The following is a 72,089-nucleotide window of genomic DNA, read 5'->3' as shown; positions in this document are numbered from 1 at the left end:
TTCTTTGTACGGAATATTAAATTATACGCATTTTTTCTTTCATTTCATTTAAACTTATTGGATTGAATTAAATCTACTTCGTCGATAGCGCATAAATCACAATATAATAAATGCGGTCTTTAAAATTCACTATATTTGTTTACCATAGCGACACTTTGGCGCTAGGTTCACTTAACAGCTTTACATCTCATTCATTTTATAACTCAGAGTGCACAAACTTTATACCATCTGAAGAATAATCTAATCGTTGCCACATGTTCTATATAAGTACTATAATGAATCTAAAACGATTTATAAAAGAAATTTTAAAAAAAGGAAAGAAAGAGAAAGAAAGAAACAGCGTTTTCACAGACGATTCAGTATTTCTCATTCAACTAATTCAGTTCTCACTTTGCGGCAAGGCAAAATACGTAAAAACTCAAAATATCTTTTATTAAAAATTACGAAGTAAATCTTAAACACTTATTTCCCCGAAAAAATTCCAGAATAGATTAAGCATGATTTAATTCGCAGTAATAAATAGAGGCTTTATCTTTGTTGTTGCGAAGCTTAGTTTCTCTAGATTGGCAACAAATCCACTATTCTGCTGTTTCAAATGTAAACAAACATGGCCGCGATGGTAATAAAAAATTAGGCTTAGCCGCACTTAAACAATGCATGCAGATTTACTAAAGGCATAAAATCCTTAACCCGAAGGTAAGAACAACATATTCTTTTGGTGAGGCGGGCCGATAGCAACCAAAATCCGAGGTGCACATGTGCAAGTTATAACAGTTCTACATACAAAATTTCAACGTTCTGAGGTACGTACGCATAGACGCTACGAATAATTCCCTTCAGAATTCATTTTAAATCAGTTTTATAATTTTTTTTGGGGGAAAGGGTTCTTTATTCTGTTCTTACATGCAGATGTCGCGCAAAAACATCGTTAAATTGCATTCGATAGCTGTCAAAATGGATATTTTCTTTGAAACACGATACCGAAGTTTTTTTGCGATTACAATACTTCCTTTTCACTTTGTACAGGAAAGTAAAAATGTATAACTTCTTTCGCTTCATATTCGAATTTGCTTTCAACTGATATTTTGATATGATAACTCAATGGTACAGGTTTGATTTTGTGTACGAGTAGTTCCGTGGCTGTCTTCGTGTAATTCCTTCTCTAAACATACCTGACAAAAAATATAAGGCAAGTAGGAAGACCAGAATAAGCAGATTTTGTAATGGAATTCGTGTGCCAAAATGGCGCGTTATAGGAGTACAGGGCTCTGTTGAGCGGAAGTAAAAGTATTCTACTGGTATAAATTGTCGTTCGTCGTGAGGATTTCAAGTAGCATGCATCATTACACGAAAGCGGAACTCATCGACATGCATTTTATCTATGGGCATGCGGACGGAAACGGAACAACTGCTCAAAGCGGGTATTCGGGAGTCATTCTGTGTACCTTCTTTGAACAGCTGCTTTTTTTTAGCCGCACTTCCATTCCTAAAATGCATATCGACGAACTCCATTTCTGAGTATCGATGCGTACCGCTCGAAGTGACACGGAGAAGACCAGCAGAACGCTTTTACCTACCACTTAACGTAGTATTTCTATATCATCACAACGTCCCCTTTCGGCACATGCATTCCATTATAAAATATTCCTTCTACCTGCTCCTAGGTTTTTGTCAGATATTTTTGATTTTTACGCTACTTTCAAGAGTGGTCATTTTTAAATTAGGATAACCTCAGTCAAGGATTGGAAACGATTTTAAGCAGATTCAAGAGAATGGTTTCGTGAAATGTGCAAAATATTATCATTATTTAAGCCCAGCAACTAATAACAATTCTTAAATAAGGGATTCTCATTTCCGATTTTGAAAGAGAGAAAATTATTCAACCTCAGACTAGTAGATTTCCTTCAGTAATAAAGAAAAAAATCACAGTAAAGAACAGCTAAGACCTGGTTGAAATCACGTCATGAAAAAAAGTTGAAAAATTTTAAACTTGGTATTTTATTAGCGCAGGGAAATCAATGGAAATGTTTTCTTACTTATATTTGTTAAATATAACAATAATATATATGTAGATCAACATAAAAATAGCACAGATTTATTATTTATGTGTTTATTGATATATTAATTTAATTTAAAAAGGCAATTATAGCGTATTATAAATAATATAAAAGTGCATTTTTAGCGTACCCTTACACTGTACTATATTTCGTTCTGTTTTCAGTTGCACCTATTATGTTAAAACCATTGCCGAGCCTGAATTTGAGAAACGTGATTTCGCATACAACACGTTGTTTTATTTATTTCCGTTTATTTTGTCAGAATTTTTAGAGTTTCATTCATAAACAACTCAATATTCGTTCATCAACACTGAATGCTTGCTGACTTCGATTGATTAAAGTTGTTTTTCACTAGTGGCCAATAAACTGAAGACGACTCTCGTGGCATAGAATAGGCGTCCTGGTCAGAAGTTATCATCAATTTTAAAGAATGAAAATGAAGTGAAATCATTTGAAAATGACGTGAAAGAAATCTCTCAACTTCAATTTGCAATAGTTGCGGAAGAATTTTCGGTTATAGAAGAAGAAGAAATCAAAGAGTTAATCGAGAAATGACGTATGAAGAACTGGATGATCTTATAATAGTGAAAACTGTAATAATGAAAAAGATATACATGAAAGAAGTTAAACGAACTGATCGAAAAAGAGGACGAAATGCTTGATTTTGCAAAGAAAATTGACCCAAATGAAGAAAGAAGTGGATACTGAATGTAAAGACCTGAAAAACTGTATACTCCTTACCACAAAAACTTGCGTCAACATTGTCCCATGCAAAAATCATCAGCTTTTTTGAAAAGTAATTGCATCACGCACTTATTAATAAAAATCCTTTCTGTTAACATTTGTTTCATTTTATCACAACAATATATAAGTTTGTTTAAATGACATATAGTTTCTTAATCTGGACACAATTGTCGATAGAAAATTATTTCGCTGAACGCGGTTTTGCCATAAGCGTATGTATTAACGACGAACCCTTGCAATCCGCCGAATTTAAGAATTGAAAAAAAAAAAAAAAAAAACTTTAGGTGGATGACATTTTGACACGTAGTGAGAAGGGAAGGATTTCGGAATTAAATTGGAAACTCACGGCTATAAACTAAATTTTATTTTATTTGGAACGCTGTAAATGGTTTCCTAGTTTGTTTTTCCAGTTAGAAAATAGATAGGTTGTGCTGCCATCTAGTTGAAATAAAAAGTAAGAATTCATTGGGATATGAGAATTATTACTGTATGACAGCAGATTTTTACATTATGAGAGTTTCTGTGACAAAGTTTTGACTATTTTATAAAAGTGGGTAACCGCACAAAAGTCTTTTTTTAATCATAAGAAAGTCATAATTTTCTCTCTTCTGCCACCCCCCGAATTATTACTTTCGCGGGACTTGCGCTGATTTCTAATTAAAAAATGCACCGTTTTCAATTCTGAATTTTGCTTAGTATTAATTTTCAAAAAGTTAACTTTCCATGAATTTCTTTCTTTTTTTATATTTATTTTTAATTCTATGAATATTTACTACTGCATGAGACACATAGAACTGCATGCAGAATTTCAATTTTTATTTTTGAGGAACTTTAATCTATGATTAGTTTACTATGACTCAGTGTATATGGTCCACAAACTAATTCATAAGGATAATTAAAATATTGCAAAAGATGATTTAATGTCATTTTTAAAATTAAGACAAATATATGTTAGTTGTAAGGAAAACTTTCATTTCGTGGGTAGCACCAAAGCTTAGAACTGCTCTCAATTTATTTTTTAATCTATGTATGGAAAATTATAAAGAATTTTATCTGTTGTTAATACCGAAAAGATCTTACATTTCTTTAAGTAAAGGTAGAATACACTAAATTAAATTTTGACAGAGGTACTTATATCAGCTGCTATTAGATATAATTATTTTATTTTTCTTGGTAATGCATGATGTTCTTTACATTAATCTGTAAAATATTAAAATATTAGCCAAAACTTCCTATATTTATACTAAACATATTAAATTTGGAATTATATATTTACTGCTGAATGAGACACATAGAACTGCGTGTAGAATTTCAATTTAGAAAAGAATATAATTCGTTGTAAACACTTTTCTAGATAAATCAATATATTTTGAAAACATATTTTTCTGCACAGAATAGAATTTTTATTCATGTATTCGAATGAATGCTTAATAAAAATATTTCAATAAAAATTCAGCGGAAATGTTACCGAAAATTACTAATTTTAATTATAATTTTCCGGTATTTTTAAGTGCATGATATAAATCATATTTATTGCTATCATTTCATTGAATTTGTTCCTCTTTTCCTCACTAGATGGTGCTATAACATTTCCCTAAACGGGTTAGATTTATCTTTTTATTTCCCGCGTCACCGGATATGAGTCATTCTGTTCTTGATAATGAAAAACGCAGGTGTTTATATTGCCTGTGAATCAAAGCATTTTAAGCAGACAGAATATTTACATTCCTTTTATTTTGAATGCACGTACTTCATCTATTGGTTTTCTTTCAAATTCGTTAATTCTGCCGTAGTTTTTCTTATATAGTAATGAAAAACATATTCATATTGTTTCATAATGAAATAGAAAAAACTAGACAAATAAAAATAAATTAGACATTGAAATCTTTGATGATGACCATCTCTAGGGTTAGCAGTATTTCTGACAGCATAAATAAATACCGACAATTAATGTCATTTATAGTCATGTTTTCCAAGAAAACCACTTGCACCTGTACCGAAGGCAAAAATCGTCTGGAACCGTGGGTGGTTATTTAAATAGGTATCAACTGCAGTATCATTAATTAAAATTTCCATTTGGCTAATATCTTCAGCGGCATTTGCTCGCTTCGTTGTCTTAATCACAGGCCTTTAATTCCCACAACTAAAATCAGGTAACAGCTCATATTTAAATTGGCTGTGGTTTATTAGAAAGCTGATCGATTTCAAGGTCATCAGGCAATAAAGGTTTCTCTTCTCTGCATTATTATTCGGCTTTTGTTTTCATACTGAAGCCAAGGTCAATAGCCTTTCCATTTTGCAGTTAATTGCCTAAACTGTCTGCAGTTGCCATAAGCTTCAGTATGATTGCGTTAACCTTGTAGCTAGCACATGAAAGAAAGAATAATGTTCTCGTTCCAAATTTAAAGCTAGAAATATTAATCTCAGTAATGAAGACTTTTCGAATTCTGAGATTGGAAGAATTGAGTAAAACAGCTAATTTCTACAAATAAAGCAAGAATTCTTTAGAAGAAATTAATAATACTAAAACAAAAAGGCTTTATAGACTGCAAGTATACGTACAGTATATGAGTAACTTTTATATGTATTAAGAATATAAAAATTCATGCAATTTTTTATTGCGGTGGATTGAAATCGAGCATGCAATATTTAAAAGACTAGATGTATTACTCGATAGTATCACTTAATAAAAGAAGATATTTAATGCAGCTGTAAATTTTAAGGAATGCATTACCGTCCATTTCTGAAAGTACATCAGTATAAATATTTGATTAATTATTATCGATGAAATAATTCACAGAGTACCAAAGCAAAATTTAGTAGTAATAATCGAGAGCCATTCGCATGTTGACGAAATTATGAATAGGACAGTTACAACTTACATCAGTGTTTTCTTTAGTATAAATGGAAAATCAAAATTATCTGTTGAACTGAAAGGGAAACTGTACAAGTACTTACTACTATATTACCTATAATGACTTATGCAATTCACCTGGTGGGCAGTTGCTCCATCTCCACTACCGTTCAGAATAAGATTTTCAGAAAAAATGAGAGAAATTCTCTAGTTTCTGAAAAATTCTCAGATCCATATTAATTTAAAAGTGGATTCTGTCTATTATCATATTCTAACCGCAACTATATTCCTATGAAAAAGTAAAGAAACTCTCATACTATGCCCTTTTTACAGGCCAAAAGTACAAAATCCTCACAATATTCTTCAGCCATCCACAGTCACAATTTGAAATAATCATGATTATTGTCTAAGATTTCCGGAATGTAAAGCAGAGACAAGAGCGGGGTAAGTGAACCACTTGTGTCAAGGATGGGCGCCAAATTAGTCGTGAAATTTTAGAGTTGCATTTTTTTTTTTAAATAAATTATGATTGTTAACTTTCAGTTCTGAAAAGCATCAAGTTTTAAATATTATAATTAAGCCATTAAAAGGGAGCTTTTTTCTGCAGCATTTCCGCATTCACGTGCCTTTCTTTAACCAAACAAAGTTAAGAACTTAATTAGTTATTTATGATTTAACATTCAAAGTTAAACAGAAAAATCATAATCAAGTATGTTATGTAATTTTCAACTCGTAACCATCTATTTATATATAAGAGGCTTAAGTGTTTGTCGCCGATAGTTTATTGGTTGCTTGCGTAACTGTAAATTGTTTTATTCCCGAGCAGTGTAGCGCGTGACGAATATTATGAGAAAGCTAAGACGGAAAAATTAAAAATAGAAGAGCACGTGCATTTAACAAATAAATTTAACATCTATATATAATTATATAATAGACATCGAAAATATACGAGTACAACCGGCAAAAACCGGAAACGATGAAAAAACAAATAAAATGAAATAAATAAATATATGTAATATATGCGGCTTAAGTGCCTGTTTGTCGCCGGGAATAAATGTTCCATTAAGATTAGTAGCTTAAAAATAAATTGTTGATAATTCTACAATTATTGTATGCAGATTAACTAAAGGTTTAACATATAGTTCTGAAAACTTAACCGGAACATAAAATCCGCATAATTCAATCCCTTTTAAAGCAAAAAAAATGCCCAATTTACCAACATATAGGAATAAAATAAAAATTAAAAAAAAAAAAAAAAAAAAAAAAAAAAAAACTAAGCTCAACGAGCCAGGAAACAAAGTGAGAATATACATAAACACGATCGGTGCAGACGATTGCAACAAAAAAAGGGAGTTGCCCAACTATGTGTTACAGCAGTCCGATATGCAAATTTTTTGCAAGCTCTGCGGCTACTCGTTCTTGAGTTATGCGAGATACATCACGCGAAAACATGCTTCAAATCGTTGCGAGAGCTGTTGAAATATATATTTTCGATGAAACATAATACACGAAATTTTTCACACAGTTCAGTGTTGCTACTACTTTTTCATACGACAACGAAAACTTTTAGCAAAACGGTCGTGAAAGATTCCGAGTTTGTTAACGCCAAGCTTGTTATAGAAAAGTAAGATTTACATGAGTATGCCCGCACCGGACAAGCATACCGGAGCATGGGCCGCAAGAATTATAAATGAGTAATTTATTATATATAGACAGAAGGCTGTTGCTGGCAATTAGAGGGTAGAATCTAGCTTTACGCACCCGAAACTTCTGGTTAATAGAATGCATGTATGGGTACCATATGAGAGAATCTGTGAGGATCACCCCAAGATATAAGGAGAATATTGTGGGTGATTGAGGGGACAGGAAGAATTTTGAAAAACGCAAGAAACAGGAATCTCGGAGACAAGACCGATTCCACACATCAAGTATGCTGCAGTTGCTCATACCTTTAAAACGTTTTGTCCAAAGATTTGCTTTTGTTTTTGTATATGGCTCAAATGCTTATCATTCAGCTTCAGCACCCAGGTGTCTGAATGTTCCCATTCATTTCTGTGCTTTATGCTCTTAAGTCTGAAAAGAAACAGAGTTTTCTGAAATTAAGAAGAATAACCAGTTTATTGGAAGCTTTTTACCAAAAAATTTTAAAACTTATCTAAGCATGTAAGAAAAATATGTTTTCTTAATGAAATTTTTAAGTAATAAAAATAAATATCATGCCAAAAAATACACCCCTCTCCCCACACCACTGGAGATTTTGTAGTATATCACGCAATCACTTACAGATCGAGGAACAGAATATTGTATGTATAATACTCAAAAAAAAAAGAAGTCTGTAACAGGTTTTTTTTTTTTTCAAACATTTTGTATACGTTCATTTGTTTCAATTTTTTTAACTGGTACTTCTTAAACTGAAAAGTCTTGGACAAGATTTTATTTCTAAAATTAAATGTGCCGAAGCCCTTTCTAAAGCTATCTAGTAAGTGGAATAATAAGAATAAAAAAATAAAAAAAGGAATAATAATTAAGATTAAATAAAATTAAAAGATATATATAAAATGTATACGTTAAATTAATAACATGAATTGATAAAATAAACTAAAATGCTGGACCTAATCTTATTTATGGCTCCAATTGGAAGATTTTAAACTTATTAGGCAAAGTTTTACCGAGCCAAGACTAGAGCACTGAAACAAGCGGGTCACCCTCTGACTCATGTCATCTCTCCGACCAGTAGGCAGTTCCATCCCGCCCATTGTCGACGATCTTTTGTACCCTGGGGCATTTATTATGAAGGACAAGAAAAGATCGTGGTGGAATGACCCGTCTCGACCCAACAGAACAGTCGCTCTTGTTCGATGAGGGAGGGGGGCGCCGTATTATGCACGTTCTGTACCTCCGATTTCTTTCCATCAAAAGGTCGGTGATGAAAACAGCTACTCCGAGTTAAAATGGCGGCAGAGTCTGCAAGTGGTAACTGATATAGGAAATTTGTAAATTGTCATGATTCTAAGCAATGCACAGTATCGAGACAAGAAATACCGCTTTCGAGACGGATTCTTCCAGTTCATTTATTAGTACATCGAACAATAAAAAATATTTCTTTTAAGGATTTTAATTAATTTTTGTATAAAACTTGTTTTCTAATATTAGTATAGAATAGTTAGCAATTGCTAAAACCATAAATTTCAAACCTATAACAGCAGACATTTGGAAACCTAGATTGAAAAATTAAATGGTTAAAGAAAATATTTAAAGAAATAACTATTTATGTGTACAGTTAATCCTCGAATTAGCTTGAGTCTGAAACGTCAGCATACCGTGCAATTGTAAATTAGCGTATAATTTTACTGTCCTCCAAAACAATATATAAACGCCATATTATAAGCTCCAAAACTGCTTAATCGCTTGACCACTGGTGGGTCTTTTCATTCTGGAGATTCCACCGCATTGTCATATCGCATCTCAGATATATTTCTCTAAATTTCCTCAAACTACCGTGTTTTTTATGTTTTTTACCTGCATGTTTTTATTTTAATATTTGTTTCGCAATTTGTCCGTTTTTAGCTTTTAAATCCTCAAGAGAAATTTACATAATAATGAATTTTGTTAAAGAAATAAAAATCTGCTATACGTTCCACTGTACTTTTAACCGATTAAAGTACACACATGTGCACCAGAAAGTGTTCATTTGAGCCATATGATAAGCTTAAATATTCTTTTTAAATAATTTCTATGAGTGCTACCTGAAATAAACCCTAAAGTTTCTTTCTTACCTTTCCAAATTTTCCAACTCATTTCATTCATTAAATCAAACAATCATTTTTGTGTGCCATTTTATAAGTGTTGTTATGACAAACGCGATCATTTAACATTGCAACAGTTGAAGTAACTTTGTATCTAAGGGGGCACAAAGGAATATTTGTTTCCATTTAAACAATCAACTGTTTGTTTCAAGATTAATTCTTTAGGCTTTTCGCTTAGCATTGTGATCGACGACTCTTATTTCTGCCCATGCGCAAAAGCAATATTCACTGAAGGCCCTTTTTCAACATAAAAGTCTTAAAATGCTTCTTATTGTCCTTCACATAATATATATTAATTTTATATCTCGTTGACACATTACGATTGTAGTTGTAGATTCCTATAGTATTGTTAGTTTAGGTTAAAACAAAGCACGCTAGGGCTGTCTATCTAAAGAAGAGTTACCTTCGTGAAGCACTTTCAAAGAGAAGCTAGTTTGTATTTTTGTTACATATGTCTTAACTCTCCGAACGCGGGATTCGTAAATAATGCGTTCACCTTTTATCATTAATATACGTTCACAATAGAACGTCCTTATCGCGTCGGCAGGAACTAGGACTTCAAATGAAATCAATTTTGCAGTATGAAAAGTGTGATTTTTAATGCTTTTATGAATTTTATACCCGTGGTTAGAGAGTTAAACTATAAAACACTCTTTCAATGGGAAGCAAGCCTAGAATGAATTACTAGTATTCAGCTGTTTGTCCGCTAAGCCACAAGTAAACTAAGTGGGAATAAGCGTAGATCGTTCACTTCGTATGAATAGCAAAGCAGTTTTGTTTAACATCAAAGTGTTCCTTAGATATAAGCGTTTTCTTTAGCTAGCATCAAAAAGCTTAACGATGTTTTGGCAAAGATCTGGAATTTTGTTATTGTAAAACTATAAATAAAATTATCACAGTCATTTTAGTGAAAATCACCAGAACGTTCGGAAGCGACGAAGCTAACTATCGATACAAGTGACAAGCATAAGAAAGTGGCAATAGTCAGCACTCGCATCCTTCTAATGAGACGAATGAGAGAAAAGATGTTAAAAAATGTTCCAGAGATATGCGAGTATACATCAAAGCATAATGCAAATAATGCAGCTTTTGGATCTTTTCTATGATAGGACAACATTCACCAAACAATTTTCTATTAAGACAAATGTGGCAAACTGTCAGTGTCATGGCAAATTAAACGTGTTGTGCTTTTCTCTTGTAATAGTGTTCCTCTTTTCAAAGTATTATTAACAAACAAAATTAAAATGTGTCATTCTGTTTTCCTGTTTGTTACAAAATATAATATAGAAATGTATTTAAATACAAATATGTATTTTTTTACATGTAAAGAATTTTGCCACCATCGAAATGAGCTGATGACAACAGTAACTATTTTGCCCACATTGTTCTATAATGAAAAAGAATCTAGCTTTTTCTTTACTCTGAATTTCCCATAATCAAAAACATCCTGAGTGCTGAATTTATTACGGAGAGTACTGCTGTAGGCAACAGTAACAAAATTCGTGCGAAAAAATTTTAATTGTATGAAAAAGCTGTCAAGAAGTGAGCATTTATTACAGTTTTGATAAAGTTACGCTAAGATATTCGCTTGCCAACAGCCGAGGTTATAAGATCATCTTCATAAAGATCAAGATGAGCAGGCCAACTAATTCAAATCATGGTGAGCTGTGAGCTTTATGGCCGCTTTGATAGTTTATTCCGAGTGTAATTGGATTGCGAGCTAGTTTCCGTAATGTCCTCACGAAGACATTCCTCCTGTTAGGCAGATAACTCTAGTCTGTGCTTTGCCACAATCCAGTCTAATCCTCTAAGACATTCGTGATAACCGGAACTGAAGAAAAAGCTTTTTTTATTCTTACGAGTATTTTTCCTTATAGCAGTTCTTTTACACCTCTAGCTCTCAAGAATACTTTAATCAATTTTGCCTTGAATAATAAATTTTTGGTCTCCTTTGTACTCTTCACCTAAGACCTGAGTGGTTGAGCAGATAGAAACCGGAGTTGCTGGACCCGGATTCCAATCTCCAAGAACAGCTAATTTCGTTGCCGTCATAAAAGCCGATGCAATCAATCAACCTGATGCAGCCGGTAAAATTTTGGACACTGGAGCGCACAGACTGGCTGCATTAGTGGTTTCGTCGTTTTCTTCACGTATTACATGAATATGGCTAGTTTTCTTTAAAATATCCTCTGCGAGTGCTACCATTTGTTTGGGACCTTGCGGGCTTTGCCACAGTCGATTAAGCAACAATAAGTCGTCCAGATGGAAAATGGCCTGGGACTAAATCCTAGAGAATGCATGAATGTAAAATTGCCCATCCCTTCATAGGAGGCAATGGTGGTCCACCTATTAGGTGCCTCTATAATAAAGAGACCAAAACTTACGGCCTTAGCAGTGGCCTCTAGCCAATAAAGGGCTAGAGCTCGCCTTTGGAATAATAATAATAATAATATAATAATAATATAATAATAACAAACCTTTACTTGGGAAAAATTAATTATGTAAATATTCCTAGAAATTAGATAGCTGCGTTTATCGTTTTCTCCATATAAAGAAACAAACTCACGCAAGTTAGGCTTAATTAATCTAAGTCAATTAATTCATATACCTATATTAAGTCAGTTTCTTCATGTCCCTTTTCTTACTATTTATTTTAGAAATGAAAGTGAGTATTTTGTGATGCATCGGTAAGTTTAGGAAAGTTTATTTGCATGCCTATGAAATGTGTGTTTCTTAGCCTAGAAGAAAATGATCAATATTTTGTCCTAAGAATATTCTTTCACATAAAGTTTTCAATTCGGATAATTTAATTTTACCGCATTTCTGTTTATAAGCAGAAACCTTTCTTAAGTATCTTACATAAATACTTTTAGAAACTTTAAGTACAGCTTTCGTAGACAGAACTTGAATGGGTCGACGTCCTTCATTTTCACCCAACAGACTAAATTCATATTTTTAGGATTTTCATTTTTATTTTTTAAAAAGACGTAACCCAAGAAGTTTATTTAGAATGTAAAACAGCAACTAGGACTTGATAATGTTTAAAAAACTGGCAGAACACGTTTCGAAGGTCTTGACTGATAATTTAAATTTCTTCTTCAAAGAGTTTTCCGCCTTTATCTCCATAGTATACGTTATCTCCTTTCTATTGGCTGAGAGGAAAGACCGTTGAATAGTAATAGTTCCACCCGAGTTCAAGCTGGTTAAAGGAGAGTTTCAATGGTTTTTCCCCATGTGTAAGGTGAATATGAGCCAGTTTCTCTTATAAAGGCATCCACAAAGGCATCTGTTTGTTCCTTTAGACAAGTTATCCTAGTATTCTTTGCCTTAATCCAATTCAATAAAGAAGATGTAGTCAAGGAACTTAGGACAGCAATGCTTTCGTGTAACGTTCTGCCAATTTTACTAACATTACGCATATTTTCGTCCTTTTAGTAATTTCAAGTTTAAAGCAAAGTTTGGTTCAAAGTTTAGAGCACTATACTCAAAATTTAGATTTCAGATTTTTATGTTAATTTGTTATGAAAATTCCTACATGATAATATTCACAGAAACGTTCTTTATCTAATTCAGATAACATGAAAATTCTTGAGCTGCAAGAAAAGCGAATCGCCCTACTGGTAGGAAAGAGTAACTATAGTTATTTAGTTATGAACATAAAGTACATTTCTTTGGAGCTGCAAGAAATGCTAATTTGCGTGCTGGTGAGGGAAGAGTAACTAAAGTTACGAACATAAGTACATTTCTGCCGAAGTCCCAAACTGGGAATTCGTGTTATTAATTAAAGGCGGCAAAAGTGGCATTAAAATTACGTTTCATATTTTTCTGTTCGAAATTAATCAGATATAAAATATTTCTAAGAAAAATTCATACTATCGAATAGATTTGATTGGATTTATTATACATTACGTAAAGAACGCTAAGGCTATCTGCCTAAGGTTAGGAATGGCTTCGTGAAAAAAAATATTGTTACAAATTTTGTATATATGTAAATAATTTGAATTTTTTTTTGGTGTGTGTGTATAATGAAATATGATCCCCCCCCCCAATGGCAGATTGTGAACAGTTACAGTGTAACTCAGTTCATTTCTCTATACAAGGCAATATGGGGTGGTCTTTTTATTATGGAGGCACCTAATAGGTGGGCCACCATCGCCTCCTATGAAGGGACGGACCATGCCTTCTTCGGGATTGGAACCCAGGCCCTTCGGTCAGGGCTGCGGCCTGGTAGCTAGTGGTTGACTCCCGCCGAGTTGGTAACCAATTCTGCATGGATATATCTATACCTGGGTCGGAAGCCAACTCAGCGGTTTACCTTCCCTAACCACTATACCGCCTGGGCGGCAATATGAAATGTTTGAAAGAGACGATGCTTTGCCGGAAAAATAAATATGCAGGGGCAAGTCCATTTAATACAGAGTAAATGACTATCTCGCTAAACTGGTGAGCTAGTTTTGGTGAGTTTCGGTGACGAATTTTTGTCGCCAAATTTGGCTGCCAAACGTGGCGAACCATTTGGCAGCATTTTGGTCCGGGTCCTGAATAACTGTTTCTTAGTTCTTAGTTCCCGCTCACTGCTCCCTCCATGGGATTTATTCTGGCATTTTTCATCACCATGCCCATTGTGGAATTACATCAGGTTTACAGGGAAGTACTGCGAATGCAGTAGACCCCCTGTATAATTACTTCTGTATCAAAGTATCAGTTCTTAGTTGTTTAGTACAGCGTGAGTGTGGAATTTTTAAATGTCTCATTGTTAACTTCGCTGCTTAGATTGCATTGCCTTATGCTTAAATTTCTTAGTAGTTTGAAGTGTAACTACTGATATTGTACTTTATGATACTGTAAAGAGCTGTACGAGTATTTTTATGGAAAGTTTCAGAACTGGTGAAGCGTTTCTTTCGGAAAAAGAAATTCTATCAAACTATCATCGGTTTTGTGTGCATTCAATCTACTACGAACCCGTACGCACGCAGCAGTATAATAGATGAGAATTTTTTGAGAGCTGATTTAGTTTCTTAAGTGCTAATATAAATTCTTAAGTGTTAATATAATTAGTTTGCCCAGTCCAAGAAACTGAAACTGAAATATGTTACATCTCATTTTAATTTTTAAAAATATTTGTGCTGGTCAACGAGGAAATTTTGGTAAAATCTTCCGAGTTAATTATTCACAATCATCATTTCTTCAAGTTAATTTTAGCAGAATTGCCTAATTGAATCTTTCTGAAGAGATTTGAGCAAGAAAAGATAGATTTTGTAGAATGCAACACGATAACACTTTTGTTTCAGTAAAGCATAATGGAAGCTGGTCTCGTACGTGAATTCTGACTGGTGTGACTACAAGCTGTCTACAGTTAAAGAAAGTAATATTAATAAGGAAAAGTACTTCAAACATTTTCTTTCTGAATACAGAGTCAAAAACTAATACGTTTTCCATTCAATAGAAGAGCAAGAGGTCAAAACCCTTTCAATGAATGCAATCATAACTAGATAAATTGATTGCTTTCTCTTTTACTAGGCTCTGTATGGCTCGTTAAAGAATGCATAATAAAGGCGTCATCGCGGTTAACGAAGGTAATTCATTCCTTCAATAATAGAAGAATAATTCATCTTCGGGGGCACAAATGACGCATGCCCGGATGCAAAGTAGCCTTGAAATGTGTGTGTTTAGGTGGATTCGGGTGTCAAGATTTCTTAACGGACAAAGCTCTTTTCACCGTGTGAGATATTTATAGGTTCTGCAAATGGGTAACCAAAAAAAAAAAAAAAAAAAAAAACTGTGTTATTAAGAGGCATTTTAAGAGCTTATTCAGACGAAAGCATGTAGAGGTATGAATGAACTCGCCAATAGAAGTTAGCGTGCGGAAGTGTTGCTCATATCTGCAGCTTTTGCAATTGGTACTAAAAGATGCGCAATATTTGTTGTCTGCGTATAGTTAGTTGCTTTTCCGAAACTACTGTCAAACGCAGTGTGCGTAGTGTCTATAGTTTTACCCCCTAAATCCGCTGTTGAATTTAAAGAGCACTACACAAGCACAAATAATTTTTTTGAGGTTTCAAGGAACTGAATCTATGTACTTTCGTTATCGAGCATGCACTTTGCATGTACAGTGCTGTTAATATTAGATTAACGGTGTTATTCTAATAACGGGTACGCACGATTAATCTATTCCGTTATCTTATTCTAAATCTCCAACGTTTTTATCTTATAAAAAAAGTTTTTATCTTATAAAAAAAAAAAAAGAAAACTTTTGTAAGTCCATCAAAAATTTCTAATGCTTATACCATTTTGTTCCAATAAATCTTTTGCATTCAGAAGGAACAATTTCTCAAGACGACATTAATAGAATAAACTGTTGATAGCTCTTACCTCAACTTTTGTTTACTTGTTAGTACATTACTCGCGGGAAAACGCTTCATTAACTTTACTCACAAACCATTTACGACAACCAACTTTTTTAGAATAATTTTTCTGTTAGCTTCATTACCAAGGGAGGACATAATCCTAAAAGTTGCATACTCCACATTTCGTACTAACTAATTATCAATACTTTCGTCTTCATCATTATCCAGACCAATAGTTAAAAACCAGTTTTTCTTTATTTCACAATACTGTAAAAAATTTAACCGAATGTTTCTTGTCCCTCAAATATTATATTCTATGCTTTTATTCTAACCTCTACAGTAGTAAAGCTTCATATTTTGACAGGAAGCGATTTTCTTCCAATAATGTAGAGACATTAGGTTATTTCGAAGCAGAAGAGATGAAACATGAGCAATGCCCTGCCCAGGACTCGAACCACCGACCTCTCGAATACGCGCCGAATGTGCTGACCACTACACTACAAAGGTATGCTAAGAAGGCGAGAGAAATGCCTTATATACATCCCTTTTTAAAGAGCGACTGGAGATTAAGGTGACTGGTGGTGGCGAATCATCATCCAGTTAGTTCGGGCGCCACTGTAGAGACATTAGGTTATTTCGAAGCAGGAGAGATGAAAAATGAGCAATGACCTCGCCAGGACTCGAACCACGGACCTTTCGAATACGCGCCGAGTGTGCTGACCACTTCACCACGAAGACATGCTAAGAAGGCGGGATAAATACCTCATAAGTGAAATAACCTTTTTCACATCAACATCTGCTTTCAAGAGAAAAAAAAATTAATTAAAATTTTTTTAAAAATTTAAATAACAAAACATTAAAAAAAATTAAACAACAAAATGCTTGCATTTTTTTTAAAAATCCAGATTCCAAACCAGTAACGTATGGCACATTTCAACAGACTAAATGAAGTAATTTTGATACCATATTTACAACCCTTGGAAATAAATATATAATAATTCACATACATATATTAATATAAATATTACTTCCTTAAAGTAACTTAACAAAGCAGCTTTCATCTTATAAAAGAGATTGATATTATGTTCTTTGGTACACTTTCTCGAAAAACTATTTAACGTACTTTTTCAAAATTGATTAGGGCCGTGGAAAAACGTCATTTAATAATAAGGATAATTTTAGTTTTTGGTCTAAAAGAAATAAAAAAAATATTCTTTTCAACTTCCAAAAATCATAAATAAAATTTTTAAAAAGTAAAACCATTATTTTTAGTTTTACTAGTGCTACTTGCTCCTCCCCTTGAGACAGAAGACGTTTCCGCTGAGTAGCAAAAAATCTTCACGTACTCTTGTCGAGTAATTATATATATTTATTTATTTATTTATCTTAAATACGGATTAATTTATCTTTATCAGTTACGTCTTATAGTTGTCAGGGCGGTGCCACAGCCGGTGTAACCGGTGTATCCGCACCAGGAATAAAAAGGATGAAGAATTTTGCAAAAGAAAAGAGGAAAGAAAAAAAAATCTTGCAGTGTAAAAATTTCCAGTTTCACACCTCGAAGAGAGTTTATTACTTAAGTTTTAAAAAATTCAGAAATGTGAAAATCATAAAAATATTTCGCTTCTTAAATAAAAATAATATTGGCGGTTATTAAGTGGCAGAATTTTATTTATTTATTAGCCCAAGCGGCCTTAGCCCAGAAGGGCTATTATTTCCTTTTGGGATTTTGCGTCGATTCACTTTAAGCATTCAATCGCTTTTCAAATTGTTGCTACCAAATATTACAGCCCTGTATTATATTTAAAGAAATTAAATAATGAAGAATCTGCATAAATGTATGTATGTTTCTCGCATTGTGAGAAAACAACGGTACCTAGGGCCATCCAATTTTGAATAACGTAATCCTCCACCGAATATGGGCATCTGGAAGCCCTAATTTGGAATTTGTTTTAGTATCTATTTCATATTTCGTCAGACATTAAAGAATTTTTGATTGACTAACTCAACGATTTCAAAGCGAGGAATCGGGGGAAAAAATATATCTCTAACAGGCGAGACTGTGTATCGGAAATTCTAAAGATATGCTCATTCTAAAATTATTTTGAGATATTGCTGTTGAATTGAATTTTATGGTTTAAATGCAAAGAACATGATATTTAATAAATGAAACGTTAAAAAAACGCCACTTTGGGAGTAACGTAAAATCCGAAAGCTTTCAGGTTTTACATTACTGATTCAGATTTTACTTAAACTCTGAAATCTGGAAGCTTTCAAAATTTTATATATTTAATTTTTTTTTTTTTTTTTTTTTTTTTTTTTTTTTAGCTCGCTGTCCTATTCCAAAGAAAATCGGTTAATAATAAAAGTGCTGTTTGTCATCCACGAGTTCTTGTTGCTATGGTAAGTTAGAAATAAATTCTTTCAAACCACGAGGTTTTCTGTTTTGTCAATAACCAGTGCTGTCTTCTTAATTGTTGGCTCTACTATATTGCCCGTTAATAACACAGTTACTTATTCTTTCAGTTTCTTAAATCAATTGTAGTTTTATTTTTATATCTCAATGAGTGTTCTGGCGATGTTTTGTAACTCAGTCCAGTTTCATCCGTATTATACATTTCGTGTGCCTTGTATTCATTTACAGCCCAAGCAAGATGTCTTGTATACAGTTTTCAGCTACATGACGAACAGCTCCTTACTTCTCACCATCAATTTCAATACGCAAGGCTCCCACCACCGCAACATCTTGTGATATTTCTTTATTTTGGAATTCTCTGCCAACCTCACTAATGTTATGGTAGGAAAGTTATGCCATTTCGCTATGCGTTACATACAGGATGAGGCTTTTAGCCTAGGCACCTGTGTACATGTGCTTCGCACCTCAGCCTTCAGACACTTAATGTACGGTAATGCTTAGAAGCTTTAATTTCTAATTTTAAGACATAGAACAATGTGAAAATTTTAAATAAGTAACAGACGAAATGATAGCGCCACGTACAAAGCAAGGAAAATGAACGTTTATATTATAAAAAGAATGCGCCGAAACTTTTTCGTTTTTTTCTTTGTTTGTATTGTCTTATCTTTATACACTGTGTAAAAATATTTGGTAATTGTAAAATTATTATACACAGTTTAAGAAACCCTGATGTTAATAAAAGGCCGTTCGCCGCACTTTCCCTCTGAAACTATCATGGAGATAGGACCTTCCTTACCTCCATGGAAACTATGACCCCCCCCCCGATTGAGAAACCCTGTTCTCAACTCAAGGGAACGTGGGATTATGTAGCTTGATTAGAAAATTGTTTTTGTTAAACTTTTGTTAAGAAAAGGTTTACTCCTCTGAAGTCCAGTTCGGTCAAAGAAATCTGAAAACAATTTCTCACATCTACAGGGACCGACGAGTAGGAATTTCGGTCAAACTCGTTTTATTTACCTACCCGAACGCTAAAGCCATGATCCACAATACATAAAATGAACAAACTACGAAAAGCTTTGATAAGTATAATTAGGATATTCTGGCACTGGAGAATCAGTCTTTTGCCATCTGAGTTTAATAAGCGGCGGAGAAGAGTTTAATGAGCTGCGGGTTTTTGTTGATTAGAATGTATTTGTTTTGGTTCATGAAAATTTGAACTTAATTAACCAGTGAGTTTAGTAAGTGGCGGGTATTGTATTCGAAAAATTGGAACAATTTAAAAGTATTCTTACCTGTCCAATTGTTTTCGAAGTGCGAAAGCAGCGTCATCTTTCTAGAGGAAGAAAAAAAAAAAATTATTAATTAAGTAACAAAAAATGTATGTAATATGTTTAATTGCATATTTACATGAAAGCAACACATGAATAACTATACCCCCCCCCCGAAAAAAAAAATCTCGAATCTAAAGCAGCTCAAACCTGCCAACTTTGACTGATCTAAAAAAAAAAAAAAAACTTGCCTGTAAAACAGAACAAAATGAAAAATGAGCTCAGTATTGCAATGCAAATTGAATAAAACAGTCAGAATGTGAAGAATTATTATATTCTCTCCCCAGCGTGTTTTCTTGGAGTAAGTCATTAACACCACCAACTAGCAGCTAGAAAATCTGTGGTTCGAATCATGGCTAAGGTACAGTTATTTTCTCACGTTTCTTGCTCCTAATATTCTGAAGTTCTGTATAATTCTGAAGGGCCAAACGCAAACTTATTCTAGTTTCTTTGCTGTTTCAGCCAGAACTCAGTCTCAATATATTTGTTTTTAAGCTATGGGTATATTTTCTGTTTTTTTCATTTTATTAATAACAACTTTCTTTATTGAATTTTGCTCTTTATTTTAACCCCTGTACACTTTTCAATGCGTGAGGCTTATTCATGTTTGACATATTTTATGTCACTTTCCTAATCTTCGAAACTCCTCCCTGGGAATGGGTAAGAGAACTAGAAATTTCTTTTTAATTTTTTTCTTCTACTTTTTTTTTTTTTTTTTTTTTTTTTTTTTTTTAAGACTAAAATTGGGTAAAATAAGGGGTTTGATGAGCGCCAGCGTGTTTCAGTATCGTTTTATTTTAGAAACTTAATAAAATTCATTTCACTGGTGTTACTGATCTCCAACGACTACCAACTGTATATCATCAGTCACTAGTGAATAAATTTATAATATTTAGAAAGTTAAAATTAAGATGAAGTATAGCATTCAACAAACTTGATGGACAGTTCTGTTTTTTTATTTTGAGTGCAATTTTAACATTTAAATTTAGCGCACAGTCCCGCTCTACAGGTAACCAACCGTGGGGTGATTTAATGCTTTCGTTGTCATCGGAGTTCTTTCTCTTTAAATTTTTATTTCATTGCCCTATACCAGTGATCTATAGGTTAACGTTCGTAATCATCAGCCCATAGATCATTAGTGACAACAACATTGACATTCAACGGGGTTGTTATGTCGTGAGCAAAACAGTTTTACTTCAGCTGACTGCCACTGGCTCCGACATAGCAATGTAAATTCTCTACATCTAAAATTTTAAAAAACCATTCCAGAATTTGAAAATGTATTTATTAGAATTCTAGTCATATATTTGCAAGTTATATACTATAAACACAATAACAAAATTTGAACTTATCTGCACAACAAGAATAAGCCCGGCATCAATTTCTGAACTCGAGACAACTTTAGGAGGTAAAATACCGCAAACTCAAACCTGAGGATTTTATCCTTCTCAACACAGCTAATTTTCTGAACATATTTTACTAATATCCGCAGCAGGGCAGCGAGTTTCATTTCATTCACCCAGACTCAAAATTATAACGCCATAGTCTCGCAAAAATTTTACTCAATTAAAATGTATAGAATATCATCCGCTGTTGCCATTCAAGCACTGCAAGAATTTTTCTTCTTGCAGATGTTGCCAGACTTATCCTTGCTGTATGTGAGAGGTACAACAGGTGTACTTTGATCTGAATTAACTGTTTGGCTCCTCACCGGTGCTTGATTGGTTGTCCCACAGATATCTCAATCAATCAACACTGAAGACTAATAGTCTAGATTAGCACCGATATACTTCTGTTTTGAACTAAAAAGTCTGTCTAAATTTACTGTATCCTCCTAATGCCTATCGTAGTGACATTCGAGTAAACCTAAAATTCTTATCTGTGATTACCCGGTGACTAGCAATCTTAAAAGGTATGGCTATGCTTCATGTTATATTTAACTTCGGAAAGTTTATGAATTTAATTTTAATTTTGGAAATTTACACACTAGTGTTAGCTTCCTTTTGTAATTAAATTAATCACTCATAAAATGGTTGTAAGAGACAAACAAACATTTATTTAAAGATAAATCTTAATAACCTACACGTAACGTATTTGTAAACGTACATAACATAACAATCGTACTTACTGCATCGTACCATTAAACATTTTAAATACATCTGTACATCATCTCAATGTATATTTTTTAAAATTATAAATAGAATGACATCCAGAAATTAGCTGTTGCCATTTTCTCAATATATATTTTGTCTAATAACAATTACATAATTTTCAATCGTGCTTACATTCGACCATCCTGACTTTTCAATTGTCCTCAATTGAATCAAATCTTATCATACATTAAAACGAGAAATAAACAACAACAAAAATATAATAATCGGTAGGAAAAAAAATAAAATGAAATATAATTTTTAAAAAATTCTATATAAGTCCTATACAAAGTCTCTATAGCACAATGGTTGACGCACTGTTCGCTTGGGCCTTTTAAGTTCGTCGTCAACCTCGTCATCTTCTGTATTTCTGAAAATGATAGCCTCCGAAGATCTACTTCTAGCACGTGAATCAGCTTGGTGGATCAGCTTTCGACAATCTATTTTTGATCTGTAAAGTAGACAAGATCTAGAGCCTTGACCGCGTAGCTGCTGTACTTCGTCATTTGCTTCAGTATTTTTACTAGTTGCTTCTCCTTCCATTCTACTTTGACTGCATTCAGTGTCATTCCTATGATAGTGGGTTTTGTTATTAAAGCACCTTTGATAAAATCGTCTAGGATTCCAGTGATTGTCTCTTCCACCTCCTGAAACTCTTTCTTCGTTTTTTTCTTTCATTTTGTTCATCTTCACTTCCATCACTTCCAACGTTTCGTGGATGTCCTATGGATAGATAACCACAATATTGCCTGAAGTAAGGATAACGTAATTGCCTTCGTACGGGCCTTTGAGGTTGTAGTTGCTGCTTATCATCTACATTCTCTTGGCTCTGACTAAAGACAGAATCACTTTCATCATTCTGTCTTTGCCTTGGCATGAAGTGATGTTTAGAGAACAGTTGGCCAGAGTGTCGATTTTTATTTGCAGCATTAGGACTATTTTTCTCTAATTCATTTTCCTCAAGAGCTTTAAGGCAGACTCTATTTATTTTTTCATCAATTTGGAGGTTACTAAATATTTCATCTTCTCTATACCCGAAGTGAAATCTTTTTCCTATTCTGACATAAGCGATGTGAGGTAGATTAAACCATGTTCGTCCGATGATTTAGATCAACTGGCTGTGCATTATCAGGTACAAGGTATATATTTATGCCTTGGCCTTTTACATTGTCAACTTCAATATCGGCTTTAATCATTCCTATAGAGGTCACTGCAGGCACCCTTTGATTTCCAAAACCGTACAATTCATTCATAGCAGGTTCTGGTTTCACTTTAAGTTTCTGAGCAACTGAAGTCCTTAAGAGACAACAAGAACTCCCCGTATCAATTAAAGCCTGTACTTCTTCAGAATTATTCAGTTTTGCTTTCTTCAAATATGAATTGCTCGCTTCTAAATTTTCGCCAAAGTGCTCAACAGAATAATTTTTATCATTTGAATTATTATTTTCAGCTTTAGTAACACAATTTTTAGCTTTATGACCTGTTTTATTACATTTTCGGCATGTTACTACTAATTTGGGCAGCGGACAGTCCCTTGAGATATGTCCAAAATTATTACAGCTGAAGCATTTTGGTTCACCTTTTTCATTATGTGACACCGTAGAGTTTTTTCTTTTCGTTGATTGTAGCAACTGGACCACCTTTAAAGGAGTTTTGTTTGTCGTAAGACCCTTATTTACGCGGTTGTTTATTGTTGAAAGTTGACTTCAAGGTATCATAATCATCTAGTTTTTCAACTAAATCAATTGGTGAAATCAACTCAGACCATATGTCTATAAAATGTTTTTTTACTTCTGGAGACACTTTACGTTTTATCTGATCCGCTACAATAAGGTCGCTAAGTTTCTCAAAAGTATCTACTTTAATTTCGCTTATCCATTCATTAAAAAAATTTCTTAACTCATACGCAAAATTCTTCCATGTGTTTCCTACACTCTTATTGCGCGTAAAAAATTTTTGGCGAAATTTTTCAGGTGTCATCTTGTACCGTTTTAATAAGATCCTTTTAACTTCTTTATAATCGTTTGCAATCTCATCGGTTTCTCTGGCGATTAACTGAGCAATATCATACAGCAACTGATTAACTGAGCAATATCATACAACCCATGTATTTTCTGGTATTTCAACTTGTTTAGCCAAACGTTCAAACATGATTAAATATAAATTGATATCATTCTCGTCAGGTTTAAATTTTTGCATCAAACGATGAAGCTCCAACTTTGGATTCATGTGCGTACCACTAGCATTTTCATTGGTGCTAGAATTTGTAGATCTACTTTCTGCTTCAATACGTAGTTTTTGCAGTTCAAATTCCATTTCATACTTTCGTTTTCGTTCCTCATATTCTTCTTTTCGCCTACGTTCTTCAATTTCTTCTTGACGTTTTCGTTCTTCAGTTTCTTCTTTTTCTTTTCTTTCATTTATTATAATGTTTAACCATTCTTTGGCGCATTCTTGATCGTACTCTTTGCTAGCCAAAATTATCTTTTTTAAATCGCTCATTTTATGACTCATTTACATCTTCTCCCAATTCTTCAGCTAATATTCTTAAATCGCATTTCTTTGCCTTACCGAAAATAGACATTTTCGTACTTATTAAAATGCAAATATATATATATATATATATATATATATATATATATATATATATATATATATATGTAAGATAAAAATGTATGAATCAGAATTATAATATAACTATAAACATTAATTCTTCCTCTCTATTCTAAAATGGTAATAACTTATCTGCATTGCGTCTTTCAAATTAATCATGCGATCTTATGTAACCGTTAATACCAGATGCCTCTTGACGACCAATCACCGAATTGTAAACCAAAACTTTTCTCTTCGCGTGCTTCCATTTTTCATAACTACGCACTTCAGCTTTTGCCCTCTACTCTGCTAAGATGTAATTTCGCTGGCTTGCTTTCTATCCAACAATATCAAAAATGTAAATCTTCTGTGGAAAGGCACGACTAGAGTGCCAAGTGATTGTGGCCACAAATACCAATTGGAAATAAAAATGGAATTAAAACTGCTTCGACTGCCAAGTTCTTTAGATATTACCAAGTTAGCATTACTAGCATACTACGCAATCAAATTCTTCTTCAGTATGGGTCTAATCACGCATCTACAGTATTCCGTTATTTCCTTTGCTTTTATTATGACAATTAAGCCGGTAAGGATAGTGTCCTGCAGCCTGAAACCTCAATGGAAAATTTAATTCATCTCTTCAAATCATCATTTTGTGATAACTCCAAGATAATGTCAGAGAAGTAATAATAGAAGTTAAAAATAATAGTTAAAAATAATAGTTAATAAAAATAACAGATCATTCTTCTGCTGTGGTGTTTTGCAAGTGCTTCAAAAAATAATCACGCGTAGTGTTTACAGATTGAAAGTAATATCTCGATAAATTGAGAAGTTCGAATGCCTAGTAAAAAGGAATATTGAATTTGCTTCGCCGATGTCTACAATATTTAGAAAAAAAGTGCTTTAAATCATCAGTGTATTACCGTTTAGGAATTCAGCATTACAGCGTGTTCAAGGTCGATCCGAGTTAGTGTTTGCAAGTATGTGCGGCAGAAATTTATTTGCACTTCCGCTTTTTCAACAGCTCAAAAATTATTACATTCGTGTGAATCTAGCTCAGGAACTAAATTATTTAATGTGCTGCGGATTCTATAGTTTTCATTTCAACTTTGGTTAAAATTTCTGTAATTTGTTTTGAGAAAATCTGAAATTCTTATTCATTAATTTTTCTAATTTTTCATAATTATGTGTAAGCAAATTAAGTAACAAATTTTAAGCTATTTAAATTATTCATAGGGAAGGATATTAAGATAAGTTTTTATGTTTTTGAAATTTTGTTGAGAATTTTGAATACAAATTTTATAATTATTCTAAAAATGAAGTAGGTGTAAAAAATAAGTGAAATTAGTACAGATACGTAATATGAAATTATGGTAAATGCATGTAAAATTTATTGGTGATTGTATGTTAAGTATAGTGTATGTCGAGGGAGTACTGGTTCCTTCAACAGAGGCCTGTTATTACCTCTGTACAGTTGTTCCTTTTACTCTCTTCATGCAAGATAATGTTGGAGGCTCTCATTTTATGAATGCATGTAAATTTTTTATATTATTATTATTATATTTTTTTATTATGGAATGTATTAGTGCAGTTCTCAAAGGCCAGTTACCTTAATGCGAGGAACGGAGGCCTTTTCAAGTAACTGTCTAGGCACCCTGGGCCACCAGTGCAGAGAACACACTGGTTAGCTCAAGAGGACAGCCCTATTGATGGATATGTTTGTTTAGAAGTATTGCGAGGCTTCCAGTTTCGTAAAATCAGGAATTGTAAATGAAAGATGATAACGGTGAAACCATAAATTCTGAAAATCTTAATCCTATTATTTATGATGTTAAATTATAATTTATCACTATAGAAATAAGTATCATAAATATTTATGTGCATTACATTTAATTATAAGTAATGATTATGTAAACGTTTTATTTTGTAATATTCTGCGATAACAAGAACTTTCCCTGAAGAATTATGATTATGTGAACTCTCAAACAAAAAGACTTTTGGACTGAAATGCTGAAAAATTCAATAGGACTCTAAAAATTAAGAATCTATTTTTAAAAAATTGATGTTTATAAATAATACTTTACAGGATCAAAATTTTATTATTTATTTATATATTTTTTTAATTTGCTACTGCTTTAACTCTTTCTTTTTAAAAAGGCTTCTCTGTCGCTAAGCCTTTTTCTTTTTGAAGGGGGAAATATGTAAGATAAAAATGTATGAATCAGAATTATAATATAACTATAAACATTAATTCTTCCTCTCTATTCTAAAATGGTAATAACTTATCTGCATTGCGTCTTTCAAATTAATCATGCGATCTTATGTAACCGTTAATACCAGATGCCTCTTGACGACCAATCGCCGAATTGTAAACCAAAACTTTTCTCTTCGCGTGCTTCCATTTTTCATAACTACGCACTTCAGCTTTTGCCCTCTACTCTGCTAAGATGTAATTTCGCTGGCTTGCTTTCTATCCAACAATATCAAAAATGTAAATCTTCTGTGGAAAGGCACGACTAGAGTGCCAAGTGATTGTGGCCACAAATACCAATTGGAAATAAAAATGGAATTAAAACTGCTTCGACTGCCAAGTTCTTTAGATATTACCAAGTTAGCATTACTAGCATACTACGCAATCAAATTCTTCTTCAGTATGGGTCTAATCACGCATCTACAGTATTCCGTTATTTCCTTTGCTTTTATTATGACATATATATATGCTATTATTATTAACTTCCAATTAGACAACTTAGTAGAACACAGTTATTATTATTTTATAAGTTTGTTTGACGTTCTAAATATATATCAAAATTTAAAGAAATGAAAAAAAAATAAACTCTGTTTTCAAAATGATAAACAAAATAAAAAAATTAAATTCTATAATAATTATGTTACATCAATCAATGCACATACCTTGAAATTCAAATTCTTTTCAATTTATTTACGTATAGCAAATTCTTGTAGCTTTAGGCTTAGGTTTCAGATTAATCCCGCTTCTGATTTATGTTAGCTTCCTTTTGTAGTTAAATTAATCATTCATAAAATGGTTGTAAGAGACAAACAAACATTTATTTAAAGATAAATCTTAATAACCTACACGTAACGTATTCGTAAACGTATATAACATAACAATCGTACTTACTGCATCGTACCATTAAACATTTTAAGCGTGCATCATCTCAATGTATATTTTTTAAAATTATAAATAGAACGACATCCAGAAATTAGCTGTTGCCATTTTCTCAATAGATAGTTTGTCTAATAACAATTAAATAATTTTCAATCGTGCTTACACTAGTTAGTCACTAATGAACACTAGCTTATAGATATTGGTGACTAACAATCTTGACTGGCGGCGATTTCCTTCGTTTTAATTAAAAGCGTTCTTAACAAAATATTTCTTTCTGCCAATTTTTCCAAGTGCCCAAAAAATCCAATAAGCATACCAAGTTAGCATTACTAAATTTAATGATAATTAAAAAATTAATTAAAAAATTACGTGAAAAAATTATGATAAAATTATTGATTCTAGCAAAAACAGCTCTGGGCCATATGGCGAGCAGCCACGAGGAAATAAACAAGCACGAGAAATTATCGCTGAAGAAATTGCTTCACGTGGGAGATATGTCTAAATCTGGATCAGAGAAAAGCAGAAATATTACCAATAATAGATTATTCACTACTACAACGTCTGAGAGGTCAAAAGCCTCAGTGAAGAAAAATACTAAAAGTTCAAAAAGCACATCTGCTACTTTCGCGGATATAATTAAAGTTTACAATGAAATTAAGGCAATCGGTTGCGAATTTTCAGTTCTTGATGTAATCAAAATAATCACTAGCAGATTTAATGAAATTAGCGAAGCTCCTTCAGTTGACAAGATGCTTGTATTATTTAGTGTATATGAAGAAATCTTCAATGGGGGAACTTCGGGAAGTTTCATTTAAAATATTTCTACTCTTACTATGGTTACTTCACGCATGCTGAAGTTGTCAGTTAGTTGGTTGTTTTTGTATGCATTTTGTAATTATCGTTAGTATATACATATATATCTCGTAGATTTTATTCGCAAGTATCTGATAATTTAGTAAGTGGTGTGCATTTGGTATTTAGATTTTTCTTATTTTGCATTTTGAATCTGTTTATGATTTTACAAATATAGAGTGGAAGAGTCCACATGCGTGACGTGTGTGTCACAGCTTTTAATTACTCGGCTTACGTTGTAAATCAGCAGAAGTGACAAAATAATTGAGGTAGATGAAAGCCTTTTCACTCAGAGTTACGTTGGGCGTGTTCTTCCTCCACAATGGATTTTCAGCGGATTGTATAGAAAATTAACTGAATGTTTTTAGCCGCTGTTCTAAATCGATCGGCAGAAACTTTACTGAATGTTTTACAGAAGGATATTGCAGAAGGAAGCATTATCTATACTGTTTGCTAGAAAACACACAAGTCTGATGAATTGAGGTACCGGTTTCCAGCATTTAACTGTCGGCCACAAATATAATTTTGTAGATCTTAAAACTAAGTGTCATACACAAATAATGAAGCAGCTGTGGGGTAGTGCTAAATGATGTAATAAACGCCTTTGGGACATTGCTCTATTCTTATTTGTCTGAATTTATGTAGAAACGTTTATATACGCACAAAAAAGGGGGGAAAGAAAAGAAAAAGAAATTTTCTCTGCATATTGGAAGAGATAAAAGAAAATTGTGTGCCCCCAACTTAATTTCAATTACGATCAGCTGTTTTATTTATGTTTTTATGGACTGTAATAAAAATGACCTTTCCTCTAAATTAAAATAATATTTTTAGATAGTTATTCACTATCATGCTCCCTTCCTGGCGTTAGTGTTACCATCATTATTTTGGTATCATTGGCAAAAACAGGAGTTTGGCAATTTTTTACGGTTCCAAAAACGGAATTTTAGAGTGGATTCATAGGTGCAATCTCACATAAAGTAGCAGGAATGTTTCAGTAAACGACAGGCAGATATTAATAATATAAAGAACAATTCTCGAATACCACCGTTGAGTAGTTACTGCGTTTCTCTCTGAAGCCCCACAGGTATAATGCATATCGACAAGCTCCGCGTTCGTGTATCGATGCACGTCGCTTGAAATCCGAGAGAAGAACGACGATCTACCCCAGCAGAATGCTTTTTTCTTCCCCGACCAGCTTCCCGTACCACAGTAGTATGAAACAGCCGGTTCAGGAGCAGGAGGCGGAATAAGCCGACAGGAGAATTGTGGAGAGTATTTTATGATTCTTAATTTAGTTTAAATAAATAAACAGTTTCTTGTTTGAAGAGATTTAGACATATAGCAAAATGAGTTCGTGGGTAAGTACTATGATTCATTGCTTTAGAGTACTATCCCGTGAGCTCTAGTCTTTAATTGGTAATAAAATGAATATGTTAAAAATAAGCTTTATTTTTTAGGATTGCGCCCCCCCCCGTGAAATTAATTGTACCTCGACAATCCCAAAAATTTAGAACAGAAATACCTTTCCATAACTTTTCCAAGTGGCTGAAATGAAACACTATACCAAAATATCTGAAATGTTAAGAAACCTTAAAATTAAGGAAAACATTAAAGTAAAATTAAGAAAGGAAATTATATAGTTTCCCAAGACCTTAATTTTAGGTGTAAATTTTAATATCGACAATATGTTTTAAGTTTTATAGTTAGCATTAAATGAAATAAATAATAAAAATTAGTAATGTAATTAAAATTACGGAAAATAAATATGCTGTTATGAATTGAAAATTTAAGAAATACATTAAAATTAAGAGTGCATATTAAACTATAAAGCTTAAAACATATTGCAGAAATTAAAAATTTACATCGAAAATGAAGGACTTGGAGAAACATAGAGATTTTTTCTTAATTTTTACTTCAATTTTTTCCCTTAAATTTAAATTTTCTTAACACTATAGACATTTTAATATATTGTCACATCAGCTTCTTGAAAACGTTCTGGAGATATTACATAAAGTTATGCGTAAGTACTATTTCTGTTCTAAATTTTTGGGATTGTCGAGGTACAATTAACTGCACAGGTTGGTGGTGGGAACAATACTATAAAAATAAAATTTATTTTTAACATATTTCATCTTATTACCAATAAAAGACTCTCCTTATCAGTTAGCAGCACCTTCACTTGCGGGCTCATCTGCAATCCACCTGCAGGCTTGCTCCGCCTCTTGCCCTTGAACCAGCTAATTAAGTGCCGAAGTCAGGATGCAGGTTCCTGGGGAAAGCCCTACCCTGTGTGCAGCATGTAGAGGTTGTGCATATCTTTTGTTGAGCATAGCATAAATTATAGCATTTTAGCTGTCAGTTCGTAAAATTGTAGAAAATAGCAATATCGGCATACGAGAAATTGAAAAGTAAGTCTGATAGCAATTATATGTCCTGAAGTTTCAGGTGATTTGATGTATCCGCAAGTAGTTGTAGTGAGAAGAGAAATTCCATTTCGCATGCTTTCGAAGAAGAGTTAATCAAAATAAAATGCAGCAGCGGTGGAGTCAGTCAGTGAGCGATCCAGGTCATCTGTTTTGAAAAGTTGTGTGGAAATAGTACGTGCAGAAGAGAAAGTGCAGCGCATAAACGCTATAGGTAGGCATGTTGGGAGGGGCGGGGTTTCAGAGCAATACAATTTAGGATAGGTTGAGCCGAAAAAGGGGGAAGGGTTACTATAGTATGCATTAAGTAATGATAGAAAATTCAATTTATCTAAGATTGAAAAGTATAATCTAACTATTAAATAAACTATTACATTACAGCCCAGCTGTGAGACAAAATATTTCACAAGGGTAAAGTCCTTATTATCAGGTAAATCTTAATTTAAAGTTTAAGAGCACCAGATCTCCCGGGCATGAACCGGCTATTTCATACTACTTACCATCTTAACTTGTCATTTCCTTACAAGCACTTCATTACAAAATATGTTTATTTCGGTCCCCTCTATGTGCTTTTTTACGCCTTTGCTCGGTACATTTAAAATACTCTTCGTATCTGTTCATGTATGTTCATGCATAAAAATGCGCATGTATGTTCATGCATAAAAATGTGCATGCATGTTCATGCATAACAGTAAGAGGGTTTTTTGAATTTTGGAAATATGGCGTGCTGCTTAATTGATTCTAAATTTTCACAGAAATGTCACATGAAAAGTTTAAAATATTTTTTAGATTTTTGTAAACATAGGAAGTTCCGAATCTTTCTAAAATAGCTGACCTGAAATATGTTTTCATTATTTGAGGAGGGCTATGGAAACCTTCCCAAGTAGCACAGCAACTTCGTAACAACGTTGCAAACTCGTCGCGAAACGTTTTCGTTGCTAAAACGTTGCAATATGTCACCTTTAAGACGCCCAGATGTCCGCGAACATCCACTGTTTTGCAACCGTTGCAAAGACGTCTTTATTACGTCTTTGCAGATGAGGTTTATGTTGAATAGACGTCGTTATTGCGTCTTTCTCACGTTATATTTTGGTTGTGAAAGCATCGCATCACGACGTTTTAACGACGCCTAAATGTTCGCAAAATTCAACCTTTTCGCAACAGTTGTGAAACGTCGTTATGACGTCCTTTTGTGTTACATATTAATTTATACAGAATAAGCTTAATAATTAATGTATTTTTCTTCTTTTTTAAAATTTTGTATTCCTTGTATTTGTTTAAATATTTTATCATTTCCTGAAAACCAGGAGATAATACAATGTTTTCTCTTTAGAATAAATATGCATAATTAGTAACAGCCTTAATTATTTTCAGTACTTTAAACTATATTTTTTGAATAACTTAAATTCTAAGTTACGATTATTTAAGATTTCATCATTTTTTCTCCTTAAGTGAGAGTAATTATGAAAGTGGTTGTTATAAATGTACTGTAATATTAGTAGTAGGTTTTAAGTAAATAAAACTCAATTAGACATAAACAAAAGTAAACATATATATGTTGGTATTAAAAACAGCATTTCTGATAACAGCATTATCACATTTATTTCTGTTTAATCTCAGAGACATTGAAAATTGCCCCTGTTATGATCAATTAGGAAGCGGTTCTTAAGGTAACATAATCAGTATTTTACCTGAACTCAATTCGCGTTTCAAAGTAAAAAATATAACCACTAACTTCTATATCTCCAAGATATGCAACTGAAAGACGGTATAAAGTAGTTAATAAATGTGATCAAAAATATTTTATACAAAAATATACCTAAATCTAATAACTTCTCATATTCATAATATGAAATAATAACCTAACAAACAACGTACATGACAGCACTATTTAAGAAAGAACACGGACTAATAGAGTTTGAAAATATAAATAGCAGAAAGAAGATAACGGAAATAAAATTTCCAATTAATAAAAAAATATTTGTGTTTTTAAATAGTAAGCAGTTAAAAGGGCAATAATTATGGATTGCAGTATTTACCAGTAATGCTGATGTTCCTTAACACCATTTCTTCCGATCGTATGTTAATGTTATCAGGTTCAGTGTTCCTCCTTACTTGCTTTGGGAACATTAAATGACCTGACTCGGAACAGCGAGCTTACTAAAGCTATGTTCAATAAATGTGGGAAGTAGACAAGATACACAGGAAGGGTATACGAAACCCTTTATTTTTATCTCTTTACAATGATTTCCGGACTTCGGAATACAGAGACCAACCACTTGTGGTCTGAACGTAAGAATATAAAAATATTAACTAAACTCTAACTAAACTAACTTTGGATTAATAAACAAGTGCCTACGTGAAGATTGGCCGTATATTAACAGAAAGGCCGTATGTAGTACAGAGAACTGTTAACACTACGATACGTTTAAAATTATCAAGAGGATTAAACCTCTGGCCTTGAAGGCAACCAGCAACCGAGTAAAACTGCTATGGCAAGCGGCCTGCTCCTAATCACTCCTTCCTCTCTCTTGCTTGGCAAAAAGCCACAACTTAAGTACTTGGCGTTCGCAAGACAAATTTGCATAAATAAGTTAAAGCTTTTAATTCTGGCCGGAAGTAGAAAATAAGAAGTGATAGTAAAGATTTAAAATAAAATAAACGTTAGTAAAACTTAAGATCCTTACATACTTCCCGCCAGAGTTAATTAGTTTGAAACTGAGGTCTAAAACGACCTTGTTGAAAACTTTTAGCTCTAGAATCTAACGCGAGGCCAATCTTTTACAAACATTTCTCACTAGAAACTAGAAATTAAAAAAAAAAAAATCGTTTTTTACATTATCAACTTCATGGACAATTACTTTTCATCTGTACTGCATCTAAACAGGAGCTCTTAGTTGAAATCTGGTTCCTTCCAGAGATCTGGAAGGAAAACTAGTTTAATGAAATGTTACACAATTAAATGGCAAGTAACATGAATATTTATATTTCTCTTAACATTCTTATTTCATTCATGACGTTATTTAATTCTCTCCCCGTGCTCTCTGACATGTGTTGTAAAAGAAAACACCAAACACGAACGTGTTTATGTACAAGTGTTCAACACTACCGCCTGCAATCAAAACACTAACGTGTTAAAATTCAACATAACAAGACCTCGTAATACACCGTATCTTCATCTCTAAACCCTGAGGTACTATTCTGAAAGTGGCTAACTCTGAAGTGTAGCGTCAGAAAGCCTACCTACATTCTTTCAACCTTTAACACATATTCACAATAATTTGGCTCTTTTTACAGTCACACGAATAAGTTAAAATTTTCTGGCATTACTTTCACTTTTAACATATCATAGTATTTCTTAACGCTTAAAATAACCGTTCACATTGTATATAAGAACATATTAACATGCCGTTAATTTTACGTATTTTAAAACATACATTAGTAGTACATTGTTAACTTCTATTCTTTTCCAAGCAAGTGCCAATTCTTCTACATTGATATACTACATTTCAAAAGTCTTTCAGACTAAAACTTTTTTCTTGCCAGAATCTTTTAAATAAAATTTTATACAATCAATAACTTTTACAATATTCAAGTATTTACACATTCCTATTATATAATAATTCTAGTTTTACTCGCGAGTAATTGAAAAACATAATACCAAAATAGGTAACAACTCATTTCTCGCCTTTTTGGCGATAAAGGTAGACCTCACATGAGGTAAAACGTCTTGAATTCTGCCACTTGCAGTAAAAATGAAAGATTAACTTAAGGTTGCAAAGTAACATAAAGTTTTACTTATCTTTGTGATATTCGGACATTCTTTTTTCTGCCCAGTCCTGGAAGGTAGCAAAGACTAGCGTTTGGTTATCTTCCTTCTTGTGCGGGTTCGCCCTTCAGTTCCTTCCTCTATGAGCTTTCTTTTCCTTCCAGTTCGGTCACCCTTGAAGACCTTTTTTTAGCCTCTGCCTGTGGTCTTGGCCGTTTGATGGCAGCTGGTCTTGGCGGAACCGGGACACTTCTCTCTCGTTCCTGCTTGGATCTCGTTGCTGGCTGTTCAAATTTTCTTTGTATTTTTGCCTCCGCAGCTGGTGTTCCTTCAGCAATTCGTCGACATTTGCTGCGTAGACTCCTGTCCGATGGGTAGATCTTCCGTTTGGGAGCCGGATTATAGTTGCCGTTATTTCTCCTGGCTCTCTTTGCATTCGTCGTACTTCTCTCTTCTTCATTCTGGGGGTGGCCGTGCGCTCTATTTTCTGGTCGGTGGAACGGCTTCTTTTTCTTGTTACCTTCAATTTTCCAACGGGGAAACTTTCTTTTCAATTGCTCCTGCCTCCTAATGGCTTGCCCTTGTGATTGTCATTGTTCCACCTTTGGAGCTTGTGCCTGCAGTGCCTGCCGTGCCGGATCCTGCAAAGATCTTTAAATATTTGCATTTTATTACGGTCATAGAATGGTTTTATCTGGTCAATGTTTGCGGAGCATGTTCCTGGCTTTTAACACCACTACAGCCTGAGTTATTTTTTCTATGACATATGGTCCTTCAAATCGTGGAAAAAATTTGGCGGTTTTATCTTCTGGTGCTGAAGAAAGTGAATGCTTAATTTTTAATGCTTCATCTTTATAAGTTACTCCCCGTCGTTTCATATCGTAATAAAGTTTCTGTTTTCTCTGTGCTACTTCAGTGTTCTTTTTTGCTTCTTTAATTAATTTTTCTATATCACCCATTTTAAATTCTGGGGCTCTTTGTTCAACATAAAATAATTTATTTAACGGCGTTATAATCTTTCTGCCTAAAAATAACTCAGCAGGAGTTTTGCCCGTTGTATCATGTTTTGCGGTCCTAAGGGCGAAAGCTAATTCATTGACATAGTTATCCCAGCTTTTATGAAAATTTTTAACATAACTACGGATAATTTTCACTATATTTCTATTGACCCGTTCCGCTATATTTGATTGCGGCCGATACGGGACCATTTTTAAATGACGTATACCCAGTTTTTGGCGCATGTCTTCAAATATATTACTTACGAATTGAGGACCATTATCCGATATAACTTTTAGGGGCGCCCCGTATTTTAAAATATATTTATTTAAAATAGAATCAGTAACTAATTTCGCGCAGGCTCGTTTTAAGGGAACAATTTCGGTCCACTTACTAAAATGATCAACCATAACAAGGAGATACCGACTTTTATTTAACTGACTTTTTGGGAAAGGGCCCAATAAATCGATGCGAATTATTTCATTTGGAAATTCGGATTTAATGCTATTTAGAAACCCGGCCGGGCGGAAATTAATATAATTAACTGCTTGACATGTTGGGCAGGACTGGACATACGCCCTTGTTAACTTTTGCAGTTCAGGAAAATAGACTGCTTCGGTACGCGTTGGATAGTTTTTCGAATACCAGCATGAGAAGTTAAAGGGCAGTCGTGTAACTCCTGCAGGATATTTAATCTAAGACTAGCTGGGATAACAGGTCGAAATTCGTTCTTGGAATTTGTAGTTTTTGTATAAAATAATAGACCATCTATTAGTTCGTAATGGGCCGCCCTATTTCTTATCGCCACAATATCTTGGTGGCTAAAATTTTCAGGATCCTTTAAATACTCATAAATGTTTCTAAATTCAGGATCCTTACCCAGTTCGGTTATTACAGTTTCTCGGGAATTTATTGTACATGCTGTGAGCATTGCCACCTTTACAGTATTACCTTCTTCATCTATTTTTATTCTGGATAGGGCATATGCTACGATATTTTCCTTTCCGGGGGTGTGCTTGATTACCAGATTATACTCTTGTAACTTGAGTGCCCATCTTATTAACCTTGGGGATAAGTTTTTCCCTGAGTACAATCTAGTTGCTGCCGCATGATCAGAATACACTGTTATTGGCGCCCTTCCAAAATAGACTGGGAACTTTTGCACTGCTACCAGAACTGAAAGTGTCTCTCTCTCGGTCGCGGAATAATTTCTTTGTGTTTGATTTAAAGTTCGACTAAAAAATGCCACGGGCTGCTGATTTTGCGAAAGTACCGCTCCTACCGCATAATCCGAAGCATCCGCTGAAATTTCTAAATTCTCATCCTTTTCAGGAAATTTCAAAACAAGGGCTTGCGTTAATGCTTGCTTTAATTTTTCGAAAGCACTATTGGCTTCGGCCGTCCACGAGAATCTTGCCTTTTTCCTTTTTAATTTTAACAATGGTTCAGCAATAGCTGCAAAATCTTTTATAAAGGACCTATAATATGAACAAAGTCCTAGAAAAGAAGAGAGCTTCTTCGCCGTATTTGGCGGCGGATACCTTTGCACAGCGATTATTTTTGATTCGTCTGTCTCGATTCCTTTCTGAGATATTTTGTAACCTAAGTACTTTAATTCAGTGGCTGAAAATTTGCACTTTTCGACATTAACTTTTAGACCGGCCTCATTTAATAATGAAAACACCTGTCTTTAATCCTGTACATGTTGGTCCAGATTATCACTAGTAATAATGATATCGTCTAAATAGATAAATGTGGACTTTCCGAGAACAGGCCTTAGCACAATGTCCATACATCGCTGAAATGTTGCCGGTGCCCCTGAAAGGCCAAACGGCATACGCAGGAATGCATAAGTGCCAGACTTAATTACAAAAGCAGTCTTAGGCACATCTTTCGGTCTAATCCCTATTTGAAAATAACCAGTCGTTAAATCGTCATGTATTTGGTAGAAGTTATGTTCCTTAGAATTTCTTCAATAATAGGTAACGGATATACCGGATATTTAGTCATGGAGTTTAATTTACGATAGTCAATCGCAAAACGCCACCTTTTTGGATGTGTTACTGGATAGTCATTGTTTTTCTTACATAAAACAACCGGGCTAGCATAATTACTTGAGATGGGCGTTATGATCTTTTTACGTAACATATCTCTAACTCTATAATTTTTTCTTTATTCTTATCATATCGGTATGGTTTGTGGCAAACTGGCAGTGAATCTCCGGTGTCGATACTATGGTTAGTAACTTGAGTAAATCCTGGAATATCACTAAATAACGAAGCAAATTCACTCACCACTTCGAATTTTTTGTTGCGCTTCCTTAGGCAGGTGGTCAAGGTTTAACATTGGTGGTTCTGTTTTTTCTTCTCGAACTGGTTTCATCGTTAGCTTAAGGGACGCTTCGTTAAAATCCAGCTTTGCTTCTGCCTCTGAAAGAAAATCTATCCCTAAGATGATATGTGCTTGCAAATTCTTTACTATAAAAAACATAATCTTTACTTGTTCGTCCTTGAAAGGAACGTATAGCGGTAATTTACCTATGCACTTGCATCTTTCTCCCTGCGCAGCTAACACTGTCGTATTATCCGAATTATATATGCGGTATTTACGAAAATACTTCCTAAAAAAATCTTCTGCCACACAGGAACACTGCGCGGCTGTATCCAGGAGTGCGGTGGCTGGGATGTTATTCACCAACACTTCGATCTTTAGAGTCAATTTTTCGAGTCAAATTTTTCTCCATTACTGTATTTAACTTGAAGGAAGAGGGGTTTTCTTGGCCTTCGGATTTCCGCACCCTCCCGTCAGCAGAAATCCGTTTTAATTTAAATCTTGTTTTTTCCTTTCCATGCTTTTCTTCTTTTTCCACTGTCCTTCAGACTTTTTTCCTGGATTACTATTGAACTGTCGACGTTGGCCGGTTGTTTTTGGATACTCGGGTTTCCGGGTTTCCTTGCCCACTGATTCGCTTTGCTTCCGTAGCCGTGTTCTTGACTTTGGTCTTGGCGCACCAAATTGGTTTCGTTGTTCACACTGGCGTCTTCTTTCAATGTCCGCCGTTCTTCTACTTTCAAACTGGATTGCTAGCTCAAATAAGTTTTCCAATGTAGTCGGATTCCTTAATTCGATAAAGTCTTGTACTTGGGGAAGTAACCTCGGCAAAATCACTTGAATTATCTCAGGATCCGGACGGTTTCCATACAAGAGTTTGAAGACGTGAATTTTTCTTAAAATAAAGGTGGAAAGATTTTCGATTCGTTGCTGATATATGCTGAAAAGTTCCGTTTCTAATTTTGCACGATCCCTTACGACAGGGTAGGCTTTTACTAAGGCAGTCTTGAAATTTTCGTAAGTATAGGTGGGACTTCCCGCTTGACCCAAGAGGCTTCTGCCGATACATTTGAACCAATTAAGCGCTTGGCCCCTCAAAGCGCTGGTAGCTAATGTGACTTTCTGGACCTCATGCACGGGATACAGCATGAAGTGGTACTCCAATTTTTCCAAAAAACTGGTTACCGGTGAGTTTCCATTAAATGTTGCTTCTGGTGTCATCGATGCGCGCATGGTCTGGACGATGTAACCAAATCCTTCCAGGGCGGCAGCTGGCATTTCTGGATTCTGAGCCGCTTCTGCAGGCAGCACAGGTTCTTCTTGAAACTCGGCCATGGTTATTCTTCTTCGTCGGGCGCTACTATCAGGTTCAGTGTTCCTCCTTACTTGCTTTGGGAACATTAAATGACCTGACTCGGAACAGGGAGCTTACTAAAGCTATGTTCAATAAATGTGGGAAGTAGACAAGATACACAGGAAGGGTATACGAAACCCTTTATTTTTATCTCTTTACAATGATTTCCGGACTTCGGAATACAGAGACCAACCACTTGTGGTCTGAACGTAAGAATATAAAAATATTAACTAAACTCTAACTAAACTAACTTTGGATTAATAAACAAGTGCCTACGTGAAGATTGGCCGTATATTAACAGAAAGGCCGTATGTAGTACAGAGAACTGTTAACAGTACGATACGTTTAAAATTATCAAGAGGATTAAACCTCTGGCCTTGAAGGCAACCAGCAACCGAGTAAAACTGCTATGGCAAGCGGCCTGCTCCTAATCACTCCTTCTTCTCTCTTGCTTGGCAAAAAGCCACAACTTAAGTACTTGGCGTTCGCAAGACAAATTTGCATAAATAAGTTAGAGCTTTTAATTCTGGCCGGAAGTAGAAAATAAGAAGTGATAGTAAAGATTTAAAATAAAATAAACGTTAGTAAAACTTAAGATCCTTACAATGTGTTTACTTATTTTTAGTTTCTACATTTTAGAATAGCGGTAGATTACAATGATTATTTCATGCAATTTTTATAATCAATAACTTTCCTTTTGTTACTGTACAGAAATAATTTAAATAATACAGTATACGATAGTAAGCTCTTCGTTAAATAGCACACGATGAAACTTTTGTTTCTATTTATTATGAATTTCTTTGTTATCACAAGTACATAAAATGTAAGCGAAGAAAATAGAATATACTTAAATTTAATAAAAAATAAAACCTGATTTCCAACATTCATTTATTGGGATAATCTAATAAACATACATAACGGCAATATTTAAAAAAAAACGGGAATTACACAGTGTTTGGAAGAATAGATACCAAATGAAAAATAATAAAACTTCAATTTGCAATCAATAAAAAATATTTAGTGTTTTTTAATATTACACAATTAAATATCACATAATTATAGATTACAATATTTCATAGAAATGCTAAAGTTTCCTTAACACTAGTGTTTCGATCATACATTTCATAAACTGTTTAAAATCATTAACCTTTTCTGCATACTGTACAAAAGACAATATTACTATAGGATGTGCATTATTATTAATTTAAATAATTAATTAATTGCTCATATTATACATATATGTAGTGCCGATCGCTTGGAGCTGTGATGAAAACCAGATGCTGTGACGTCATTCTCTCTACGAGCTGCGAAGGCGCCAAGCAAAAATTAGGGGAATTACCGTTTTGAGATTATAGACGATTGACGTGAGAGCAGAGACGCTGCTTCTGTTCAAAAAGAACTTTGACGAATCATTACTTGTTTAATTCTCTTAAATGTTAAATTTATGTAATAATCGTTTGTCTAATTAAAATGTCTTTCGTTAATTAATTTGTTCATCGTTTAAAATCCCCACAAAAATTTTCTCAGAAGTGGGATTGCACTTCAGCACTCGAATGAACAGTAATTTTACCTACTTTCCTGGATTACTACCGGTTTTGAAGAATAACTGTTGCTGTGCTGGACTGTTTTACGATGTATAATCAACTATGTTTCGAACAAAAACCTCATCAAACTCCTAGGAATGTATGCTGATTTACCTGAGCTGAAATTGCGTAATAGTGAGTAAATAGTGTGCAGCTGTATTAAAGACTGTGGAATAAATTTTAATAATAGTGGAAGTCAAGTGTCAAGACGTGAATTGTTACCAAAAATCCATCGGACATAATCTGTTTGTACTCGCCTCTTGTTGACACCATTTGTGATCCATTGGATGGTATGGAAGTAATTTGTTTCGTTTCTGTTTCCGGATTATAGAGCCAGGAACATCGTCGATTACCATTATATGAAGTGAGTGATTTTCTCAATTTTATTAACTATGTTTCTAATTGATGTGCCGGGAATGGAAGATGTCCTGAAAAGTGAAAAAGCGCATAATATAAAATTATTACACAAAATAATATTTAACGATGTGGGCGACAGAAATAATCGAAAAAGGTTAAGACAATTTAGTGGTTTCTCTTTAGCAGAGAATAGTAAAGAACTTAATGAAAAACTCGAAAAAATCAAACAAGATTTTCAGGCTTATGAATTAATTTCCATTGCCAATGTTTTATGCATTGATAGCTCTGGCGCACAAGATGACTTAGCAACCCGAATTGTTTCTTATCTGAATAATTTAGAATTGCTTAAAAATAATGTAATTTTAGAAGAAAGTGAAAACGAAAGTGATTTAGAGGGTGTGGATGGTGGGGATAAAAATGAAGTAGATGATAATGTTCGAGATGAAACGAAACTAAGAAACAATTCTGGTGCCACAGTGAGACAACTTCCTTCCCAATGTGCTAATGATAATATTCTTAGTACAATTGAAAACAAGTCGAATGTATTTCATAACTGTAGTATAAATGTTATTATTGAAGACATCAAATCTTTTGTTGCTCAATTTGATGGCCAAAGCCACGAAAATGTCAGTAGTTGGGTCGAAAGTTTTGAAGATGCAGCTACCATTCTTCAGTTAAATGATTTACAAAAACTGATTTTTGCTAAACGCCTGATGACAGGCAAAGCAAAGCTATTTGTTCTTAGTGAACCAAAGTTGAACTCGTGGCAAATTTTTAAGAATGCTATTCTTGATGAATTCCGGTGTAGCTGCAATTCGGCCGAACTGCATGAGTTATTATCAAAACAAAAAATAAAGAGCAATGAAACATTTGATGAGTATTTTTTAAATATGAAACGAATTGCTAAAAATGGTCAAATTGAAGATGTTGCTTTAATACGATATGTTATAGATGGTATACCAGGCTCCGCGTTTAAAAAATCTTGCTTGTATGGGTCACAAACATTAACTGATTTTAAGAACAAATTGAAGCTTTATCAACAGATATGTGATGATGAAGAAAAGTCGCGAACGTCAAAAACAAAATCTGAAAGTAAACAAAAAATTGAATCTAGACATAAATATGACTCAAAAAATTCTGTTAACCAAACAAAGCGTAACGTAACCGATAGTCGAGGAACAATTCCTGAAATTAAACGCAATACAACCTGTTTCAACTGCGGTGAAAGCGGTCATATTTCCAAACAATGTGTTCATAAAGATAAGGGAGTCAAGTGTTTTAAATGTAAAGAATTTGGGCACCGAAGTTTCGAATGCTCAAATACGAATTCGAAACCAGAAGTATCAACCGTGAATATTGATGTAGTCTCGAAGTTGACCAAAGAAGTAAAAATTAATGATGTATATGTAACCGCGTTAATAGACACAGGAAGTCAAACTACTTTGTTATGTAGATAGACTTTTGATAAACTGAATATCGAAGGCCTCGTGCCCGTAAGTTCAACGCTGAGTGGGTTCGGTAAATGTCAAGTAAAACCTCTAGGTTTCTTTAAAGGTAATATTAAAATTAATGATTTCCAGTGTACTGCAGATATTTGTGTTGTAGACAACAATGTAATGACACATGAAGCCATTTTAGGCTTAAACGTAATATTAAAAGGTGAAATATTAATAAATGAAAATGGGGTTACCATAAAAAGTAAGTCACAGAGTGTAGAGAAAGTAAATATTGTATCTGTTTTACCTGTTGACCTAGCTAGTAACGAAGAAGAAATAAACATTGCACCTAGTGTTCCAAACTACTTTAAAGAGACTGTTCAACAGCTAGTTTCGAACTATATGCCATGTAAGACCAAATCTACGGACATACAGTTAAAAATTTTCGTTAAAAATAACGAACCAGTATCGCATCAACCGCGTAGATTACCGTTTGCGGAAAAGAAAATTGTTGAAACCCAAATATCCGAATGGCTAAAGTCAGGAATTATAGAACAGAGTTCTTCGGAATATTCCAGCCCATTGGTCATCGTTAAAAAGAAAGACGGGACACCAAGAGTTTGCGTTGATTATCGTCGTTTAAACAAAGTTGTCGTAAAGGATAGATTTCCCCTTCCCCTGATTGAGGATATCCTAAACCGCCTTCAAGAAGCACGTGTTTTCAGCACTATTGATCTCAAAAATGGCTTTTTTCACGTGGACGTCGAAAAGGAAAGTCGGAAGTACACATCATTTGTTACGCATGAAGGACAGTACCAGTTTTTGAAAGTGCCGTTTGGACTCTGTAACTCACCAGCTGTATTCCAGAGATTCATAAATACCATTTTCCGACCGTTAGTTAACGATGGCATCGTTTTGCCGTACATGGACGATATCATCATTTTGTCCGCCTCATACGAAGAGGGAATCGAGAGGCTGAGTCAAGTTTTAAATCTAGCGAGTGAATACGGATTGGAAATAAATTTTAAAAAATCCCAATTCTTAAAGAAACGAATTGACTTTTTAGGTCATGTCATAGAAGAGGGTAAAATTTTCCCATCCACCTTGAAGACGCAAGCTGTTATAAATTTCCCTGAACCATCTAATTTAAAACAGATCCAAAGTTTTCTTGGGCTGACAGGGTATTTCAGAAAATTTATTAATAAATACTCTATAATTGCCAAGCCACTTAGCGACCTGCTAAAAAAGGGTAATAAGTTCGAATTCGGTGAAGAACAAAAGATCGCATTCAATCGTTTGAAATCAGCGCTATCTGAGAAGCCTGTACTTGCAATTTATAACCCTAATTATGAAACCGAACTACACACAGACGCCAGTATAGAAGGATATGGGGCGATTCTAATGCAGAAACCCCCAGGTGATAGCAGTTTTCACCCCACTTATTTTATGAGTAGGAAAACCTCTGATGCAGAGAAAAAGTACTCAAGTTACGAGTTGGAGGTCCTCGCGATCGTAGAAGCACTGAAAAAGTTCCGTGTTTACCTTTTGGGAATTTCATTTAAGATAGTGACGGACTGTTCAGCATTTCAACGGACGATGGAAAAAAGAGATTTAGCGACGCGTGTTGCTCGTTGGGCTCTGTTGTTACAAGAATTCGATTATGTTATAGAGCATCGTAAAGGTGTTAGAATGCCACATGTAGATGCTCTAAGTAGAGCTCCTGTAAACGTCTTATGCATTTCTATTGAAAATATCTTACCTAAATTAAAACTTGCTCAAGAAAATGACACTGAAATAAAAAACCATTAAGGAATTATTGAAAACCTCAAGTTATGAAAATTATTGTAATAGAAATGGCGTACTATACAAGTTTATTGACGGTAAAGAATTGATAGTCGTACCGGAAAGTATGCAGACTGAAATCATAAAAGATGCTCACGAGAAAGGGCACACCGGTATCAAACATACAGAGAAACACCTGGATGAATACTATTTCATTCCCAAACTTCGGCAGAAGATAGAAAACGTTATCGCGAATTGCGTTCATTGCATCTTAATAAATCGTAAAGCTGGGAAAAAGGAAGGATTTTTACATCCGCGATTCAAAGAGGACATTCCGTTGCATACTTATCATATAGATCACTTGGGTCCTCTGGAAAGTACCCATAAAAACTACAAGCACCTATTAGTAGTGGTCGACGCCTTTACTAAATTTACTTGAATTTATCCAACAAAATCTACGACCTCAGCCGAGGTTATAGCGAAGTTAAGGCCATTTTTGGAAGCCCTTGTCAGATCATTTCTGATAGAGGAACGGCTTTCACATCCAGTGAGTTTTCTGACTGCTGTGCTAAAGAAGATATTAAACATCATCTAATCACCACAGGCCTGCCGAGAGCAAATGGACAAGTCGAACGAATCAACCAAGTCATTATATCAGTATTAGCGAAACTGTCCTTAAAGAAACCAACCGAATGGTATAAACATACACACGAAGTTCAGAGAACGCTTAACTCAACATATCAAAGAAGCATTAACACCACTCCGTTTGAATTACTCTTCGGTACTAAAATGAACAGTAAGGGCACCGATCAGCTTAAAGAGCTGATAGAAAGTGAGTTTCAATCTCAATTCGAGTCTCAAAGAGAAGAATTACGAAAGCAAGCCAAGAGGCAAATTTTCCAAGTCCAACAGGAAAATAAAAAGACATATAATGCCAAAAGAAGACAAGCACAGCCGTACAAACTTGGTGACTTAGTGGCAATCAAAAGGACTCAATTCGGACCACACTTAAAATTAAGAGCGAAGTACTTCGGACCTTATAAGATCAAGAAAGTTAAGGGTGGTAACACCTATGACGTAATAAAGGAAGGATGCCATGAGGGTCCCATATGCACCACCACATGTGCCGAATTCCTCAAGAAATGGACGGCACCTTAAAATTTTTCACGAACACTTATTTCTGTTATTGTATATTCTTGCTTGTTGCTTTTTTTTTTTTTTTGTTTGTATTTTGCAGTGTCCTGGAGGGCCAGTCCACCCTCGGATGGCCGAAATGTAGTGCCGATCGCTTGGAGCTGTGATGAAAACCAGATGCCGTGACGTCATTCTCTCTACGAGCTGCGAAGGCGCCAAGCAAAAATTAGGGGAATTACCGTTTTGAGATTATAGACGATTGACGTGAGAGCAGAGACGCTGCTTCTGTTCAAAAAGAACTTTGACGAATCATTACTTGTTTAATTCTCTTAAATGTTAAATTTATGTAATAATCGTTTGTCTAATTAAAATGTCTTTCGTTAATTAATTTGTTCATCGTTTAAAATCCCCACATATATCTAATTCATCTTCAGCAGTCATATTAAGTACTGGTACCAGTCCAATAATTTCTTTGTATTTTGAAAATAATGAACATACCATAACAGCTTGAATTGTTATTGCTTCTGTATTGATCATTTTCAGCAAAACCAGAAAATGCCTTACCATTGTATGTTATTTTTGGTTTTACATGAATTAATTCTGAGCACCAACAAAATAATCGTTTAATATGAATGATATACGATATAGCACTTAGGACGTTATAACCGAATCTCTAATCCGTGTATCCAAATATTGAACCGCTGGAAACAATGAAGATTGGAGAACAACAACTACGGAAACACATAAAACACCAAAACAGATCACTATTTCACAAACACTATATTCACGATTAGCATTGTAGCACGTTGCTTTTGATATTTTCTAAATGATTTATCCAAACTTTTGGTGTCTTCTTGTAGAGCAGATATTCAGAAACAAAATAAGCACAAATTCGACATTCCTACGATGATTAAGGGCCCTAGTCTGGACACCGTCGAGATAGAAGAACGGGTCGCATTTTGAGATCTACTCGACAGAGAGCGAGTCTGGTGTCATCGTCTCGATCATTACAGAGATCGACGCGTCGGATATTTTCCCGTCAGCTGGACAGCTGCCGTTTAAGTTTCTGACTGTCGTTTTGGAGCTAAACTGAGGACGGCGGAGGTCACGAATTGTTTTTGAAAGTGTACGTAATAGATATTTTAATTTCTTAAGATTTGTGAAAAACTCGAGTATTTCGCTATAGAAATAACGCATTTGATGCTGACGATTCTACATTATTTATTTATTTTACATTACCAATGCCTTAATTAAATTTTAGTGAAAATAATATATTTGGTGTTTTTCTATTTCACATATAAAGAAGGGGTGCATACTTTTAATTTAAAATTGCAATTTTTAAACTAATGTATATATCAATGTACTTAATTTCATATTTTGATGAGTAATTTATAAATTTTGAAATTTTATGTTTTAAATTATAATGTATTTCCCTCTACTTTTATTTGAATTTGTAGTGTATAAAAATGTAATACATTAGACATGCATTAAAGAAAATGCAGTGTATAATTCAACTATCCTAAATTCAACATTTACATTAAATTGCTTTGAGTTAAAAAAATCATTTAAGTAGTTTTAACTGTACCGATATCAATGTCAATTTTCAATAGTTTCTAGAATCTCCTGTATAAAACAAGTTAAATTCCTGTATAATTATCGGTTAAATTCTTGTCAATATTATAATGCAAGATTTATAATTAGCTATCAGATTTTTTAAATGTGCTCTACTTTTAGATAGTATTTTAGATAGTATTTGTTTTTTAGATATTACATCAGTTTTGTGTATATTTATTCAGATCAGAAAAGTGCTTAGTTTTGGTTTTATGTAATTATGGTAAAGCCTTGAGGGCTATCTGCTTAAAGTGAGGATTGCTTTCGTGAGGACATTCTAAGGAAAACTAGCTCGTATACACGCAACACACGGGGAAAACCACGAAAACGTCCATGCAACCAGCCCGTTCGTGGGATTCCAACCTTGGACCGAACTTCTAGTGTTCAGCGATTTTACTAGCCGCTGGTGGGATTGATTTAAAAAGGGTATAAATATATATGTACTGCAATTTCTTTTACTGCATCTGTTAATATATTTATACAGTTATATATATATATATATATATATTTAAAACAGATTTTCTGTGCCTTAAACTTCTATGCTTCTGGAAGTTACCAATGATATATCTGTCATTACCAATGATACATCTGTCATTACCAATGATATATTGGTAATGACAGATACATTGGTAATGACGCCCATGCGTCCAGCCCGTTCGCGGGATTCGAACCTCGGACCGCACTACCAGTGTTCGGAGATTTTACCGCTCGGCCACTAGTGGGATCGACTTAAAAAGGGCATAAATAGGAATATGTACTGCAATTTCCTTTCACTGCATATATTAATATATTTATAATACATTTATATATTCGTATGGTTATTTATTTAAAACAGGTTTCGTATGCTTTAATTTTTATGCTTTTGGAAATTACGAGAAATATGTTGGTAATGACAGATATATTGGTTATCAGAGATATGTTGGTAATGCAACAACCCCGTTCGCAGTGTTTGGACCTCGGACCGAACTACCAGTGTTCAACGATTTTACCACACGGTCGCTGGTGGGATCGATTTAAAAAGGGTATAAATAGGAATATGTATTGCAATTTCCTTTCACTGCATATGTTAAAATATATATGTAAGATAAAAATATGTGAATCAGAATTATAATATAACTATAAACATAAATTCTTCCTCTCTATTCTAAAATCGTAATAACTTCTCTGCATTGCTTCATTTCTAGATCACTCTGTGATCGGCGCAGTTCTGATGACGTAATCATTGGGAACTGAAACTGTCGTTGTAAACCTAAACTTTTCTCTTCGCGTGCTTCCATCTTTCATAAGTACGGACTTTAGCTTTTGCTCTCTACTGTGCTAAGATGAAACCATAAATTCTGAAAATCTTAATACTATTATTTATGATGTTAAATTATAATTTATCACTATAGAAATAAGTATCATAAATATTTATGTGCATTACATTTAATTATAAGTAATGATTATGTAAACGTTTTATTTTGTGATATTTTGCGATAACAAGAACTTTCCCTGAAGAATTATGATTATGTGAACTCTCAAACAAAAAGACTTTTGGACTGAAATGGTGAAAAATTCAATAGGACCCTAAAAATTAAAAATTTATTAAAAAAAATTTGATATTTATAAATTTTACTTTACAGGACAAAATTTTTATGATTTATGATTTTTTTTTACATTTGCTAGTGTTTTAACTCTTTAAAAAGGCTTCTCTGTCGCTACGCCTTTTTCTTTTTGAAGGCGGGAATATGTAAGATAAAAATATATGAATCAGAATTATAATACAACTATAAACATAAATTCTTCCTCTCTATTCTAAAATCGTAATAACTTCTCTGCATTGCTTCATTTCTAGATCACTCTGTGATCGGCGCAGCTCTGATGACGTAATCATTGGGAACTGAAACTGTCGTTGTAAACTTAAACTTTTCTCTTCGCGTGCTTCCATCTTTCATAAGTACGGACTTCAGCTTTTGCTCTCTACTGTGCTAAGATGTAATTTCGCTGGCTTGCTTTCTATCCCAACAATATCAAAAATGTAAATCTTCTGTGGAAAGGCACAACTAGAGTGCCAAGTGATTGTGGCCACAAATATCAATTGGAAATAAAAATGGAATTAAAACTGCTTCGACTGCCAAGTTCTTTAGATATTACCAAGTTAGCATTACTAGCATACTACGCAATCAAATTCTTCTTCAATATGGATCGAAGCAAGCATCGACACTGCTCCGGCTTTTCTTTTCCTTGTGCTTTTATTATGACAATTAAGCCGGCAGAATAATTTCCTGCAGCCTGAAACCTCAATGGAAAATTTAGTTCTGCTCTTCCAATCATCGTTTTGTGATAAATCCAAGATAATGTGAAAGAAGTGAATCATCAAATTTGTTTTTTCAGTGTTTAAAAAATAACAGATCATTCTTCTGCTGTGGTGTTTTGCAAGTGCTTCAAAAAATAATCTCGTGTAGTGTTTACAGATTGAAAGTAATCTCTCCATAAATTGAGAAGTTCGAATGCCTAGTGAAAAGGAATATTTAATTTGCTTCGCCGATCTCTACAATATTTAGAAAAAAAAAGTGCTTTAAATCATCAGTGAATTACCGTTTAGGAATTCAGCATTACAGCGGGTTCAAGGTCGATCTGAGTTAGTGTTTGCAAGTATGTGCGACAGAAAATTATTTGCACTTCCGCTTTTTCAACAGCTCAAAAATTATTACATTCTTGTGAATCTAGCTCAGGAACTAAATTATTTAATGTGCTGAGGATTCAATAGTTTTCATTTCAACTTTAGTTAAAATTTCTGCAATTTGTTTTGAGAAAATCTGAAATTCTTGTTCATTCATTTTTCTAATTTTTCATAATTATGTGTGAGCAAATTAAGTAACGAATTTTAAGCTATTTAAATTATTCATAGGGAAGGATATTAAGATAAGTTTTTATGTTTTTTGAAATTTTGTTGAGAATTTTGAATACTAATTTTATAATTATTCTAAAAATGAAGTAGGTGTAAAAAATAAGTGAAATTATTAAAGATATGTAATATGAAATTATGGTAAATGCATGTTAAATTTATGGATGATTGCATGTTAAGTATAGTGTATGTCGAGGGAGTACTGGTTCCTTCAACAGAGGCCTGTAATTACCTCTGTACAGTTGTTCCTTTTACCCTCTTCATGCAAGATAATGTTGGAGGCTCTCATTTTATGAATGCATGTAAATTTTTTATATTATTATTATTATTATTATTATATTTTTTTATTATGGAATGTATTAATGCAGTTCTCAAAGGCCAGTTACCTTAATGCAAGGAACGGAGTTTTTCAAGTAACTGTTTAGGCTTCCTGGGCCACCAGTGCAGAGAACACACTGGTTAGCTCAAGAGGACAGCCCTATTGATGGATATGTTTGTTTAGAAGTATTGAGAGGCTTCCAGTTTGGTAAAATCAGGAACTGTAAATGAAAGATGATAACGGTGAAACCATAAATTCTGAAAATCTTAATACTATTATTTATGATGTTAAATTATAATTTATCACTATAGAAATAAGTATCATAAATATTTATGTGCATTACATTTAATTATAAGTAATGATTATGTAAACGTTTTATTTTGTGATATTTTGCGATAACAAGAACTTTCCCTGAAGAATTATGATTATGTGAACTCTCAAACAAAAAGACTTTTGGACTGAAATGGTGAAAAATTCAACAGGACCCTAAAAATTAAAAATTTATTAAAAAAAATTTGATATTTATAAATTTTACTTTACAGGACAAAATTTTTATGATTTATGATTTTTTTTTACATTTGCTAGTGTTTTAACTCTTTAAAAAGGCTTCTCTGTCGCTACGCCTTTTTCTTTTTGAAGGCGGGAATATGTAAGATAAAAATATATGAATCAGAATTATAATATAACTATAAACATAAATTCTTCCTCTCTATTCTAAAATCGTAATAACTTCTCTGGATTGCTTCATTTCTAGATCACTCTGTGATCAGCGCAGCTCTGATGACGTAATCATTGGGAACTGAAACTGTCGTTGTAAACGAAAACTTTTCTCTTCGCGTGCTTCCATCTTTCATAACTACGGACTTCAGCTTTTGCTCTCTACTGTGCTAAGATTTAATTTTGCTGGCTTGCTTTCTATTCCAACAATATCAAAAATGTAAATCTTCTGTGGAAAGGCACAACTAGAGTGCCAAGTGTTTGTGGCCACAAATATCAATTGGAAATAAAAATGGAATTAAAACTGCTTCGACTGCCAAGTTCTTTAGATATTACCAAGTTAGCATTACCTGCATACTACGCAATCAAATTTATCTTCAATATGGATCTAAGCAAGCATCGACACTGCTCCGGCTTTTCCTTTCCTTTGCTCTTATTATGACATATATATATGTGTGTGTTTGTGTCACGGTCACTGGTGGGATTGATTTAAAAAGGGTTTAAATAGGAATATGTATTGCAATTTCCTTTCACTGCATATGTTAAAATATATATATATATGTGTGTGTGTGCAAGATAATATGTTTTATGATTTAACCTATAGTTATTTAATTTTTTTTATTTTTCTTCCTATTACTTTTGTTAAAAGTTTGTTATATTTTATTTTTACATACTGCTTATTGGTATCTACGATACATAGTATATTTGTAGCTACGTGATAGGTATAATTCCTGAATAAATAAAATTATTGATATAATCATGGGTTGCTAAAATTAAAATTTTTTTTTGTTTCAAATTCATTAGGAATATTAAACACGCGTATGCTGTGCTGTATTTCAATGATTTGACTTATGACGTTGTTGCATAACCTTTTCAGACAAAATAATGTATTGTAATCATAAAATTCCTGTTAACAAATAGTTTACAAACATGTAACCTGTTAGAAAATTTCCATTATGCAAAAGATCATACTTAAAATTATGTTTCCGTTTCTACATATACCTGAAGTTTTGAAAAGGCCATTTTTTTCTGCGTTTGAAATATCCATTAACGTTTCCCATTTCTTTTTTCCATACTCTTTACTAAATCCAGCAGCGTATTTTTTCGAAAATTTCACCATATACTCGAACTCGATTTTTTTTTCTACCGCCACCCTCAGTAATAAGCACGTGCGAAACAGCCCCTTTGACAACAAACTACGCCCTTTACCTGAGCCTGGAGCAATGTAGAGGTGAGATAGACTGGTTGCTATGCAATAAACGTCACTTCCGCACGGAATTTCCACTCACTTTCTGCCGACGGAATTTCAAGGGGCCAGACTCGCTCTCCCTTCTGCTGTCGAGTGGAAAGTGAATCCCGACTGGTTTTCCGATATCGATCTTGACCGGTGTCCAGACTAGACCCATTATTCTCAATTCAGAGGCTTCAGGCAAGAGCTCACAGCAATGCAAATTCACTCACTGAAGGCAGTTGAAGTAAGTAGATACAGAACAATGAGAAGATTCCCAATGCGTTCTTTGATTAACAGTGCATTCAATACATTACTTTTAATATAAGCAATATTATCAGTCATTGCTTGATTCAATTTCAAACATGTAGTCAGTCTTTTCAAACGCCTTACAGATGGCATTTTTACCAAATTACTTGAAAGAACTGCTAGAATCTGAATTAATTGCGCAGTTCCTTGTCCGAATTTGGCAGCTACCCAAAGCGCACAAATTTTGAGATGTTTGTTTATATAAGCATCCGGTAAATAATGTACAGATCTGCTTCTCGACTGTCGATGAGTTTTCCGTCATATTAGACAGCCGTGAATTCGCCTTACTTCAAAAATAAGAAATAAAGTCATATTTCAGTAATGAAATATTTGCTAACATGTGATTTGCATTAATTTCGGAAATATGATTTTTTAAAGTATATAAAATGCATAACTTAATAGCTTACTTTATAGATTAGTTTCTTTTTTGAATATTTTGCTATAATATTTATACAAAATATTTTAAGTATGAATTATTTTAACAAAATTTTAAACAATTATTTAGCACGTATTTTTAGTACTAATTAAATTTAATAAACCAAAAGTATCTATATTAAATTTAAATTTTATTAGATGAATCTACCTTAGATTAAGATATTTAGATGAAATAAAGTAATGAAACATTGCAAAGTAAATCTTCAGATTCTTGAAAGGGCAGATTTATTAGTCTCTTTTCAAAGTAATGCTGATGAATTAAAAAAATAATGCTAGAACGACCACGTCTAAAAGCGATCATATCATGACGTTTCAGAGACGTCGACAAATTGCCAAGATGCAACGGCAAATATTTTGCGTCTTTGCAACGTTGTAAAGACGTCGTAAAAGTTACCACGACCACTTTGCAATGGACCTCTCGGACCAGTTTGCAATGTCGTGTGCTACTTGGGTTATAATCGCTTTATGTATTAAGTGAACGTATGTATTAAGTAACTTCTTATATATGTCATATATATGTATAATATACTATACTTTAACCACAAATATTTATGTTGCCGTTTTGAAAAGATATTCACAATAGCCATGATTTAAAAGCACTGATCAGAAAATCAAATACCTTTCTGCAGATCATTTGCTCAACTAAAAAACTGGCTTTATTTTCTCCAGGAGGATATTCATATCGATAACTAGTGTTGTACATTGGGTGATTCAGAATCATTTTTTGTTGATTTGTTGTATCCATAGACTCTACTGATAATCTCTCAACCATTGAAAAGGAAATTCAAGTTAAGATATCTTCGCCTGTAAAGGTAAGAAGTATTCTTTCGATACTGACTTTTGAAAACAAATATCACGAGACAAATTTCTGATTGCTGTTAAGAAACTTATTTTAGCAATAATTTATTTACATTGATGCGTTAATAGCGAAACATTTTCTTATTGAACCCCTTTGGAAATTCAATCTTATATTAGATTAGTGCTATCTATTAGGTGGTCTTATGAGGAGAAGAAAGCATATTGGCATTTAAGAAGAGGCATATTGGCAGATTTTGATCTATTGAAACTTCCATTTAAAATAGAAACAATGTGTAATTAGATCATAGGTTCTTACATAGAGGTTTTCATCGAGGTAGAAGTTCTTTTTCCCTTTCTTGGTACTTAGTAACAATTATTCAGGAGGGCTTATACTTTTTAGTAACTAGTTTCTCAAATTTAATCTTTTTTTTTTTTTTTTGTTAGCATCTTCAGTACATTATAAAATACAATATTTACTGGCTACATACACTTGAGAGACATTATATACTATGAGGATGCACAGAATTCGATTTATTCATCGCGTTCATTGACACGTGCACCGAAAGGCTACTTTCTACTTTCCTCTTTCTCTCTCAATCTAAATTAAGCCCTTAAATTAAAAAAAAAAAAAAAAAAAATATATATATATATATATATATATTTAATTGCTTAACAATTTTTGTTCTCTGTAACGAATTTAATATGCCCTGATATTTTTTAGTTTTTTTCCATCTTTGTTATCTGGCGTATGAAATTCTTATAAAAACATACGAAACTTTTTTCTCTGAAACGCAAAATTTGCTCTTTTTGTATCTTTCCTCCGCACCTAAGCTTCATTTTTCTACCTGTGTGCAGAAAGACTTAATGAATGCAAAATAAGACATTTGTCTAATTTGTCTGTCTGTCTAGCGATTTTCTTTCGAAGTGGAACATGTATTAAAATCAAAGAAATTGTTTGGTACGTGAAGGTATTGAAAGAAGGATGTTGAATTGATCTCTGGATTGTTCAAATGTAAGTAATCATTTTCTTGGGTTATCATTCGCGAAAGTTTGTATTCCGAAGCATTTCGCACTATTCTTTGCTAACTGGTTTATAGCCAATTAGCTTTATTTATCGAATATGAAAATAATGCGGCCTTCATGCCATATTCGAAAAAAAAAAATTAAGTCGGAGGGTGCATATGCTCTAAACAAATTAAGTCGGAGGGTCTACTTTTCTTTGCATGAAGAACGCATTGTTGATACTTGCATATGCTTTAAATTTGTCATTAATTCATTTATTTTTAACTACACTGATTTCAAATTTTTGCGCTGATCTATTGCTTTTTATGCAGCAGGTAATACATCGTTACTTCTCATTCTTGACTTCCATTTATACGGACTTCCATTTCCGCATGGAATTTTATTTGCTGTATTTATGCTAATTTCATTATTGTTTTTCTGTTGATAAAATAAATTCAGATATCTAAAGTGTTTGCATTTTGTATGTCCTTCTTCAAGACTTACTGTTTTCTTAATGCATTTTTACCATTAAAAAGCTGCCGTACGCTTTATTTGTTATTTAGCACCTATAAACTTCCTGTGTGTCACTGCATTTGAAAGGAGGAAATGAAGACGTTTTGACTTCGTGTGTAGGCTTTGTTTATGATTGGAGGATGTAGAATTTTAGTTGATTTGTTAATTAATAGAATGAGCATGTAATCTGCTTTTTAGTTTACAGTATTATCGATGATGCTGTGTTCTGTAAATATTGTTTTAGAAGATTTTAAATTATATACCTTATTTATTTATTGGATATGAAAATTATGCGGTCTGTATGTCATATGTGAAAAAAAAAAAAAAACAAATTAAGTCGAAGGGTGCATATGCTAAACAAATTAAGTATGTGTAATATCCAGGATATATATATGTGCAGTTGTGTATTCTGTATAATTTCATATTAAAACTTTAATATACTATATAGTCGACTTTTTTGAGATCAGAAATATATCTGCTATATAATGCTGTGCCAAATTAAACAGAGTAATTTATAATTCATGGAAAAGTTTTGAACAACTATGATAACAGTTTTAAAACTTTTGTAATGAAAACAAGGTCATATTCTTCAGTTGACTAAATTTAAATTCTTAGTATTAATTATGACCTTAGTAATAGAGCATATTCAGTAGTCATTATTATATTTGTAAAAATGGAGATGCAAAATTCATAACACATTCATTTGTTTTTAGAATGTAAATATTGTTGACTTCTATTAACTATGTATTTTCAAACTATTCTTAATTTATTTAAATTCAAGTGGATTTATATGAAATATGATTACATTTATAAGTTTATTGTATTAAAGCTGCTAAGTGTAGAAATTCTTTTAATTAAGCATTTGTTGATTTGAACTTTTTAACTATATTTTTTACAGATAGAAGAGCGAAAACTTCTGGTGTTTACAAAAAGTAAGCTTATATTAATATTTTAAAAGAAGTTTATATTTTGTAATTAAAAAGAGCAATTTAAAATGAAGATTTTCCATTCATTTCATCTTTTAAACATACTTTTTAATATTTTAATTTTTCATTTTATTTATCATAATGTATTTGATTAATACAATTTGAAATATATTTAATTTGTCATACATCCAGTTGGTGATTATGAAAAATTGTAGCATTTTTATAATTTATAGATGTTTCTGACATCATATATTATGCCTATGAGTATAGAATGATTTGATTTTTCTCTCTTTTTACTGTATTTATTCAAAATTGAGATTTCCTTTTTTGCTACATTTTTGTTCCAAAATTTAATAGCATTTTAGAAACTGGTAATTTGAGAAACGAATCATAGTTACAGTACAATTAATGTATATTAATTGCACAATTTAAATATTGAATAAACCACACAACTATAAAACAACTATATAAACTAATTCTATGAGCAATTTCCATTTAGGCTCACATCTACAATCTTGTCACTGGTATGCCTCGGGGAAAAAAAAAAAAAAAAAAAAAAAAAAAAAAAAAAACATAACAATGTATCACAAACAGTGTTCTTGGGCTGCAACTAATTATGCTGTTATTTCAAGGAAATTTTGTAGGATAGGAAAAAAAAAAACCCAAGATACTTTTTGAGAATTAGTGCAAAACAAAATAAATATCTTACCTTTTTATTTATTAACATTTCTTTTAAAATGTGTGTGTGTGTGGGGGGGGAACTCTTATTTTTTATTAAATATGGTACTTTCACATTTTGTGTGATTTATCTACTGTGTTATTATTAAGTTTGAAATTTTGTTTGTGCTTTTTGGAATCGTAGCTTGTTTAATTACTTGTGTACTGCCAGTCTGTTCTACATCTTTAAATTATTCTTATTTTGCAAGTTTTGTCATTAGTCAAAAATCATTCATAAACTTGTGATTCATAGATTGAAAATGCAATATCACTGTAATATAAATAGGGGAAGGAGTTCTATTCTTTAATGTTCTTTGATTAAATCACGTTAATCTAATTTTTAGTCCAAAGGGGCAGTTTGCCCTGAAGGACTATTAATTTCATTTTGGCATTTTCCGTTGAAAACTTTAAGAGGCTGTATCACTTTTCAAATCGTTGCCACAATATGTTATTGCTCTATCGTATATTTAAAGAAATTAAATAATGAAGAATCTGCATAAATATATGTATGTTTCTTGCATTGTGATAAAATGACTGTACCTAAGTAGAGCCATCAAAATTTGAGTAACGTAATTTTCTGTAGAATATGGGCATGTGGAAGCCCTAATTTTAATTTGAAGTTGTTTTATTTGCGATTTCAGATTCTGTAATACTTCAACGAATTTTTGATTAAAAAACTAAACGATTCAAAGCGAGCAAACTGTGTATCGGAAATTCTAAAGATGGGCTCATTTTAAAATTAATTTGCAATATTGCTGTTGAACTGAATTTTATAGTTTGAGTATGTAGAACATGATATTTAATAAATAAAGGTAACACGCAAAACAAAAAAAATGCCCCTTTGAACATAATTTAAAATCTGAAACCTTTCAGATTTTTTTTTACTTTTGTTTACTTTTTTTATTTATATGTATATTTTTATAAGAAATGAGTAAATAACTAATAATTTATAACTATATCTGAATATGGATTGCCATTTATATAACATTACTATATATGTGTTTTTCAGTGTTAGCTGTGGATGTGATTTTATTGGTACAAACAAGTTAATTGCAGCTATAATTTATAATTTTGGGTTAAATTTTGAAAAAAAAAAATATTTAAATTTTCTTCCTTTTCAGAGCTAATTTCTGTAAATATGAATGCTGTGATTTGAACCGTCATTAAATGGGAGATGAAATTGATCTTTGCTTTGTTCATTTCAGAGAATTATTGTGCATTTATTCAAGAATTATTAATATTGTTTGCTTAGTAACTTATTTTCTTTCTATTAAATTTTTTTTTTGTGTTTTGATGTAAACATTTATATGTGTAAAATGTGTATTACAGTGGGTGAAGCCAACTTTCGTGCGAAGGACATTGGTTTCCGAGCCCAAAAGAAACTTCTCAGCCGCATGGCTAACAAGAGTATTGCCAAAGTATTTATTGATGATACAACTGGAAATTTGCTTGACAACTTATATCGTTTGGGACGAGCCCACTCTGGAAATAAGAAAGAAGCAGAAAAAGTAGTAAAAAATATTATTAAAGTAAGAATTTTTTTACTTGCAAGGTGAAAAATTTATAATTCACATAATTTTTTATTAATTATACTAACAAGATATGCTTTTGTGTATCCTTTCCTCATGTATAGTTTGTCTGTATAGTCTTTCCTCATGTATAGTCATGTCACAAACACAGTCTTGGCTGGCATTCTGCCAAAACTCTTTTTCAGATTTATTCTGAAAATAAATATAAAGAGAATCATACTCCTCTAATTTTTCTAGCATCAAATGTTTTATATTAACAACAATTATCCAATATTTTTAAGATGGATAATTTTGAGTGATTATATTATTTTAGGTTGATCTTTACAATATGGTAACTGGTAGTTTGGCGACATTTTGGAGGCGATAAAGGTTACTACCTGGGACTTTGGTAATAATGTGAGCAGTACTCAGTTCTGATTACGCATTATTTTGTGTGAGGGAAATGAGAGATCATGGGATATGTCATGTGATATTAATGGACGAATTACAGTTCTTTAATCGGAAAAGGGGGGGAAATCGGGAAAAAATCTGGAAATTTTGTATTTGGCTTTATTCTGTGTTGTGTGAAACAGTGTTCGTGAATTTTTGGATCCCATGGCCGTAACTAAAGTGAATTCGAAATGGGTATTTATGTATGTATTAATTTAATGTATGTGCTCATTTATATTTTAAGTAGTGTTTTTGAATTTAATTATATTTTAATTAAATGATAGTTATTTTGTGAATTTTATGTTTGTAGGAATTTGGTATACATTTAAGTTGAAGTAAACGTGCATGGAAATAATTAAAATATTTGATACTAAGTATTTGTAATGCTTGCGGTATGAATTCGTTGGTGACGTGTATAATGTAATAGATGATTTAGAGGTAAAAGTTTTTGGATATTTTATTTATTTTATATGTGGAAATGTTCATATTTGTAAAGGGTAAATACTTTTTCGCGATCAGGTAATTTCATATATGTTCTTTTTACCGGGTTTAAAGATTGAGAAAATTGTCATGTATTTTCGTGAAATTTTTCTAATTTATGAGAAAAAAGCAGTGTACATGGATATAGTGAAGAGTGTGCGCAATGCCATTTTTGTGCAATTCTGGGATGTTTTTTTAAGTAAAAATAAGTCGGCGTGTACATGGTTTATGTGTATGTGTTATTTTGAAAAACGCATAAGGAGTATGGTATTGTGCACTTTTTCCCAATTTTGCAGTGAATATTTGTCATGATTAAGCAGTTTTGTTAGATAAAATTTCTAGCATAAGTGTAATTCGGCTAGTAGATTGTTGGAAGAAGTGTTCAGTAGATAAAAAGAAAAGAAACATGTCTTTACTTCGTGAAGACAAAATGGCGGCGGGAAAAAAAATAGACGGTTGCTGTAGGAGAGTTGGTCGCCAAATTTTCGCCAAAAAAACGCCAAGTTACCATAATGTAAAGATCAATCTTATTTTATTATTATGATTATGATTATTTTGAGTGAACATGCTTGAGAACTAAAATTATATCAAATGAGATACAGGGGGAAATGTATTTCCAGATGGATTTTAGCATCATTTTTGTTTAGTATCCCAGTACAGAATCATGGTAGAGTAGGTCTCAGAACATGGGTTTATTTTCGATTCAAATCTCTGTTTGGTAAAATATATACTTTTATGTAGTTAAATGAATTGCTCTCTATTAGAAAGTCCTGCACAAAGATATTAATTTCTGTGAATAAGTAGCCTTAATATGCTTTTCAGTATTCAAATAAACAAGTAAATTAACCATTACATTAGAACATGAACAAAAAGATTTAGTGGGAGGGGAGTGTTATCTTTCATTAATTGAAATGTTTCTGTAGATATTCAGTGAAAATCTATTTGGCTTGTAGTTGAAGGGTCTGAAACACTGTTGGAAAATTTTGGAAAGGGGAATTATAAAAAAATCTGCATAACTTTATAGTTAAAGAAGTTGAGCATTATTGCTGTTTTTAATAATTGTGTAGATATACAGTCAAAAATCTTTAATCTGGACTCGTCGGGATTTTGGCGATTCCGGATTATCGGTTTTTTCAGATTATAGATCATCAGTTTAAATCTGGTAAGATGGCATGCAGAAATTATAAAATTAAAAATATGAAACCGTAATTTATGAAATAAAGAGCAATTATGATCTAAAGGGTATCAAAATTTACAAAAAAAAAGCTTAATATTTATTTGTTTACTTTATTAAACATTTCTTTCAACACGCACATGCGTAAAGCATACATTACGTTTAGTCGAAATTAGAAAATTGCAACCAGAAAACTATTTGATGTGTATTTGTGATATTTATAATGACGAGGAATTTGATTTAAATCATATCAAAGACGGAGTACATCGAGATGAAATAGTACATTTAGTAAGGAATTATAAGCTGAATAAAATAAAAAATCTGCCCTTTAGATAAGGATAGTGCTGACAGATCAACTTCCAGTTCATTGCGTGCCGCGACGCCCCCCCCCCCCCTGCAGAGCAGAGTGAAATTGATAAACAGATTTCGGAATGGTTAAAGAAACAAAGGATATGTCTTTATCCATTTTTTGCAGCAATTCCACTTTTTGTTTGATGGACATCGAAACATGCTTTTGCTTTGTAAGTCCTTTGGCAGCTCCAGAATCGGAAATTCTTTTTGACATAATCGAAAGTTCAAGCTTACTTTTATAAAATTGCTCTAACAGTCTGCAAAAAATAATAAGCCAAATTCAATTAGAAGATTAAGGAACAATACAATCTGCAACATTAACTGAAATAGATAATTAGATAATTTTAGCTTAACTTATACCGTCCGTTATACATTAAACGTGCATGCATAAACGTATTATGCACATGCATAAATGCATTATCCCTTTACGCATGCACAGAAAGTTTGTAGCTTTGAGGTCCAGATTATAGATCATTCCGGATTATGGATGTCCGGATTAAAGACTTTTGACTGTATAATAAAAATCAAGGAAATGAAAGTGATGGGTGCTTTGCACATTTTGTTTATGCATGATTAGTGCATGAAATTCTGAAAGAACTCCTCAAAATCACATTTTCATAATTTTATATAGTGATTGCTGTATTATCTTTGAAATCACGAATTTTTTTAAATAACTCTAAAAATGAAAATTCTTATTGCAGAATGAGGACAAGGATAATTTATAGACATGCAAATGTAAAATTGAATGTTACTAAACCTCATGTATTAGCCCTTATAATTGAGAAAAATCTGAAAATATAAGTTGTATACTTGGTGACCGTCAAACAGTAATTATGCACAGTTTGTATGAAATTTGAGTGCAAAATGTTTTGTGGGCCTTACACAAAAGTTTGACTTTGCAATAGCCATTATATTAATGTTACATTTTTTAAGTATGAGAAACCATACTAATTTTTAAAATACACAAATAAATTAATACAAATTACATTTGTATTTTTATATAAAAAGATGAAATGTTTTATTTGAACATAAATAATGTTGATTTTTCAGTTATTTTCTGTTTACCTGTGAATGGGTTAAATTTGATCTTTCAGTGTTTTTACACATAAAATTTGGATTTCAGATTTTTCAAGAGTATATGTTCATTCTCATAAACACTTTTATTAGCATTAGTGATGTTAATTAAGTAATTAAGAGTCTTCTTAATTTTGATCTTGAACCTACCAACTTTTGAAGCAAGATTTGTTTAAGATTGTGCCGAAATTAGCCTTGAACTCATGTATACTCATACGTTGCTTGCTATTAGCATATTTGCTTCCTGCTAGTGTTGCTCAAACATTATCCATGGATACATAGCAAATGAGTGGATTACCTTAACAACTTGTGAGGGGGTGGATGCTGTATTATTCACACAATTGTTGTTCCCAAATTTTAAATCATTTGTGTTTTAACATTTTAAACTTTACATGAAGTTGTTTGGATATATTTCCTTATGTTGCTAGCTCGCACAATTGGAATTTCTGGGTGAGGCTGACATGCAACAGAGAGATTTTTCTGCATGTCTGTTTTGCAGTTAGAGAAGGAGAGGAAGAGTTGTTCATTACTTAGTCAGTGTTCTCCAAATAGAATTTCTTAGTGGGTGTGGTGAATAGGAGTTTATAATGAGTAAAGAGTTGCTAGGTTTTTGTTTGACTAGAGAGAAAACATTTTTGTTTGAAAATAAATTGCACTTTAGAAAGGAGAGAATGTACAGGGGGCTAGTTAGTGACCAAATGGTAAAGCGATGAGTTTTTGGTAAGTAGCTATTAAAAGGTAGGTTTGAATTTCTCTCTTTGTGTTATGACCTCCTTGTTTTTGGAAGGTAACAGAGGCCAAATGTTGTTCTCACACATCTAATGACTCATCACATCTAATCTCTCACACATCTAATGAATGGTGAGGTTTTAGAAGAGAGGCTTTGTTTGACAGCAGTTTGCTCACATTGGTGTGAGGGATTTTTTTCCCCATGTTGGTCAGAACTTAATTTTTATCTTTACCTTTAGCCTGCGGTATTTTGTTGGGCATGTAAAACGAGATTTCATTGAATGTTGCATTAGAGTAGAATTCGGATTTGTCTCAAGTCAATCTGAAAGCTTTCAGATTTCATATTCTTCCCAAATGGGCCTTTTTTTTTAACGTTTAGTGTGTTATTTTTATTTATTAAATACCATCTTCTTCGTACTTAAACCATAAAATTCAGTTCAACAGCAATATCACAAAATATTTAAAAGATCATATCTTTAGAATTTCCTATACAGAGTTTCGCGTGCTGGAGATAAAAGTGCCACCCCCCCGTACAGTGCAGTGTTGCTGCCATTGCTCACTTTGAAATCGTTGAGTTTCTTAATCAAAAACTCATAAATGCTTTAAAATATGAAGTAGATAATAAAGCAAATTCCAAATTCAGGCTTCCAGATGTACGTTATTCAAAATTTGATGGCTCTAGGTATCATTCTTTTGTCACAGTATGAGAAACATGCATACATTTATGTAGATTCTTCATTATTTAATTTCTTTAAATATAATACAGGGCTCTAATATTTGGTATCAACTATTTAAAAAGTGATTAACTAGCCCAGCCTATCTTGTGGATCTTCCTACTGTTAACACTAATCCCATTGTTAATATCTCGAAGGTGAATCTTTCAGAGGATCAAATGAATGTATTAAAATATAACTTTAACTTTTCCTAGTCATCGAAACCTTCAATTCCTCAAATCATCACCCCTACTGAAAAAGCTTTTAAATTCTCTAAAATTTCAGAAACACACAAAGAAGCAATTCGCCATTTAATTACTTATAATGTGAATTTTAACAACAATTCATTTGTTTCGAATCTCAACCAAAAAAAAAAAAAAAAAAAAAAAAAAAATGCCTTGCATGAAATTTATTCTAATCCTACTGTTATAATTTCGAAGGCTGATAAGGGTGGGCAAATTGTGGTTTTGGACAAGCACACATACATTTAACATATACATTAAAAAAATGATTACTTCTGAGACATTGAAAATTTTAATGTGCTTAGCATGGCTCACGACTATTGAACTGTGACATATTTGATCTTGATATTAATGCAAGAAGAGTTCAATGCAGTGAAGAGTATTAATTTAGAAGTCAAACGACAAAAATCAGCATTATATTATCAAATTTTCAAGTCGTATTTAGAACAGATGTGTATGCTAAGCTTTGGAATTTAAAATTCATCTGAGAGAAATATCATAGAATAGTAGTAGCTGTTGAATCAACATTCACTTTTCCCTCTTCTAACCTAGAGGAAGCAGGCTTTAATGAAGTCAATAATTTGGTACAGAAGCAAGAATCAGATTCAGTGTTTTTGAATGAGATGATTTCAAAACTAAGTTAAGCAGTTTTACACGCTGTCCTTAAAAGAACTGCATCTGTGCATCAAGCATAGCGATTGCATTATATAGTGTTTCTCCCTCCTTTCTGCAGGCCTTTGTTGTGTAAGCACAATAATGCATATTTTGGAGGTCCGGAGTTTGAATCTTGGCGAGGGCATTGCAGATTTTGTCAGTTTTCTGACACTGAAAAATTCTGAAATACTCTACAAGTGGTTCCCGAAATAAAAGGTGTTGGATGATAATTCATCACCACTAGGATTTGGCAATTGGGTCTCCTCATCCCTGGTTGCTCTTTGAAAAGGAAGTATATAAGATATTTTTTATCTGATTTCTGCATGCTTTTGCAGTGTAATTTGAAGCATGCTTGGTGCATATTTGGGTGGTCCTGAGTTCACATTCTTGTGAAGAAAAAAAAAATTTTGACTGAAAAAAACTGAAGAAAAAATTTCTTCAGTTTCCTTTTGATATGACCTAATGATTCTAAAACATTAATTTAAATAAAATTTTGGGGCACTTAGAATCTTTCATTTTGTGTCTGAAAACTTGCTTATATTTACAGAATTAAAAATAATAAACCATAAATCTATTAAGCAGTTTTGTCAAGACCTTTGTTCATATTCTTAGTCTAATTTTTATTTTTATGTCATTTATTCACAATTATTTGCATTATTATTATGTAATAGTCTACAGTAGAGAAAAACGTAAGAAAAAGATGAAGGAAACCATTCTTTTAAAAAAGGCATAGTTTAAGGAAGTTTTGAATATCTGGGTTAGATTGTTCTGGATATTTTTCCTGCTAATAAGCTGTTTCAGAGTTGCCAACTCTCCCGATTTAGGCGGGAGACTCCCGATTTTCGACCGCTCTCCCGCCAACCCGATTTACAATATATTTCTCCCGACTTTTTCTTATTCTTAAAATTTCTCACAATTTTTATGGAACTTGGCTTAATATTTTGTTATATAAACAAGAGAAAAAAAAAAAAAAAAGTGATTTTGGCAGTCTGAAAGCAATTGAATTTTCTCTAGGTTATATCTAAAACAAAACCTTGCGAATTAGATAACTTCTGCTTTGTAAGTGAGAGCAGAGCATATACGTATCCAGAAACGTCGTTCTCCAGTTCTCCAATGGGGGCATCGTGTTCCACTACGTGTCATCTGGCATATATTAATTAGCCAATGAGGACAAAACAAGCGGTTATTTGGATGTTCTTTAGTTATTTCGGTCATTTTGTCCTGAGTTGTTTGAGTATACGTGCCTTAGGGAAATAGTTTTAGAAATTATCATCTTTTGTTATGTCTGCCAGAAAGGGGAAATACTCGTGTACGTTTCAAAAATCGTACACATTTGACTTTCCTTCCATTATTTCCTCAAGGAAATGTAATAAATTTGTGATGTATACTGCCTGTCGTTGCGATTTTTTGATTTCACATGGTGGAAGGGCGGATGTTCTCAAACATGTGCATACACAAAAACACAAGGACAACATGAGTTGTGTTGAAAAAAACGAAAAATAAAATTTTTCTTCGGAAACAGAGGACCAAAAAGTTGCTAATGCAGAATGTCTGCTGATGGAATTTTAAAATGTAGTGAGCTGTCTAGAATTATGTTGGCCATCTTGACAGTTCACCATAATAATGCAGAGTGTGAGAAAATTTTCAGTATTGTTGCGAAAACGAGGACTAAATTTAGATCTAATATTAGTGATGAAAAGCTTTTATTAGAAAAGCTTTTATTAGCGAAAGCAGGCCTACGTGGCAATTACTACGAACAAAATTATGAAGTTTCTTTCTTAAAGAAAGCAAAATCTGCCACTGTTTATAACATTTGTTCGAAAACTGATTAAAGTGGTTTTCTTTTTTCTTAATCGATGCAAGTAATAAAAATGTTTTTTATGTGTAAGGTATTTTTGTGTTGCTTGCATTTAAGAATTAGTTACTATTTAAAGTTAATTCATTATTAAAAACTATATTTTCATCATTTAAAAAGTCTTTTTGACATTGTGAAAAATCTCCCGATTTCTTAAAAAAATCTTCTGATTTTTGGGTGTCATAGGTTGGTAAGTATGCTGTTTTCTGTACTTAGTTTGCAGGAAAGTCAACCTTCTGTTGATGTATAGAAGTTTCTGGAGCCCAAGCTACAGGGTATAAATGTGGATCAGAGAACTAGGGAGTTCATTTGTGAAACTGCAAGATTTAGCATTTAGCTAATTATGAGTTACGGCTCTATCTTGAGAGCTATTTGAGGACTTTATGATTTATTTAGTATTCTAAAGAAGGTTTGCTTAATATATACATTTAAGTTTTTTCAGATATTTAATGTGCTGTGTGTGCTGCTTATTTTCATAATAGGTTGTTAATTTCTTACTGCTTATCTGGACTTATTATTCAAAGAAACATCAATAATCCTGTAGCTCACAAAAATATTCAATTATATAATAAAAGTTTAAGTTTTAAAAAATTTTTATATGTATTTCTGATTGAATATAAACTGTCTAATGGATACTTTTACATCTTTGAATGGAATCTTTTATATTATTGAAAATCAGGCTCGAGTTTTTTATGTGTGCAGATTTGTTGCTTATTTGTAACTGGTATGTAATGTGATCTAATGGAAATTATCAAAGAAAATAAAATTTTTAAGTAGTGATTTTATGTTGTTTTATTTTATTATTTTCAACTGAAACATCTTATTAATTTTTCTGTTTAGATTGTGATCAAGATTGGCATTCTGTATCGAAATGATCAGTTTAATCAGGATGAACTGTGCACTGCAGAAAAATTCAAACAAAAGTTTCATTCGACTGCTATGGCGATTGTCAGTTTCTATGAAGTGGAGTTCTCTTATGATCGAAACTTCCTTTTGCAAGCCCTTAATGAATGTCGAGCTCTCATTAAAAACCTTGTCATGAGACATTTGACTGATAAATCAATAGGTAGGATAGATCACGTGTTTAATTTTTTTGCCAACCCATCTTTCCTGGATGCTGTTTTCAGTCGTGATAGCAGTCATAAAGAACTTTTAGGTCGTATCATTGCTGACATGCACAAATTGATGGAAGATGGCTCCCTGTGAAAATAAGATATTTCATTTTTGTGCCTTAATAACTTATTGTTATTAAAAAAGGGACTTCCTTTTATTCACCACATTTTTTTTTTCTTTCACATTGTATATATTTTGCGATATTGTGCTAATCAGAAATTTCTTGCTGCCATATTAATATTCAAATATATTTCTATTTTAAGAAGAACATTTGGAGTTGTTTTGCTGCTGAATGTTGACTATGAGTGTATATTTTTAAAAAGTTGTAAGTTATGTGCCATAGTTGCCTTTGCCTTCAGATTTTATAATTGTTTTCATGGTGTTTCTTGACTTTTTATGAACCTCTGTATTAAATGACTTTGCATCATAACAAATATCTTTCTTTCTTTTTCTAAAAGCTAATGTTTATGAGGAAAACATAATATATATAATATTGAATAATAGACTTCAAGTAAGTTGATTTGCTGAAAAATAAAATATAAAATTAAACCTTTTCCGGGAGACCTTATGGAAAGGTTTTTGTTTTTAGCCTCATAGAAAGAGAATTCCATGTCTGTAAACTAAACAAAATAAGATAGAAAACATACATCGTATATGTCTCGTATGAATAAAATGAAAATAGATAGTAGTTATTTCAGTAACTTAATAGTTTATTGAGAGTGTAGGAAAGGCATAATATAAATCAAAATATGATTTAGTAAAATTTACTTAGCAAATTGCATTAATTAGTTCTATTGATTTCACAATGAACAAGTATAATTTTGGGATATATTGTTTGAGAAATTAGCTTGGAACATTCTTTTTAAAATCATTTTGTAAACAAAAAAATCTTTCGTTCCATTTTAAATATGTATAAATTTATGATAATTTTAGACTTATATTCATTTGTTGAAAATATTAATTTCTTGCATCAACAAGTTTAAAATTGAAAGGGTTGTCTCCTATGAAAACATCTTGAAGGAGCAATCATTATGTAAAGAATAAAAATTTATTGCCCTCCCACTCTAGAAGAAAAAAAAAAAAAAAAAAATCATGATTTAAGTAGCATTATTCTTAATTTTTGTGTTTCATAATAAAGCTGTCTTAAAAGTATTTTAAAGCAAATATGTTCTAGATATTTTTGTTTCCATGCAAAAGTAAGAAGTTCTCACCCACTTAGGAGTTGGTGTATGTGTAAGTTAAGAATGTTTTATAACTAACTGGATAGTGAAACCGATGTTGTAAATTGAGTAATTGATAAGTATTATTTTTATCATATTTTATATTGATACACATTAAGTTTTACAGTACTGATTTCTTCTTATGAATAGCTGAGACTCGCCTGCAGTTTCACTAATTGGTTAATTAAATTAGACAATTAATTATTTGAAATTTGGCAATATGCAGCTGTATTTATATTTATAGAGCAGTTTAAAAATAAACTTAGATAGGAGTCTTCAAATTAGGCTGAATTTTTGTAGCAAATTCTTGCTTCTCTACTTATACATAGTTTTGCTTATATTCAGAAATATGCAATTATCTACTTTAACTGGGGATCTTAATGATTTTTTTGATAATTTAGAAATTTAAATGAAGGTAGATTTAATCATGTAACTTTTCTCCTTCATATTTGGAATGCAATTTAAACATAAATATGTTACTTAATGTTTGTTTATGTGAAGTTCATCCTTTCTTTAAATAACGAGTATGATGTAGAATTACAGTTTACCATTATTAGATCCTAAATAATCCTATCATTATTCTAATTTAATGCTTATGGAGTTGAATATTCTTAATAAATGTATGGCATCTTGAATTGTTACTTTGCACGATCATATCATAAAGCTGGCTTTGTGTGTAAATACATTAAATCATCTTAATCTCTACATCTGTCTAACTGTATTTTACTTAATTTTGTTATATTTCTGTCGTTTAATTTTTGAATTTTGATTTTCAGAATCGTTACATTCCTTTGCACATTTTGCTTTTATTTTGCAATTTTTTTCCTTTGTTTTGACTTCTAAATTATTTGTGAAAAAAGAAGTATGATTTTTAAGATTATTTTATTTGAATATAAAACTTGTTTTATTTTCTGTAGTAAGAAATTTCAGAATTTATATTTAAAATCTATTATTTTTGGAATGTTTTAAAAATTTTGTATGCATAAATTTTGATTGCTTTTAAAACTGTATGAATATAATTATTGATATATGCAATTTTTCTAGGATAGCTCGGTTGTTAAATTTGCTTTATATATTTCAGTTAATCGTATTGTATGTTATAATGATTGTACTCCCTTTTTTTTGTACTTTTATTTTATTTTTATGCACATTTTCAGTGATATATTTAATCTATTATGAAGAACAAATGTTGTTATTCAAGTTTCATTTTCTCGTGAAAGATTAAATTTGAAGGAATAAAAATTTCTGTAGTGTTTTGAATGTTCTATGTAAATAAGTTAAAAAAATGTTTAATTGGTAGAAATACGCAAGGAAAAATCTAAAATTCCCTCTTTTATCAATTGTAAATTATTATTATTATTACAGTGTTAAGGAGTGTTATCATGTCATATGTTTTCTACATGATCTTTTATTAGTTTCATTCATTTTGTAATTTGAGGTTTTCTTTCACTGAATATTGCATTATCTTCTAAAATATTTATCATTTAAGTTTTAACAGTGTTTTGTAATAGAAAGTAGCAATCGTTTCATTGTTTTTATGGCAGGTCATTGATAGTGTCATCTTTTCTTGTCAGAAATATATTTCATGTAGAAGCATGCCAAAAATTACTGTTGATAATTTAAAGTTTATTTTTTATTATGATTTATACATGTAGATATATATATGTGTATTAATGAAACTGAATTTGTTTATAATAGTGTCATTATTTAGTGTTCATTTTATTTTTTAGCTGTTCCTTTTGCATGCTTTTGAATATTTCATCTTTTCATAATTATCCTGATAATTAAATTATGATATATTAGCGAACATTTAATCCATTGTAGGAAAAGTTGAAATTATGTTAGATACGAGCTAAAAGTGTCGGTGAGTGTGATTCATTTTCCCCGAAACGAAAAAGGCCATCTTTTAAAATGACCTGGTTTGATTCATATCATAAGACAATAAAATGCATTTGAGACTTTTCTTTATGTTTAAAGTAGAAACTAACAAGTTTTTTCACATTTTAAAATTATATTAAAAAATTATAAAATGATTTTACAAAACTATGCTGTAATTGTATATTTTTCTGTTTGAGTTTTGCTGCACATAGAATTTTAGTAGAATAAAAAGCATACTTTTACTTTTAGTAAAATAAAATGCTTATTTATTATTATTATTATTAAAACTTATTTTTACTATGTCGTATTAAAGTTAAATTTAGAATAATATTAAACTAGGCAGTAACTAGGTAAATAGTAAACTAGGCAGAAAAATTGTCCGAAACAGTTGTTTGTGTGAAACAAACACCATGTGATATGGGCCTTAGTTGTAAACTGTAATTGTTGTGTTAAAAATTGAAATAATATTTTTCTTGTAGAATGCTGCATTTTCAAGTTTTAAAGTGTATTAAAAAAAAAAAAAAAAAAAAATTCCAAGTTATGCTTTTTTTACCCTTTCCTTTAATGTATGTATTCTCTTATGACTTTATATTAAAATTACAATATCTGATGATTGTATACCGCAAGTATTTTTATGTATACAGTATTTAAAAAGTGATGCACATTTTTAAAGCTTTTTAAAATATGCGTTTTATTCTAAATTTTTCACAAGTGAAAAAATGAGTATATGTGACGAATAGAACAAATATGCATATATATGTATTTTTAATCATGCATTTATGTGAGGTACAATTTTTTACTTCTTTCTAATCCTGGTGATTTTATGTAAATGTAAATTTTATAGAAATTTTTTTAATAAATACAAATTTTTGTATTTTTAGAAATAAATTTAATTTATGAAACTTTTGCATGTTTTACACATTGAAGCATAATCTACTTCATGTAGGGAGCCTTTACATTAAAGTGTAAGAATTGCTTTAAATTTGTTTTTATTGTGTAATTGCTAGTCTTTTGGATGTAATTTTATGCTAATTTTAAGTTGCATGTAATGAGTGTCCAGCTCTTTGTTTAGTCTAATTTTAATTCTACTTATGATATTGGAATACTGCTAAGGTAAAACAAATGTGTTAAACAATCATATCAGACTACCAATGCAGAAAATTTATTACTTTTTAGTGATTCTTTTTTGTACATCAATTCTTGAAGGAATAATTTTAATATCATTTAGGATCTGTAAAAGATGCCCTTTATTTTCCCCCTTATAATTTATTTTAAATAAAAAAATAAGATATAATGGTACTTTCTCATTTTCATGGCCCACTTCACAATGACGCCAAGATTATCACCAAGCTCGTTCTTACTTTTTACATATGAGTATATGTGCTACCAATTTTCTATGATTGTTTTTAATATAGCATCAAAAGTAATTTTTCCTCTCAAGGACTGTTGTCACATGAATTCTATCAGCTGTGATTCATTATAATGATAAGCTGTGCATTCTTGCTTTTTTATTTTGCTATTTAGTAGAGCCTTACAATCTTTCAACATTTTGTATGTGGGCAACTGTTTCCAGATCCACAATCTGAAACATGATTCACAATTAAGTGATCATACCCTGCTTTTTCCAGTTTTGTTTTATGTGTTTGGCATCAGTCTGAATAAACCTTTGATCCTTTCTGAATGTGGTCAATGATTTTTACCATAAGAATGGAGCCTGTCTATTCAGAACTTGCAGCCAAAAAAGC

The 72,089-nt window shown here is 32.5% G+C and overlaps 1 protein-coding gene across 1 annotated transcript; it reads left to right on the top strand.

The window, feature by feature from the left end:
- The first annotated feature begins 54,622 nt into the window (after positions 1-54,622).
- sigmar (Tumor necrosis factor alpha-induced protein 8-like protein sigmar) lies at positions 54,623-70,875 on the top strand. Its single transcript, XM_035353029.2, has 4 exons — positions 54,623-54,757; positions 56,159-56,192; positions 58,233-58,432; positions 66,974-70,875. Coding segments are annotated over exons 2-4 (567 nt in total). The 5' UTR covers positions 54,623-54,757; positions 56,159-56,191; the 3' UTR covers positions 67,340-70,875.
- The last annotated feature ends 1,214 nt before the right edge of the window (positions 70,876-72,089 follow it).

The sequence above is a fragment of the Stegodyphus dumicola genome, chromosome 10, assembly GCF_044657685.1.
Source record: "Stegodyphus dumicola isolate Sdum_Otavi_A_Nest chromosome 10, ASM4465768v1".
NCBI classification, from domain to species: Eukaryota; Metazoa; Arthropoda; class Arachnida; order Araneae; family Eresidae; genus Stegodyphus; species Stegodyphus dumicola.
The sequence above is the reverse complement of the archived record's forward strand: the minus strand, read 5'-3'. Positions and strand labels throughout refer to the sequence as shown.

Bases quoted from the DNA above. Each gene is read 5' to 3' on its own strand.
- sigmar (XM_035353029.2), top strand. The intron at 58,433-66,973 runs GTAAGAATTTTT...TTTTCTGTTTAG, and splicing joins TAGTAAAAAATATTATTAAA to ATTGTGATCAAGATTGGCAT.